At 40.3% G+C, this 60,948-nt stretch overlaps 1 protein-coding gene across 1 annotated transcript; it reads left to right on the top strand.

Annotated features, from left to right (window-relative positions):
- Positions 1-5,118: 5,118 nt before the first annotated feature.
- Positions 5,119-18,445, top strand: RHOU (ras homolog family member U). The gene is made up of 3 exons (XM_032215458.1): positions 5,119-8,041; positions 11,116-11,174; positions 17,601-18,445. The coding sequence occupies exons 1-3, from the start codon at positions 7,735-7,737 to the stop codon at positions 18,054-18,056; spliced, it is 822 nt and encodes a 273-aa protein (XP_032071349.1). The 5' UTR covers positions 5,119-7,734; the 3' UTR covers positions 18,057-18,445.
- Positions 18,446-60,948: the final 42,503 nt, after the last annotated feature.

Below are 60,948 nucleotides of genomic sequence, written 5' to 3'. Positions count from 1 at the left end.
CCCAAGAAAGAGACAGTGGATTAAATCTTGTATATAATGATTACTTAAATCGAGATAAAACTGTACATTGGGGGAATATCCTTAAATACCCTTATATGATGGTTTACATTTTAACTACTCAATTGCAAAATTATCTTTTCACAGTAAAGAAGTGCTTGAACTGATTTATTATTGAATAATAATAAATGAACTGAGTTTTGAATATTGAATAATAATAAATGAACTGAGTTTTGGTATTACATTTACATTTTTAACTTAATCCTAATTTAGTGTAAAGATAAATTGCTATGAGGAGTCTAGGATTGTTGTCTTGTTCTCCCTATCAGTACTGTAACAAATTCTTGCAACTTTTTACATATCAGGTTTAGGTTTAATATGGATTTTGAAAAGCTGCTTTAATGTGCATTCAATATCATTATTACTTCTTGCTGTCAAAAATTAATATACTTTTAAGACAATTGCTGTGAATATAATGGAATAATTTCAAAAACAGAGCCTTATAAATGCCTGAAATCATCTAAAATGAATAGGAGAGCTATGGTCTTCTCTTATTGACCAAATTGATTCTAATAAGTCACTAGGCTCAAGGCTGACTCAGCCTTCCATTCTTCTAAGATAGGTAAAATGAGATCCCCAGTTATTGGGGGCAATATGCTGACTCTGTAAGCCACTTAGAGGTTGTAAAGCACTGTGACGCGGTATATAAGTCTAAGTGCTATTTTTATTGTGATCTGGCCTTTTATTGTAGGTGCACATTATTTTTCGTTGTTTTCTTCTTCACCTGAAACTTGTCTATCTTGTTCTTCTAGAACTTTAATGGCTAACCTTTTTCTAAAGGTGTGCCAAAGCTGTGTGTGCACGCACTATCGCTTGTGAGCCCACCCACCTATGCATGTGTGAGCAACCCACCTGCGCATGTTTGAGCGACCCCTGTGCAAGGGGGAATTTTCGCCCTCCCCAGGGTCCAGAGGCTTTCCTAAAGCCTGGGGAGGGTGAAAATGGCCTCCCCTAGCCCTCCAGAAGGCTGAAAATCAGTTGGCTTGCATGTACATGCGTGGCAGAGCTGAGTGCTGGCATATATGCCTCCTCGTGCCACCTGTGGCACGCGTGCCATAGGTTCACCATCATGGTTTAGAACATGGGTACATCGTATTTAGACTTACAAAAGTAACTGGAAGTGCTTGTAAGATCTCACTGCTTTCATAAGAATGTCTAAAGCAAGGTCACTCAGTCTGTAAGCTCCACCACTTTGGGATGATATCATAACAGAAAGAGAAAAGGGGTGGGGCCTGCACTGAGATGTTATGATGTTGCTTTCATCATTCTGACCTACCTTGCCCATCCCCATTGATACCAGTGATAGCAATACCATGGATGGCCTTTTCCAGAGCTGCAATGTCCTGTAATACTCAGTCGATGGGGCAGAGTTTTAAAGAATGTGAATCTCACATTCTATGATCTATAATTGCTATTTGTTCAACAACATTTGAATGGATGCCCATCTTAGAAGATTGGATACCCACCTTAGAAGATTTTTAAGAAATGGTCAGGTTTCAACATCTGTATGCTGTAAGTGTAGTACTTCCACTAACACTATACTAACACATATTTTGGGCTTGTGCCATGCTCCATCATTTTGGTTTAATATTCATATGATTAAATACAGATTTGGGAAGAGAAATAAGGTTTATACATAGAACACTGAATTGCATCCTGAACTGCCTACATAGAAATACATCTCAGAGTTTTTGATATGCCAGTTTGACTTCTGTGAGAAAATAAAGGTGAGATGTTGATAACAACAAAATGTGATCAACTCATTTGCATTTTGCCACTTTCTTTTCACCTCAAAGAAATGTTCATAAAGGTTACTTTAACTATGGATCTGTTTGATATAAATGGATGATAAAAATTCCAGGCGCTGATGACACATTCAGTGAAATAGCTACAATGCCAGACAAATGGGGCTTAAGACCTGTGCCAAACACCATGGTATCTTAATGGGAGGGAAAAAACTTGGAAATTTTTATTACAACTTCTATAAATAGCAGATTAATTGCAGGAGACATGAAGGAAGCAGAAAACCAAAACGAAAAGCTTAGGTTGTGATTAGTATCTCCACATAAGCTGATTGTTTAAACTGAAATGTAAATAAATAAATAAAAGTGCTGATTGCTTAAATTGAACCAAAAATCAAAAAAGTGTTTTCTTTTACTGTACAGTTACGGCAAGAGTACCCTGGTTCACTGTATGATACTACTAACAGAAAAAAAGATATATAGACAGTCCGGAATGCATAGAAGAGCATCTATGTAGGTTGAATGACGGAAGTAATTGTAATGTCGACCTCACTGCTGTAAATAAGGAGGAATTTCCTGACAGTGAGAACAATTAATTAATGGAACTGCTTGCCTCCTGGCATCGTAGGTGCTCCATCGCTGGAAGTTTTCAACAAAAGATTGGACAACAATTTGTCCAAGATGGTATAAGAGTTCCTTCCTTGGGCAGGAAGTTGAACTAGTAAACTTGCAAGGTCCCTTCCAGCCTTGTGTGTCAGGCCTGGAAACCATCTTTACCAGCGTCATGGATGGATGATACAGTAGGTACTCCCAAGAATGGGGTTTCTTGCTGCCGTCACACAGCCAGTCTTTGGCGGGCTTCCTGGAACAGTTCGGCCAGTTTCATTGTTACTTGGAACCTGACATTGTGATTCTGTGATTGTCCTTTTCCTCTCTTTCCTTCCATTTTCCTCAGAATTGCAGACTTTTCCCTTTTTCAAGAGAGCTAGGTTATGGTTCATAGAATTTTCTTGGTAAAATATCTGTGTGGGTTTTCAGTTCTTCCTCCTGCACAGCATGAAATTATATTTTCTCCAGTATCACTCAGTGTTAATTTGCCTCCAATTATCATCTTATACTGCTGCTATCTGGTATAGGTGTCTGCTTGCTTCAGCTTGGCAGCTGTGGTGATTTTTAGCTGGGAGTCTTGGTGTACACTCATTATTCTTCGCTTCTCCTTATCAAAAGTAGGCAATCCAACAAGACTTGAAGGGGAAACACATTTCAGTAGTTGTGTTCCTAGGGATTCTTGTGGATGTGAAGTCAAGAATATAATGGTAAAACTGTAGTTCAAGCAAGCATATTTGACTAAATTGTATAAACCCAGAAGTCTGTTTGATTATGAATCAATAAACCAAATACTGAACAGCATATAATCCATAAATTCCATTACAACAGCATTTCCAAAATTCAGAAGTTCATTTTGAGAAGCACAACCCACAAAATATATGATCATCTTTTTAAATCTAGTATTGATTTTATTACATTGGACAAACTGCAACTTGATTTCACCAGAGATGGAGACAAGCCAACAGATGCTACTTTTGCAAATTTGTCCTGTTCATTATAAATGGATGGAGGTTGCTAGTTTTGAAAGAAGAAATATTATTCTGTTTTTGTGTTAGTCGTTATAGTGAATATTAATAATTAAATAAGTAGAAATATATTAAGATTCCTAATTCTGGTTCTTAAATGTAAAAGCTGCAAGCTCTCCCTACAATGTGTCCTGAAGAGGGGAAAAACTCAGACACAGGGTTTCTAACAAATATTAAAACTTTGTGATATAATCTTAGTAAAAAATATGGGGAAGGGATCTATGCTAACAGCTTACAAGAGCACTAGAAACAATACAGAGAAAGCAAGAGGCAGGTTATTCTGATCCTATTACAAATTAATACATGAATAAGGAGTTCTATTTTGACTACACTTCATATCTGCTTTTGCTTGCCACATAAGCAATGGAACAATCCATAACCAGTGTAGTCATACCTAACATTAGAAGTGAGATAAGATATAAATCCTAGTCTATAACTATAACTGAATCTAAAAAAACCTCCTTTGATGCTACTTGTACATTTGGACTTGATCCTAGGATCTGAACTTTTGTTTGCTGGCTTCTGTCCCTAAATTTGAATTACTTTTCTTTCCATGTATTGTTCAAATCAAAGGTTCAAGTACAGTATTCAGAAATCGTCAGAAAGAAATCTATAGATCTTACACATAAATGGGCCTTTCGTTGTACAGTATAGAAATGCCACGTCGCCAACAAAGTCTCTTTAATTTCACCATCACAAGAAAATGGTTTAAATTGATACTGTACTGGGGAAAGGGATGTGGGTGTTGCAGAACAGCTAGTTGATCTTCCTGTTAAACAAAAGGCTAGTGTACTGTACTCTGAAAGACACATCACAGTTCAATACTGGCCACAGAAGAATAAAGCAACTCTGAACATTTAAGAACAAGTGGAATGTTCGTGTTTCTTAAACTGAAGTTGTACTACATGTTTAAAAATGAACACAGAGCATTTTGCCTATAGTCTGCAATCATTTCATGAAGTAATTTTTTAAAAAATCTCTGTGGTTATTTTTGCTACTACACAATGGGATTCTCAAAATCATTTATTTGACCAAAAAATCAGTTAACTTTTTCTATATGAATGATCCAGTGGTGGGATTCAAAATTTTTTACTACTGGTTCTGTGGGCATGTCTTGGTTGATATGGCAGAGGAAGAATACTGCAAAATCCCCATTCCCATTCACTCCAGGGGAAGATTACTGCAAAATCCCCATTCCCTCCCCATCAGCTGGGATTTGGGAGGCAGAGAATAGATGGGGGCAGGGAAAGTCATAAGTGGCATTTACTGGTTCTCCGAATTACTCAAAATTTCCGCTACCAGTTCTCCAGAACTGGTCAGAACCTGCTGAATACCACCTCTGGAATGATCTTTCTCTATGGTGGTGGATTTTTACCCATTGACAAAGATGTTGTAATGGAAATAATGAGGAAATTATAAAACTCTTCTTTTGTCACTAAATATGATGTACTTTATGTAGTTCTTGCTATTTGCATAATTCCCAGTATGAACACCAAAATTTCTGGCATCTGAGCTCATGGCAAATGAAATGGTCAATAAAAGTGTCACCAAAATAACACGTAGAGGTCCAAAATGACGAGTTTGCAGCAAGATAGAATACTATTTGTTTATTTTCTTAGACAGTAAAATGTTTACATCAGCCACTCTCAGAGAAGAGGTAACACACCGCTTTGCTAATCAAAAAATGGGTAGACTACAACAGTCCCAAAGATTTGCAAACAATTCTATTGCAACTTTTGTGTCAATTTCCTATAGCCTATCTGGAGATAATCAAGTCCACTTATTCCATTCATTCTTCATTCAAGACTTGGACATTGACAGCGAACAATGGAAAATTTTAGCTTCATACATTTGGAAGAGCTTTTTATGTGGAAATCTCATTAAACTTAGTGGCTTAATTAAAACACATACTAAACTATAGTATGATTGGTGAGGTTTCAGTTTAATAAATTGAGTAAATACAATATTTGGATGTATTGATTGGATGAATTCAACCCATTTTTGTTTATTCAGCAATTCAATATTAAACAATCAATGAATTAATGAAATGTATCAATACTGCTAGTCTACTTCAGCATCCAACAGAAGAACTGCACTTTCAATAAGTTTATATTTAATTATAGGAGAGTTCTTCCGATTTGATTACATAGTCCAAATAGAAGTAGGGTTGCTCTCAAACAAAGAGTAAATTGAAACTGGAACCTCCCAAAGCTGATTTGATTTTATTAGAACTTTTCAGTCAATGGGAGAAAATGCTGAAGGACTGTTAGACTGTCCTACAGTTCAGCCCTCTGTTTTCTCTTCCTCAGAAACATGCTAAAAGAGTTTGGTTGATCTGTAGGATTTTGTTTTATTTTTGCATCAAATGCTTTTTTGGAAAATTCTCAACTCCTGAAAGTCCATTTCCTTCTGCATTTGCAATTCACCCTTTACTTCTACACTTTCTGTGTCAAGAGAGCAGAAAACATTTTTAATTTTTAAAATGTTATTGAAAAATATTTCTAATATAATTCAGTAATCCATGCCCTTTTGAAAGTTTACAGGTCTCAATATTTATGACATTTTTATTAAAAAGTATACATACTTGCACACTTATGTGTGTGTACCCAGACAGACGAGAGGGAACTTGAACCCTGGTCAATATCTGTACAAAAAAAATTAGTTTTATTGACACAGAAAATTAAACCACTACTGAAGTGGTTTTCCATTGCTTTTTCTGATATCCCCCCCCAAGACCAAATGGTCTCCCTTCTAGTATTAACCAAGAGTGGGTTTCCTTAACTTTTGGAATGGACATAAGCCAAGATTGGCTGTCTGAGCATGGCACTTGGGTGGTAAGACTAGCATTTTGATGGAAGAGCACTACAGCAAAGATTTAGGCCAGACTGAAAACCTGGAAAACATACTAGAAGAAGGGAATGGCAAATGAGCTTGGTGTTATTGTCAAGAAATCTGCATGGTGGTATCCATATAGTTGTCAAAGTTGAGCTCCAAACAATATCCATTTGCATCTTTAATTTTAAAAATGCAAAGTTTTAAAAGAATTGGAAACAGGTGAGAAAGACCATTGATATTCAAACACATTTGTTCTTGGATTATTTAACATATATCACAATAGCTAGGACTGCTAGTTGCCTATTACTGTAAGTCACACCCACCCACACATATTACATTTCTTTATACCACTAGTGTGTCTATCCTGGAAAATCTCAGATCTCAATACCACTACATAACAGGTGTTTCCGGATACTGTAGCCAGAAGGGTAATGAGATTTATATTAGTTCTTAGAAAATATGCTTGAGCTGCTAGCATCAAAACTCCAAAATACATTTTATTATGTTGGGGGGAAAAAACCTCCAAAATACATTTTATTACGTTAGAAAGTTCAGGGTATTTGAGTCCTCATCCCGTAATAAGCGTTACTCATTAAGGTGCTGTAATTTGTAATTTTTTTATAGCAACGGTCTTAAACCGATTACTTCTTCGAAAATAATGTAATTGTTCTGGAAGAAGAAAGGAGGACACGTGCAAAAAAGAACTACGGGAAAATGAAAACAAAACAAAACAAAGGGGCCCAGACGAAATCGAAGAAACGACTGCATAAAGAAAATTAAAAGTTTTAAGAAACGTAGGAAAGAGCAAAGGTTTTAAAAAAAAAAGACTGGAACGAAAGGATCGTGCGACGCCTCCGCGGGCGGCGTGGCTTACGTGGCCTTGTTCAAATGTCCAGCCAAATGAGATAAGCCATTGTCGTCAATGTTCGAAAAGAAGCAGACTGGCCAATGGGAAGCGCTCGATCGCCAACGAGATTGAGTCCGAGCCGGCCAGGAATCGCTCACATCGCCTCCTCTTTCGCGCTTTCGCCCCGGGAGTCGAGCGGCGCTGTGGTTTGGAGCGCCGCCTGCCGGCCAGTCCCTTCTCCATCAAAGCCCCGCCCGTCCCAGGCTGCCCCGCCCTCTTTGGCTCGTTTTTCTCGGTTTCTTCGGGATTATGTCATCTGGCGGCAGATCGAGCGCTTGGCTGCTTGTATAGGCTTCCCGCGAGCAAAGGCTGCTGCTGCTGCTGCTGCTGAAGGAGCGAGATCCCGCGACTGTGAGGTGCCGGAGGCGCAGAGCTCGGGAAGAAGGAAGCTGGGCGCTGGGAGTCTGGAAAAGCTCTTCTCCAGCAGGCGCGCCCCCCACCCACCCACCCACCTACCCGGACCCGATCGCTTTCCGGGCGCCTCTCGCCACTGCCTTCCGCGGCTGTGGCTCGGCGGATCTCGTTGTCTTTGGGGGTCTCCCGCACTGGAGCCGGGCGGATGCCGCCGCAGCAAGAAGGAGAAACCGGCTACATCAGCAAGCCGCTGCCGGGCGGCTGCGAAGTGCCTCCGGTGCCCCCGCGTCGGGTCCGCAGTAGCCGAGCGGCGGCGTTGGGGGCTGCCTTGGGTAGCCGCTGCCGGGCTGGAGCCAGCGGAGGGGCCGGAGCGATCGGAGCGGAGCCCCGGCGCAGCATCAAGTGTGTGCTGGTGGGAGACGGCGCGGTGGGTAAAACCAGCCTGGTGGTGAGTTACACCACCAACGGCTATCCTACGGAGTACATCCCTACCGCCTTCGACAATTTCTCAGGTAAATCTGTCGGTTGGGACGGGACGGTTCCAGATGGGTTTCCAATGAAGCCTTTCACGCACCTTTTTCGGCTCTCCGTTTTCTCTTCTGGGAGACACACACACAAACACACACACACACACACACCCCTACACACACACCCGCTCGCTTCCGATCTCAGCGCTGCCTGGGATCGAGCCGAGGGTCCGGGTATTCCTGGCCTATTTGCTCGGCGGCGTCTCCTCCTGGTTGGTTTTGAATCTTCCAACTCGGGGAAGGGGCGGTGCCCGCGGACTGAAGTAAGTAAGGTAGGCTTGGAAGCGAAGGTTGGCCCGGCCTGATCGCTCTTTCACGTCGGGGGGTGAGAGGAAGAAGGGCTCGCAGGGCAACGAAATGGATCGTCCCTAATTGCGAATGAAGCGAGGTTCATTACATCGTAAATCCCTGCCCGGAGAAAAGGGGGGGGGAACACACACACACACACACACACACGCACACCAATCTCTGTGCCTCGAGGAGATACCGGCGTGCAAAGCCGCTCCGATAGTCGTTTGTTGAACCTGTCTGTGAGAAGGAAGGATGTGCACTCGATGCCTGCCTTCTCTCCCGTAAGGCGGGCAAGCCCATTTCTGACCTTTACTCTGCTTGATCCAGTAGTGCAAAGAGTCGAACAGATGCGGCTGGATTTGCATATCCGGTTGTGTAGTGAGTTCTTGTTGTTGCCGGTGTTAAATCCTGGGCATCTTTTATTTGTTGCAAGGTGTATATCAGTGGTTCCCAACGTGGGGCCCACGCCCCACAGGGGGGCAATTTGATTTTTAATGGGGGCAATTTGAACCTTGTTTAAACCAAAAGGCCATTAAACCTTTTAGGCTTCCTCTGCGGGAGTAGAGTTCACTTTTTGAGTAAAGTAAGAATTATATGTTGGAGGCAGGAGGAACCTGGATTTTAGAGATGCTTAGGTGGGGCATGGCCAAAAAAAGATTGGGAACCACTGGTGTGTGTGTGTGTGTGTGTGTGTATGGTATGTATGTATGTAAGTAAGTATGTGTGTGTGTGTGTGTGTATGTATATGTATGTATATCTTTTGTTAAAACTATAAGGGTAGCACTATGTTTCCTAGTTTATTGAGACATCTCAGTCCATTTAGAGGAATTTATTGCCCCCCTCACATTAAAAAATCTGTGTCCTTTTTCTATAGTTCATTTTGGAATATGTGATCCTTATCTGCTGTATTTTTTCACTAGTCCTGGTGATGAGGACTAGTAACTTTTTCACTGCACTAAAATCTGAATCTTTAGAAATGTTGCTAATCCTTGCTGGAGGGAGTGCTGGTGTGGTACAGCATATAGAGCTGAGTAATTTTGGGGTGTTGGCATAGTTCGGTTTATCTATTTATACAGCAGAGAGTTGGATTAAGACCTTGCAACTGTGTTATTCTGTTATCTCAGGGTCAGGGAAGTTACATTCTGTTCTCCAGCCTTGCATTTCTTAGTCCTTTATTTTCTAGAATATTACACTTCTCTTTTGCTTTGGAAATCTTTTGGGATAACTCATAATAATCTTTATCCCTTAAGACAAGGGGTAACTCTTATTCGCCTTTCTTCCCACCAGGTTACTTTAGACTTCCTTTTATTTTTCTTGGAAACCACAGTGGAGAGAGCTTTCTGCTGGGAGCTTTGTGAATGTTTGTTAATTACATCCCCCCCTGACAACTTCTCTAATATTTAATTTTAAAAAAGAGGTGGTGCTCTGAAGCGAGAAAACACTGGCCCATCATGCTTGTCCTTGGAAGTAGATATTCATTGTTACTTGACTCCCCCGCCTCAGAAAAGGTGGTTCCTCCAGGGCAGTATCTGTATTAGTTGACTCTTTTCTGTAAAGTCTGAAGGGCTTTTATGTGCTTGAAAGCAAACACCGAACAGTAAACACAGGGCTCCAATTGTGGGAGTTTTGTGTGTATTTCATTCAGTGCAGGAACATGTTTTTCCAGCCAGCATTGAAGGACGTGCACTCTTGCATTGACCTGATGTCAAAATGCAAGAAATTTTGTTGTAATATAAAATCTTGAGTTGATTATCTGTACTCTAAATTGTTCTATTTTCTGCAAAACCTGTAAGCCACTCTTTAAGTTTACTTGACAATAGGTTCCCTTGAATTTAGCGAAATTGACTCTCAAATAATAAGCTTTTGTAGACTTGTGGCTTTACAATAGAAGATTTGCCTTTGGTATTCATTATTTTAAAAATTCATTTTATTTTAATCACTATAGTATATATTTGTTTTTTAAAACAATTGTATAAATCACCAGTGTATATATTTTGCTATTGTTGTGGTTTGTTATAATTCACCAGTTAAAAGACCCCAATGAAATATTTGACTTTTGTACAATTTTGTACAATTTTTGAGATTTCACATTTATTGCCTTATGCTTATAGTATAATAAAGTTCTCTTCTAAATACCTGAAGGACACAATTTTGCTATCCATGTTGCAGATTGATAGAGCAATGCTTAACCAAAAGCAACATTATTTGTTTGTTTATTATCAATCAATCATATTTATTAACAACCCATCTCCCCCAGAAAGGGGCTTTAGCCTTGTATAATGGGGTTGCTGGGGGGTGGGGGAGAGGCAGACTTCAACCTAATCCACAAAGAAGAAACAGTAGAATAAGAGGAGATTTCTCTACAGGGGAAATATGTAAATATTTGTATTGTCTCCTTTGTGATTTAAAGCACTGGGGAAGGGGTTCAATCTTCAAGCATGTTTAGAGAGTGTTTGTGGAGCAAAATCCTCCTTTGTGTTTGTGTTTCCGGCAGCTCTCTTTTTGTATGGGGCAAATGTCTTTAGGTCACAATTTTCTGCTTTGTAACGAAACCCGGAAGCCCTGAAGGGTTTGTGTAAACCCAGGAATTGTTGGGAAGAGGGGGGGGGGGGAGGATGGGCAGAAAAAGCTGACTTGGGGCTCTGCAGGCTGTTAAACTGGACTCAAACGGGTCCAAAGGTAAATGATTAATGTGAGGATGACAGATGTAATGCTTCATTCACAGGTAAAAGTTTTTTTTCTGACTCTTCCCCTTCCTTCCATTTCAGCTGTTGTGTCTGTAGATGGCCGACCTGTGAGACTTCAACTCTGTGACACAGCCGGGCAGGTCAGTAAAGTTGCTTACATAATTGATCCAGTGGTTTTCAATGACATGGTGTGTGTATGTGAGTATATGTGTGTCACATAGGTATATCAGCACACATCTGCGAATCTGTGATGGAAAAATTCACCTTGGACTCCTTTTAGAAGATTCTACCTTCCTAGATCTCCAGAAGTCCTTAATCTTGGAGGAAGGGGCTTCCCTGCGGCATGTTGGTTTCCCATGTCAGATTTGCCCAAAAGACCCTTTGCCACCTCACAGCTGCCATTAAGGAACTGTCTCCCTTTTGCCCACCTCTTGGCCTGTTTTTCTGAGCCTTCCCCTGCAGCCTTTGGTGGACACTTGGGTTGCCATGGTGATAGCCTGGGAGCAGTGCCACTCTGTCCCAGACAGTTTCCCAGGGTGACATGAGGAGCCCAGGAGCCCACATTCCCCCCTTGAGCCATGGCTGGAAGTGGCTCTTTTGTTACCCTGAGGGCCCAAGGTTATAATGGTTTCTTTGTCACCAGGACAGTGACAGTCCCCGAACAGGATAGGGCAACAGTGGGAAGAGGAGAAGAGTTGCTTCACTGGTTGGCAAGAGTGGTGTGTGTGTGTGTGTGAGAGAGAGAGAGAGAGAGAGAAGAGAAGAAGAGTGCAAGAGAATGAGCTTGTACTTGTGGGCATGTATGTATTTGTATCTGGCCGTCTATTTACCATTCAGAATCCAGAGAAAAAAGCTTTTCTGTTTCTTGCAGGGGTCTGGCCATTGGTGCGTTGGAGTTATAGCAGGATTGCATAACATTTTCTAGGCTGAAGGCTACATTAGCTTTCAAATCCAAAAAGTGGACAGGAACAGGACAGAAACCTTAAGCTGGGGTCATTTCAATTACATCCAGTTAGAATTAAAAGTGATTGTGATATCCCTCTGGTCATGTATTAAAACATTTTCCTCTTCTGGTACATGACATATTAGAGTTTCAGTAACAGATTTTGGAGGTCTCTTAGGTCCAGTCAAGCCTTGAGGGCTAGATTGTGCTCCTCTGTCTTGGAAACTTATGTCCATCAACAGTAATGGAGATCTCTCTCCCCCCTCCCCTCTCTCTCCATCCATTCTTAGAGGAAGGTTTTTAATTCCTGGCAACTGCCTCAACAAGTTCCTGCGGTTTTCTTGGCAACGTTTTCAGAATTGAGTTGTCACTGCTTTCTTTCTTGAGCTGAAAGAGAGTGACTGACCCAGAATCACCCTGCTGAAGGGACAGGAAACACTTTATCAATATCTAGCCTAGTGCCCTAACCACTGCATCATTTATGCCTTTAAGTACTTCAAAGAGTAGAATCTTGGGTTTTGCCCCTAAATCTTGCCTGTTGTATGTGCTTCCTATTTTCTTATCAAACTACTCCTGTACTTTTAATGGAAGAAGTTTGCAGAGCTCAATACCCTTATTTCAAGATTGGATTAGTGCAAGGTGCTTTACCCAGAACTCCCTTTCAGGATTACTTAGAAACTGTTGCTGCGCACCTGGTGACACATAAGAACCACTTGAGCTCAATAACAAGACTCTTTTTCTTAAAAGCTTTTATTTTATTTTAATACAATACAATGCAATAACAGAGTTCAAAGGGACCTTGGAGATCTTCTAGTCCAACCCCCTGCCTAGGCAGGAAACCCTATACTGTTTCAGACAAATGGCTATCCAACATCTTCTTAAAGACTTCAACTGTTGGGGCATTCACAACTTCTGGAGGCAAGCTGTTCCACTGATTAATTGTTCTAACTGCCAGGAAATTTCTCCTTAGTTCTAGGTTGCTTCTCTCCTTGATTAGTTTCCACCCATTGCTTCTTGTTTTACCCTCAGGTGCTTTGGAAAATAGTTTGCTCCCCCTTCATTGTGGCAACCCCTGAGATATTGGAACATTGCTATCATGTCTCCCCTAGTCCTTCTTTCTATTAGGATATAAATTTTGATATAAACAATCCATCTTTCATTAAAAAGTGTGTTATCTGGGTACAAATATTTTGTGCAAACAATTAAAATTTACAGTCATATTCATTATTTAATCCATTCTTAATACCAATACCTTAAATGTCTAATACTATAACAATCCTCTTCATATTTATTTGGTTCTATTAGTTATTGTTACATTTTTCTGCATTTTACACAACCCGTTTTACTAGTTCTTATATTTATTCTCCAACCATTGATAAAAATGATTGCCATATAATATAATAATCGGTTTCTTCTTTAATTTCCAGTGTTAATCTGTTTATTTCTGCACATTCTAATATTTTCCTAATCACATTCTCCTCTGTAGGAATCTCTTCATTTTTCTTGTTGGGGAACTTACCAGAAACTTATAGTAAAGAAAATGTTAGGATTGTATTTGCACAAAATTAAATAATAAGACTCTTGCGGGTACTGCATTCATTTCCAATTTTTTATTTATTTTATTTATTAATTAAATGTATATGCTACCCATCTCACTCACTCACATATTCTGAGTACACTAGAGAGACTGGTGGGAGAGACAGCCCTCCCAGAACAGGTTTTCTCAGTTACTGTCCCTGCCTGGGGGAATACCTTCCCTTGAGGCTAACCGCCCCCTCACCACCTTCAAGTTATAAAGAAAGGCAGTTACAGTGCTGTTATTCTGTAAGGTTTGGAGTCTAATCTTAGTCATTGTGTTGATTTTTTTTAAGTTGTGGAGACTGGGTTGCATTATGGTTTTTATGAAGTTTTCAGGGGTGGTTCAGATTGGGGGTTGCATTTTAATGATTGAAAATCACCCGGAGTCTTATGATGATCATGGGGTGGGTGGGGGACATGCATTGTAAGAAATAACACTTATTTTACTACTTCTGATTGACGTCAGATAATCAAGTCAGAGGCAGCATCAGCTGTAGGCCCTGGTAACCTTTCCCCCCCTGGGTTTTAGAAAGCCTCTTGGAACTGTGGATGCTAATGCCATTTTTTTTTCAAGCAAGACTGTTTCTGTAGTGTGTTTGGTGATGATAAGGGATGAGACAAGAGCCTTTGATTATCTAGGGGCTTTCATATTTCTACCTTGCCCTGACCTCTCCATTTATTCCTCCGTTGTGTAAATTTACAATTGTTCCCCTGAGCTGTAAGACGCATAACATGATTTCTAATTATGCAGTTATTTAGAATGGCAAACCTTATAGGTACACATGGCCGCCATACGGCACCCCACATGCGCGCTTCCTTAGCCAAGACATGAGTGCTTTGTTTTAGTCTTTGTTTTCTGGAGGGGAGTTACATCTGTCAAATAAGGGAGTTAATGAAATCTTTCCTCCTAGATCTCAATTTTATTTTGCAAGCACCCCTGCAGATGAATTCAAGGGAAAAGGGGGCTGCACAACTGTATTTTTTCCAAATATGAATCTCAAACCATCAAAAATCCCTTTGCAAATGGATAAACAAGTTCTACCTTGGTAGCAAAATGTTGGCACAAGAGGGATATTTCAGAGGATGTTTGTTTGCTCTTTGCACGTGTTAATTTAAGGCCCTCTGACAAATATTGCTGGGTTCTAATTAAAATGCCAGCACAAGAGACAAATCCTACTTCTTCAGGAGGCCATTGTTGCCATGTTAATATTTTCCTCTGTTTACTTTCCTTGACTTTAGCTCTTGGAATTTGTATAATTATCAGGCTGTTTGGGAGCTCTCTTTTTCCAACAAAAAAGTTCAGTTCAGATCTAACAATAAAAGCCGAGTTTTTCTAAAGTGTATTGTGTAAAGAGTTCCAAAACGGAGCATATAGGACAACGTTCATTGTATTGAACCAGGAAGTTGGTGAAGGGATTATTTTTAGTGCAGATCATTGCAATAGAAAGCAATAGTAAATATTAACCTAAAGCAGGTTTTTGTGTTATCGGCATGATTTTTGGATGCTGTATTCTTTCCTTGGTGTGTAGAATTTGCCAGAAAGTTAGTTTCAAATTTCCAGCAACTTTGTCTTCAGTAGTAAAACCTTTCATGATTCAGTAAGAGTGAATGAACAAGCAAACAAATTTCCCCAATCAGAGAAGTGAAAGTTATGTAAAGGTAGACTGGTAAAAGAGTGTTGTTCTTGGGAAGCAAAAGATGCTTCAAATTAAGTTTGGGCATGCATGCTTTGTCTGTTGATGCCTCTTTAAAGGAGCAATGTGATCCCTGGGATGGGTGGGTGGGAAACATTTGGTCTAAGGAGAAATTGATTGCCAGCAGCAAGATGGACAGACCCAGTTTCAGGCAATAAGTGCACCATTGTGACTGTAAAACTAATTGTAAGCCAATACACAAAAAACAAAATTCATTTTGGCTTGGTTCAAATTCTAATTTAAACTGTAATTTTATCAGAGTGTGGATAAGTCCCATGGTTTTAAACCAGAGTTTATGGCTTAGTATTACTATATAAAAGAAGCAGTCCTTTATGGTTTGTGCCCCCCCCCAAAAAACAGCATTAAAACAATGTCTCAATGTGAATGTATTTCATTTCTCAATGTATTTCAAGGAAGATGTTAACTTAAATTCTATAATTTTGATTTATTCAATTTTTTATTTGATTTATATATGCAGACATTGGATATGCAGGCATTCAGTTTGCTACCTACAAAGCTCTAAATGAAGGATGATGGAAAGGACACTATTGAATAAATCCCATGCCAATGGACCATAATAGCATGCAACTCTCTATAAATTAAATAATAAATTAAAATCCAATTAATTTATAAATATTATGATATAGTGTAAAGTAATAGATTTCAGCTGAAACAAAATTTGTCTGGTGTTTGTGTATTCATTCATTCATTCATTCTTTTCTGCCGCCACCCCTTATCAAAGTGTTTCTGGAGTTTTGTAAACAGCTAAAATAGTCCATTAATAAGTAACTGCATCAAAGCAGCTATTAAAAAGACAGCAAACAGTAGCATAGACATGACCCATTCACAAATTCTATGCTATGGTATTAAATATATGTGTATATGTACACTAAATGTATTTGTCTGTGCAGTTTGTGTGCAGGTATGTGTATATGTATACACACCCACACCCACACAAAAACACGCACTAATATTCTTTGCTAAAATGCTAGTATGCTAGTAGCTAGTATGTTAGATTTGATCTATTCCTGAATTGAATTTCCTCATTTGCATTGGCAGTTTATTGGCCATTTTATGATTGTGATCCCTGAGATATGTTAGGCAAGCTTTCTTCAATTGAAGATGACTACATATGGCAGTGTTCCTTTTCATTTGAAATACTTTAATACTTTAGTATTTCCTGATTAACTTCATGAAGGTCTCCAGTTCTTTCATTTTCTCTAATTCATATAGGTATTCAATCCAAGTTGTACACAGATTACCCTTGCTGTCTGGGAGGGGAGTTCCATTCCCACCTCACAATCATAGATAACAAGACCATAATACTTTATGCATGTGTCAAAACCTGATTACACCATCCCCCCTCCCCATTTTGCATGTGCAAAAAGTAGTAAAAAGCAAGGCAAAACGGCAACTCGGTGAAATGTATACCTAACAACTGTAGCAGAGGTGGTATTCCGCAGGTTCTGACCAGTTCTGGAGAACCGGTAGCAGAAATTTTGACTTTGGAGAACCGGTAAATACCACCTCTGATGGGCTCCACCCCCATCGAATCTCTGTCTTCCGAGTCCCCGCTGATTGGGAAGGAATGGAGACTTTACAGTATCCTTCCCCTGCCACACCCACCAAGCCACACCCACAGAACAAGTAGTAAAAAAAAATTGAATCCCATCACTGAACCTAGATAGGCAAAACATGGATATATGGCGCAACAGATAATGAGAACCTCTTGTAATTTCTGTTCTTCCAACATCAACACTAGTTCCTGCCTTCTGTTAAAGGCAGCATCTTTCACCAGAGATGCATCACAGCAAAGCCAATCCCTTGAACCAATTCTGTTTTACAAATATGGTTGCCAGCTAATAGTGATGCTGAATGCTGTATCTGGTTGTGCACACATTTCTGTATTGTGGAACCACACGGGTCAGCCTATTTGAGGTTTTGCCAAGTAGTTGTGCACTGTGGAAAATAATTTTCCATATCAAACAACAAAAATAAAATTGTGTCAAGGAGTTCTAATTTCCTCTACAGTCGTAAGTTCTCTCTGTTCAGGGATTTTTGTCTTCCATGTCCTCTTTCCTTCTCTCTGAGCTAGCATTCAGACAACTGGTTCCTTGCTACCTGCCACCTTGGTGCAATGGGTGGGAATGACCTCTCCTGCAAAATGGTTATGGCTGTTATTTTTATAGAACATGTTTTATGCTCATTTAATAGCTGATAAGAATCATTTTGCTATATATCAGTCAGGAAAACCACCCCTTTGTACCCTATGCATTGTTTTTAGGGAGCTTAGAAAGAGCCTTTCGTTACTCTAAAGTTACTTATTCACCTTACTTTTATTTTTTGCACAGGATGAATTTGACAAGCTCCGCCCACTGTGCTACACCAACACAGACATCTTTTTGCTGTGCTTCAGTGTTGTGAGCCCTTCATCTTTCCAGAATGTGACTGAGAAATGGGTACCTGAAATCCGATGTCATTGCCCCAAGGCTCCTATTATTCTCGTCGGGACCCAATCGGACCTCCGAGAAGATGTCAAAGTACTCATTGAGCTTGACAAATGCAAAGAGAAGCCTGTGGCGGAGGAGACCGCAAGGCTCTGTGCCGAGGAAATAAAAGCCGCCTCTTACATCGAATGCTCAGCTTTGACTCAGAAAAACCTCAAAGAAGTCTTCGATGCAGCCATTGTGGCTGGCATTCACTACTCAGATACTCAGCAACAGCCAAAGAAATCCAAAAACAGGACTCCAGACAAGATGAAAAACCTCTCCAAGTCCTGGTGGAAAAAATATTGTTGTTTTGTATAGGGTGGTGGGTTTTTTTTAATACAAAGGCCTTGGAAATGGTGGTTTAATCACTGAAGGTGGTTTGAGGTGACTTTGGCTGAGAATCTCTCTCTACTCCAGAGTGCACAGTTAAGATCCACCCCTGAACATGCTGCTAAAATTATCTCTTCCCAATGGAGATGTGGAAGAACGTGAGCTGGGAAGCTGAGGTGGACCAAACTGAGGGTTTTCCCACTAGTGGTAGTTTCTTTGTTGATGACTGCTGGCCTACACTTTGATGGAACTGAAAGCTGAACCATGAATTCACTGTATACAGGTGTAGGAAGAGCTAGAACCAGGAGTGAAATTCAGCAGGTTCTGGAGAACCGGTGATGGGAATTTTGAGTAGTTTGGAGAACCGGCAAATACCACCTCTGGCTGGCATTAGAGTGAGGTGGGAATGGAGATTTTGCAGTATCCTGCCCCACCCACCAAGCCACGCCCACAGAACCGATAGTTTAAAAAATTCAATTTCATCGCTGGCTAGAACCAAGGGTTCTCCTAAGAAGTCTGCATGACAACTGTGAGGACTACCACATAGTCAAATTATTTTTTTCCCAAGTGGATGTCTAAAACTGTGCCTCTTAGGACATTAGCTCAAGACGGAGAATTTCCCTGCCTGCGTTTTTAGTCTTGTAGGCTTCAGGAATACTACAGCCCATTTCTGAAATGTACATTGTGTTGCTACATTAGCAGAAACTGCACGTGAATCTGATATATTTTTCTTAAAACGATATGCCTACTTCATGCACAGTGTGGGGATGTCTTAACTAATAGAGCAGCTGTGCAAAATTGTATCTTCCTTGTATATCCCCACTGACAGATCCCTTTTACACCATGAAATGTGCATGCTTGTTGGCTTGGGAAAAAGGGGAAATCATATTTTGAATAGCAATGGGCTTCTTTTCTATTTATAGAGGATATATGACAGCTCATTCAAAGATGTATCAATATCTGCAGAAATATGGTGCAAATCAGTGCTAGCCCGATTTACCATTGGTCGATTGTAATCTATAACACGAAAAGTTCTAAATTGGGGAAATCTTGTCTAAATTCACATGGAAACTTTTTTCCATCAGATAATCTCAACTAATTTTTAATCTTCTTTGCTGAGTCTTGGGTATCACAATACTGTGTCATTGAAACAATATTTGCTCATGTAAGATAAACTGGAATGGAAAAAAAAACTATTATCTGTTCAAAATTCCAGAAAGCCTATTTTTTTTAAGTCAGGAAATTTACTCTGAGTAAATGTGCATAGTTGTTGGGAAATGACTTTCATTCTGAAGATGCCAAAATCTTTTTACTGGCAATGTTCGTGTAGCAATAAATGATGGCAAATGTTGGTTTACCAGTGTTCATAAGTACTTGGAGGACATGCTTTTGAACAAATTTTATTTCGTCTTCCATATTTGAATAAACCGAACATTGGCTACATGCCACTTATTTTGGTGGCCTGGGTGAGTTTTTAGGAACATGCAAAGAAAAAGAAAAGTGAAACAGCCTTTCTTTGCAATAGATTAAACTGTGTCTGAACTGTTGTAGATTTATTATGTAATTGCACATCTGTTTTGGGGATTCCTGTTCTAATTAAGTAATGCAATACAGAGATTAATTTAAACTATAATTGGGCTACTTTAGTAGCTTGTTTTTTCTGTCTAATTTTCCTCCCTTGCTTTTGATGTAGCCCTTTGCATTTATAATAATTCTTTATCAAATAATTCTTTATCATTCCTGGATGAGCCTTGGTTTCAAATGTTCTTTCTCCACACGGCTCTCTTTTTTATATAGATAGATATATTCATTTGCTAGGATAAAATAACCCAAGTATTAACTTTTGTTTTTAAACTAACTACATTTCACTGTAACATCTGAATGTGGGAATTCTAATGTTTAAAAGCAGATTTTTTTAAATGCCAAGAACAGAACATGTTGGAATGGATCAAAATCATTTTGTCTTAAATCATTTTTGTCTAAAAAAAATCACACTACAGGATCATTAGCACACCATGGCTGATGCTAACCATAGTTTAGCATTGAATGGGTCATTGATTTAACTCCCTTCTACAAACCACCAGCAATTTATTTTGCATCACCTGTATCATGCAAAATTAATATGATGGCTACCTCATATCAGATGTCAGAGGGACAACCAAGACTAAACCAGGATCATAGATGCTGGATCATGTAACTGCACTCCAGCGAGAACTTCTGCATCACCCTGAACAACTGTTTTATGAATACCAGGATAGCAATTTGTCATCTGTTATCTTCCACACTTATTTTACCACTATATTAATTTTCTTCTGCTACAATATAGTTTTGTTTATTTTGGACTTCATGTGATACATGACCAATCATTTGGGTTAAGAATTTTGTATGAATTAGGCCATTGGGACTTGTTTCATAAGCCATATTAAAAGGTGTTTAACAAACCATATTTTGATTTAGCACGTTGCCTGAATTGCAGCATTGCAATCAGAGGCCCATATCAAATGAATATTCTATGCATCTGATGAAGTGGAGGTAATTGACCAAATAATCAAATAATTTTAATTTTTAATCCCTGAGTATCTTTGTAATTATGCTGCCGCAAACTCACATGGCTACCCTACATGTAGGAATACTAAGTGTACTTGCATTTGGTATCAGAGGAACTGTAGATAACTGAAGATACAAAAGCTTTGTTTTTCTCCTGATAGATAAATGTTGGTGTTGGTACTTCCACAACACTATTGTGTCTGAATTGACCTCACTGGAGTCCATAGTTACCACCTGGGAAGTCCAATGAATAAAACTGACATGAGAGCCCTGTAGGTGGCTACCAAATGTGTCTTACGTCTTGTGTAGGATGCCAAGTTGGAAAATTCCCAGTTACGTGTTGGTCGAGGTGCTGAAAACGTTTGCTATCTAGGAATCCATTTTATCTTAACTTTGGGGTGAGTGTTTTTATGTCCTTTAAGCCACCTTGAGTCACCATGTGCGAGTAGGTGGCAATATAAATTTTCTAAATAAATAAATAAATACATGAATAGTTGCCTAAGGGATTAATTAAAGATCTTGAGGTTTAAAAAAACAGATTGATCAGAATGTGCCTCTTATTGTAAATTCATGAACTCTAATCTTTTAATGGAAAACTAATTAAGGTCATATAGAAATCACATGTACAAATGTGTAAATTAGGGGAAAAAGGGGAAAGAATTCCTTTTGAGTGGTTCTTCACTGCTCATATCACTTAGACTTTGAATCTTTTCTCCTCCACCTGTGCTATGCAATAGTCTGTCTAACCTTTTACCTGCCAGCTGTCTTGGACTATAACCATCAGTATCCACAGTGGCTGGGAAGGCTCTGAGTCATAGTCTAATGTAATCTGAAGGGTTCAGACAGCTTCACGGTATCTTCTTTTCATCCATCCACATACATGAGGTAGAAGTAAAAATAGGTGTGTGATCATCTTTATAGATAATAAGTGAAAAACAGAATAGATACCTAATGGTGTGACCAAGTGTGGCTAAAGAGCAATTCTCTGGACCCACCAGGTTCCCTGTCCTGTCTCACATCAATTGTGCTTTTTCAAGAGGCAACTGGAGTTTCTGGTTTTTCTTTGAAGGTGTTTTGCTTCTTCCAAGCTGAAGAACCTTCTTGGATGAGAAGCAAAACATCTTCAAAGAAAAATCAAGAAGTCCAGTTGCCTCTTGAAAAAGCACCTTTGGGACAACCATGACCTGAATGACTGAGAATCCCCATAGACATCAATTGATTAGTGTGTTTTTTTCAATGGGAAACTGGCACATTGCAAAGAAAAGTACTAACCTTTGGCACCTCAGAATTTACAACACACTCTTTGGAGACTACAGACATTGTTCAAAAATAAAGATGATAGCTGTGTGTAGCCCAGCACATTGTCCTTGCCTATATATATATATTTTTAAAGGGGAGGTTTTAGAATAAAAGAGAAGCCTAAATTGTAGTATCTGAATGAAAAGCTGAAGATTAGTCAGAATTGCCACCAAAAAGAATCTGATTGTCACAGCGCAGAAGGCAGTTTGTAATTTGGTTCTTAACCATTAATGCTGAGACGGGACAAACAGATCTATAAAAGCTCAGTAAACATGTCAATGAAGTAGGTGAAGTGTGAGCCATGCCAACAGAGCAGCCTGTCCAAAACTTGGACTTTGGCAACAAACAAATGAAGTTGTCCTTTCTCACACTCAAGAGGCATTCATTGTGCCTCCACATCTCCTGGAAATCATTGGCCATTTCAAGTTCAAGTTTCTCGTCAACTATCAAGTTCACTGAATGATTCTGAGCCACAACTTTCAGGCTTGCAAGATGGTTGGGTGGAGAGACTGATTTACATTACTGTACTCTGTCCCGAATAATGTTTCTCAACCGTAACAACTTTAAAATGTCTGCACTTGCTGGGGAATACTGGCAGTTGAAGCCCCAATATCTTTAAATTGCTAAGGTTGAAAAAATAAACTGGCCTTGCCGAGCAGATGTTGTTACTTCCCAAAGAAATACGAGATTATAATGTAATGATTGAGTAAATTTGACATTTAAAGTTTTAAATGACATAATTTATCCAGGGAATCCAAAAAAACCATGGCTTCCTTCAGCAATCTCAATTGTTTCAGGGACCTAGGCTCATTCAGGATTCTTTTTGGGGGAGAAGGAGAAGAGATACTATTAATAAGAGCTGAAAAACAATTTTAGGTTAAAATGCAATGTAAATTTACTTATTTGTGATTAATCAGACATAGAATTAAACTGTCAGTACTTCAAACACTCAACGGATGGGATTGCCTTTTGCATAGCAATGAAGTTTCTTCATCTTCCTGGTTTAAAAGATTATTTCATAAGGCTAACATTCAGTCCAGCAATAAACTAAGATTTGAATGTCCCATTACCGAGACTGCATCCAAAGTCAGATAGACCACATCAACTTGAGAATTCAAGAGGTGGGGCAGGCCAAAGATGGTCTCCTGGAGCTCCATTCATCCTTGCTACAGTGAAATCACATTGATCTATTTTAGGATGTTAAGGGGGGGCAGGAACTTAAGCCATAATGACAGACAGCAGCCTTGAAATGCTTCTCTTTGGATGAAATTCTCAGTGTATCCAAAAAGCCTTACCTGTCAGAGATTGTAGACTAAACAAGAGGAAACTGAATTCTAAGCCCCATGTTCTAGATTTATTTCAGAATGAAAAGTGGGTTTATTTTTTTGATCTGGAAAGCTCATTTTTCACTACACTTTTGAAAACCCTTTTCATAAGGCACATCAGATAATAAATTGTAGAAAAAATATTCCACTAAACTTCTAAATTTCTAGTAACATTCTAAAAAAAAAAGGTCATCCAAACTAGAAAAATGTAGGCAGCCTGCAGTATATTGGTATCTGCAGCACTCCAAAAATGTTGTGTTTGTTTGCACCAAAACAAAATATTTATTACAAGTTACATACTTTCTTGAAAAAAAGCAATCTTTAGTGGATTACACAAAGTTAATCGCTATTCACTTACGGAATGCACCTATTCTCTTTTCTGTTCCCACATCTTAGCAGCAAAACAGAGTTTCCATTTCTAAAATCATCTATCCATATTTTATCTGTTTTCGTAACACAGTAATAAAAGCAGAAGGGGAACTTAATATTTTTTTTAAAAAAATTGAAAGCTATTTTACATTAGATATTCTAGTGAGACTGTAAAACAACAAGTGTGTATTCTAGATTTGGCATTCTTGGGATTAAAAATGAGTTCTTCAAAACTTATTTTCCTCTGGAAGAATGTATTTGTTGTTTTTACATGAGTGAATTTGAGCCAAACCAGGACCAGGAAATAGGGGGTAGAAAAGAGGAGGCAATAGAATTCTCTTTCATGTATGTATGAAAGAAGATTGGGGGGAAAAAACATGTAGGGAAAGAATCCAATCTACATGTGATTGAACTTCTTAAAGTACTTCTGTGATGCACTGTTGGTACTCTTCTAGCAGTACCGAGTTGTTTTTTCTCTCCTGTAGTGTAACAGGGTAATTTGGATTTGAGTAAGTTTCAAATTCTACGCTGTGACACCTTAGTACTGTATTAGTTTGGCAAAAGAGACTAGAAAGAGGTAAAGGTACATGGCTACACAAAAAGCAATGTATTTTTTAGAACAACACAATTGCCCATTTGTACATAACTATTCAGCTACTTCATTAAAAAGTTTCACTATTCAAAACAAAAATGTCTATGAAGTTTTTGGTTATTTTGATCTTCCACCAGGAAAAAAAAAGTCCAAGAGATGTGTATGGGGTGTATAAAAATTCAAGATTGTGGCTATGGCTGCATAATAGTAATCCTACCGATTTGAGTTTTTATACAACCTCCCCCCCCCACCAAAAAAGATGAGTTTTGATGACTGTGCAATATCTGCTTTTATTTGCATTCTGGAAACTAAGGCAAAGAAGAGACCCCTATAACTTCAAAACTACCTTTTTGTGTTTAAAAATAAAATGAACAATTCTCTATTAAAATCCAGATGTGACAATTGGGTGCCAATAAACTACCTGAACCCTGGGAAGATTGAGATCTTTTGCAGTGTTAGTTATCAGGTATAAGAACTGGGAACTGGGTGGATGTGTCCAGCACTCTCAAAATAAGGTTGGAAGATGCTCCAAGAAATCACTAATGAAACAAGTTCAAGTATTCTGTTGCACCTTTCAATTATTGTTTTAATATTTTAATGTTCTCTGCTACAGCTGGTGCAGAAAGTGGTGATCATTTTGTAGAATGGGACAGCTGGTTGTGCACTTGTTCTGCTGAAGCAACTGCATCAATTAGCAACTGAATCAGGTTCAAAGATTTGCGTATGTTTATAAGACCTTAAACAACTTTAGATCTGAATATCCAACAGAGGGGATATCCAACAGAGTGGATATTCATTACAAACCTACTGGTAGTTGACCACTAAAATCATCAGAAAGTTTATCTTCCAATAAAGAAGAATTTGCCATCTGATTTTTGGGATATGGCTCAGGAAATCATTCTTGGAACCTTTTCAGACACACATGGATCTTAGAAGCAAGCCTGACTTTTCCTAACTTAGGCAGATAGGCATCTGGTGCCATTTTATGACTGCTTCTGTCACTTCTGTTTTAGGAATGAAAGTGGATAACAGCATTTCCTGAAGATAACTACAAAATAGTCCTTGGATTCTATACTTCCCTTCCCTGTCCTGAGAAATTTTCATGCACTTTCTTCCCTTTCCTACAGCCATTTCACTTCAGAATCCCTTAAATTCGATTCTACCGCTGTGGTATATAATAAAATGTCTGCAGAATGCAAGTTTTCTGCAAAAGAGGTGATGCCCTTCTGGAGAATAGACCCCATTTCATTTCCCTTTCACCTAGTTTCAAGTCCCAGTTTTAATGGTTGGCTATTCACATGGAACTTTGCCCAAGAGCTGTTTTATTTTTTTAATTCTGTAAAGTTGTAGGTATGCCAGTCTGCTGATCCATTATTCTAGATCACAGATGATGCTCGGTTTGATTACCAAAGGATCCATATTTGGAGAATGGAATTAATTTTTAGAATTTATGATTGCTGCCAAGAGCTTTAGAATTTGGTGTCCTATTTGTAAGAACCAGGTATAAAAGGTGTCAGAAGTGAAAAAGACCATGCGGCAGCATCTCTTTTATTGGCTTGCCTTTGATCTGCCTACTCATCTTTTCCCTAAGTCAAGCGTGAAAGACAGAACAAGATGAAAGACAACAGCAGAGGCAAAATTTGTCCAGTTCTGATTTCTACTGCTATCATATTTAGCTAGAAACCATCACAACTTTTCTATAAAATAATTTTAGGAGATAAAGGAGAGTTTGGAATGGGAAACCTTGCTTTCCAAACTGCAACAGTGTCTCTTGTTTTGGAAGAGGTTTATTATATGTAGGTATCTAAGAGTTCATGAGTCTCTCAGGATCCATCCATCCATGGCTTGATGATTTGGGGTACCATAAAAAGGCTACAAAATGTTTGAATCTTATTGGATGGACTAGAGAGAGAAAGTCTTCAGTCAGAAAGAAGGTCTGGACTATCTAAAGTGTCTAAACCAAGACCCAAGCAACAATTGTACATGGTCATTTGGATGGTTACCGTACATCCATTGTATTTCTTCTATCCCCATCGGTATATGACCTGTGTCTGAACCATCCACCTGGGCTAATCAGGTTATGAAGGAAACCCTTCTTGTTAAGGTGGGAGCACAAGAATTAGTTGTAAATATATGTACCCAGATATGTGATGGAGCAAGAACCAGCCTTCAATAGTTATTGCTGGTACTAAACCAGCTCAGAAGTCTGGAGATCAACCACCATTTACCTGTGCACAGCATCAGAGAAGCCTTTGGAAAAAAGATAGAAATCAGATTTTGTTTCTTTTTATAATTATATTTTTCATCAGTTCCAATTAAGCTTATACTTTGTATTTAATAACATTTTTATTGCTACTTTTCATGAACTTCCATTTCTTTAGCTCAACTTGCAAGACAGTGACTTGGGAGATTCTCTTGTCTTTAGGTACACTTGAGAAGATCGTGGGAATTTTGATCTTGACTTAGAACAGCTCACTATTTATCACACTTTTCATGAATTTGATGAAAAGTGAAGTTCATGAAGTTTAGCTTAGACAAGCTTGACACCCAGTGAAGATATGGGCTAGTGGATGTCTGAAGTATCTGCAGCTTTCATGTTTCTGGCAAATATCTTGGAGATGCTTATATCTTTGACAACTGCTGGTTCAACTTAATCCATCCATGTAACTGGAAACTTGGAAACCTTTGAAATGTAAACAACTCCTGTTTTGTTCATTGGAGGATGTGATGCTGATATCCTGAACAATTCTGGTTGCCTGTTAACCTTCAGTAAATTCTGTCTCATTCATGTTATTCAGCCCCCAATCTCCCTGAAAATGGAAGCATTGCTTGGATAAGCTGTAAGTGATATAACAAGCTGATATGCCTTATGTATTTTTGCTGCCCTGTAAGCTGCAGTGGTACACATCTGGAGAGCACCCAACTTGGATTAGTAAAATCTGGTTGTGCTTAGCCTGTGGTAACTTGTACATGTGCACTGTGGTTTGATCAAAAGGCTTTTTCAGCCTCTGGGTCTGAAATATGGGGTGAAGTAGAAGCTGAGTCTGATAAGAATGCATTGAAGTAAGTCCATTGTAAATAAGATTTCCCAGGACACTAAATCCTATGTCATTTTCTGATGGATGAACATTCCTGGAATAGGATTTTATATTAAAACCATGTGTTTTCAGAAGTTGTAATTAGGAAAAAGGGACAAGACATGCTTATGTTTTGATTCGCAAGAGCACAGTCTCACTACAAGGAAACTTTCCCTCTGGATGTGTGTCCTTGTGAAGGAATCATGTATCTACCAAGCTGCTTATGTCACTGCAGAATCTCTACAAGCCCCCAGTATTGAAAGCTGGCTTCTGTGCCAAAGGGGAAATTGCAGCAGATGTATATATTTTGACTGTAATTGGATTGCATAAGTAGTCATCAGCTGAGTAGTCTCATGGTCTAAGGGTGACTTCTTCTATTCCACTTGTATTGTAAGTGGTACCTATGCTGAAGACAGCAGGTTCCCTTAGGAGCTTCAGAGGAGGCTGCATCCAGCTGCCATTTCCATCTATTTTTGCATCCTCCAAAAATACAAAACCTTACAGAGGCTTATCAATTACCCTTCCCTAAAAACTGGAAGAACTGACAAATCTTTAGCACCTTCAGCACAAGTCTTTAGAAGGTAGAAGCCATATTTATTTCTGCAGGAATACCATTCTAGAGGGTTGATACACATAAGGCACACCTCAGAAGCCTTCATGACTGATGGAGGTGGCAGCAAAGTGTAAGCTGTCCTATGACTCCTAAGGAACCTGTTTAATTGAGGGGTCTAGAATTCACTACTTAGTTAGATCCTACCAGATTTTGTGGAGAAAAACCCAATATCTTTCCATATGGCTTCTGATTTCTTTCCCTGCTGCATTGACTACTTTTTTTTTCTTCTCTACCCCATGCCTTTTCTTGCCCAAAGTCCAAAAGTTTCCTGCTTTTTGAATACAGAGAACCTTCTAAAATCTTTTTGACTCAGAGACAACATAAAATGCTGTATCGAAAACAAAAGTAAATTTAGAATTGGTCAAGGATATTCTAGGAATATCAGGTAGAACCCTAGGTCTATCCTAATATGAAGGCTGTCCAGGAAAATACACTAAATTACTAGCATCCAGATCTAGTCACTATTATACAAAAAGAATGTTGAGTCTATGGAAAGTGTACAGAGAAGAGCAACAAAGATGATAAAAGCTCTGGAGGTAAATCGTATGATGAACACTTGAAATTCCCTAGATATGTCTAGCCTATCAAATAAATTGATCAGAGGGGACATGAAAACTGTGTTCCATATTTAAAAGGCTGCCACAAAGAAGAGGGGATTGACTTATTCTCTAGAGCAACAGAGGGCAGGACAAGAAGTAATGGGTGAAAGTTTGTCAAAGAGAGATACAACCTAGAAGTAAGGATACATTTTCTGTCAATAAGAGCAATTAATCAATGGAACAGCTTGCCTCCTGGGGTTGCGGATGCTCCATCTTGGAAGGATTTCAAAAATAGACTGGACAATCTCTTGAGTGGGATGGTATAAGACTCCTGCCTTGAGCAGGGGATTGGACTAGAAGAACTCTGAGGTTCCTTCCAACCCTATGATTCTATGTTTGTTGACATATGTTCCTATATAAATTGATACATGTTCCTATACAAGTCATTTATACCCTAGAAAGTTGGTATGGGGGCATAGAATATAATTTTTCTGAAGTGTACTTAATGTGTAGAAACAATTCAAAAGATCGCAGATACCCAATGAATGGTAATTTACAGGACTGGTCTATTGCCAGGTCTTGGGTTTTATGCATAATAGTTTATTGATGAGTGAGGAAATAAGGAAAATAGTTCAAGTGTTGAAAGCAGAAAAAGAGAGAAAGAAATGAACCATTTTGATGTAATAATAATAATAATAATAATAATAATAATAATAATAATAATAATAATAATAATAGATCTTGTGAGACTTTAGAATTCAGACTGACAGGCACTTCGCCCACAAGATACCTGACATAACAATAGTTGAAAAGGAAAATATTTGGTTCATTGACATTGCAATACCTTATGATGCGCAAATTGAAGATAAGCAGCGAGAAAAAAAATCACAAAATACCGGAACTTTCAAATTGAGGTTGAGTGACTGTGGAAAAAGAAATCATGTGTTATCCCAAATGTAATTGGAGCCCTTGGAGCAATACCTAAAGGGCTACCTCGCTATTTGGAAATTCTAAATTTATCAGACTTGAACATTCTGACTCTACAAAAACCCACCCTACTTGGAACAGCTTATATCCTCCAATGTTACCTTAACAGTTCCTAGGTCCTTGGTTAGGACTCGAGCTGTTGAGCTACCAACCAGCCCCAAAGGCTGTGAATCTCACCAAAGAATAACATGATGATGATGATGATGATCATCATCATCATCTTATATTTTAAGAAGGTAATTGGTTGATACCTAGGATACTGGAAGCAAACCGTATCAACCATTAGCACCAGTCACTGGTATTTGAAATGCATTTTTGAATGCTCAGTTGGTTGAGTTTCATGTTTAATGAATAAAGTAAATAACAACAACAACAACAACAACAACAACAACAACAACACAAAACTGGGATAGCAAATCTCAAGCCAACCTGGCAAGATAAACCATCTACTATACATGGATGACTTAAAAATGTATGTGAAAAGCCCCACTGAACTTAAATCAATGCTCAACACAGTTCAACTGTTCAGCAGTGACATCAAAATGAACTACATCAGGAGGGTCCACAAAATATTAAAATCAAAGCTGAATGCTGGAAACATAATTAAAGCCATTAATACATGGGCAGTTGCAGTGACATGTTACTCAGCTGGAATCATCAACTGGACTCTGGCTGAACTGGAAAACCTGGATTGGAAAACACGCACACTTTTGAATATGTACCACGCTTTACATCTACGAAGTGACATCGACAGGTTGTACCTGCCAAGAAAAATAGGGAGCAGGGGGCTATTGCTAATCCATCAAACTGTAGAAGAAGAAAAATGAAGTTTGAATGATTATGTGAACCAAAGTACAGAAAAATTCCTGCAGGCTGTGAAAACGGAGAACAGCATAAAAACAACAAAAACAAAGGCAGAATATAAGGAAAAACAACTGGATGACAGATTAAATAGATAGAAAACCAAAGCTTTGCATGGACAGCACTTGAAAAACATTGAAGGAAAATGTGATGACAACTTGACATGGACATGGCTTAAGATGGGAACTATCAAGAAAGAAACTGAAAGTTTAATACTGGCTGCTCAAGAACAAGCACTACAAACTAATGCCATGAAAGCGAAGACACAAAAATCCACTGACAACCCAAACTGCCGACTTTGCAATAACAAAGTTGAAACTGTTTCACATTTAATATGTGAATGCAGCAAAATCGCACAAACTGACTGCAAAGCTAGACACGACCGAGCTGCTAAATTAATCCACTGGTCATTATGTTAAAAAATACGACTTACCTGTATCCAAAAAGTCATGGAAGCACAAAGTTGAAAAAGTTACCAAAAATGAGAAGGTGAAGATCTTGTGGGACTTTCGAATATAGACGGATCATCATTTGGAACACAACATGCCAGATATCATGGTTGTAGAGGGCCGAAGTGTACAGTTTATTGATATCGCTGTTCCAGGAGATGCTAGAGTCGAAGAAAAATAACTAGAAAAAATAATAAAATATTACGACCTGGCCATTGAAACTACATGACTATGGATGAAGCAAATAACAGTGATACCCATTGTCCTCAGGGCGCTTGGCACCATGTCCAAGAATTTTACAAGATACATCAACAAATTGCAGCTTCCTGCAATAACACCAGCGGAACTGCAAAAAAATGTGTTACTCGGAACATCTTATATTTTAAGAAAGTACTTGGTTGATACCTAGGATACTGGCAGCAAACTGTATCAACCATTAGCACCAGTCACTGGTATTTGTAATTTTATTTTTGAATGTTCAGTTGGCTGAGTTTCATGTTTAAGGAATAAAGTATATAATAATAATATCACCCAAATACGAGCAGGTTCTTGAGTTCTTGGACCTTAGTCCAACATCTTGCCATATTTGGGATTTAGGTTATTTCATTTCCAGAGTGCCATAATTGCTTCCCCCCATTCCACCATAGGAATTTCATGAGGTCTAAAGAATACCAATAATATAGTCATTTTTAGCCCAGTTGCTGGCCACATGCACGTAGAACAAACTTGTTTTATGAAAAACAAAGTAAAGCCCATGGACCATTAAACCATGGTTTGATTAACAATAGTTAATTTAATAGTTCATAATTAGTTTATTCTGCACATGCAGAATCTAAACCATGTTTTACAAAGCACAGTTAGCATGTACTAAGCCAGAAAGTAATTAGTTTTGTTGAGTCTGGGGAAAGACTAAGTCATTTATTCGTTGCTGGCAGGGTTGCGACACATGGGACATTTTGCCTGGGAAAGAAATACTCTACAAATGAGCTATGCTTTTTCTTAGGAAGAAAAAGAAGCAGTTAGAAAGAAGAGAAGCAGCCAGGAGCTAGCAAACAGGAACAAAACAGTTAAAGAGGTGTAGTAAGGAGAGGAACACACTGATCTCCCCCTCCAAACATTAAGTAGCAAGGTAAATTTAGCAACTTCATGAGAAAGTAAGGAACAGATTATATAGGAACTGGATAGAACAGATTTATTATATGCAATCAAGGTGGTGCTGACGCTTAGTGACTTGAGGGTACTTGAGAGACCGCCTACTGCCAATTACCTCCAATAGACCGATTAGATCCCACAGATTAGGCCTCCTCCGAATTCCATCTACTGGCCAATGCCGACTGGCGACCACCCGGAGGAGGGCCTTCTCTGTGGCTGCTCCGACCCTTTGGAACGAGCTCCCCGTGGAGATTTGGACCCTCACCACCCTCCAGGCCTTTCGCAAAGCCCTTAAAACCTGGCTGTTCCGACAGGCCTGGGGCTAATGAGTTTTTTGTCCCCCCTCGAATGGTATGGTTTAAATTGTGGTATTGTTTTGTTCGTGTTCTTTTTTCTTATTTGTACCACCCCCCCCCCCGACTTGGTTGTGAGCTGCCCTGAGTCCCCTCCGGGGAATAGGGCGGCATAGAAATATAATAAACTCAACTCAACTCAACATTGGTAGATCGTCTCCAACAGGATTTGTTATCAACCTGGAACATATTTGGATCCTTTCGCTTGCTGGTGGATCACCCTTTTCTCTTTATCTTTCTCAGGATTATAGGCTGTATAGGACTGGAGCTATTTTTAGGTGAAACATTCCTGAAGTAAAAATAAACAAATGAAACCTATCAACAATAAAAAGTACAAAGGACAAAAGCCAAAAGAAGGTATCTTCTATTTTGTTGCCTAAAATGTCACATTTATAATTGTGAGTTTATGACTGGTGGTGAAATGGCCTCCTGACTCTCAATAAAATTCATTGCTTTGAAATTAAGGAAGTGAAGTTGGAGTTGCTTGGAGAGCTAGAGAGTTATGTAGGGGAGATCTGGAATGTGGCAGCCTTATCTGTCCCCAGAAGGACAATACTCTGGGTAACAAAATACAAGGGGCTTGAGGAAGAAGGATTCCTTCTACCACTGTATTCCAAATTTTTTGCTTATTGCCAATATTCATCTTTAAAACATTGCCATTAACAAACTTTGGGAAGTTGATTATACCAACAGTACACATGATGGAGGGGGGGACCAGAACTCTGAAAAGAGAAGGCACGAGGGTGCCCCTTGTTTGCAAAACTCTAAATTAACTACTGTATATAGATCAGGGGTCACCAACCTTTTGGACCTCAGGGACCACTAAATTCATAATTTAAAATCCCGCAGATCACTAAAATGAATCTTTTAAAAAGATAACATTTAGTGCAATATAAAAATGCAAATAATTTTTCTGCGGACCACCAAAATTTACTTGTGGACCACCAATGGTCCAGGGACCACCAATTGGTGACCACTGATATAGAGAGTACAGGATTAGTAGCATAACATTTTGTGTGTGGTCCCCCCCCCCCCACAGCTCTTTGTGTGATCATCTGTATTCTGAGTTTAAATAATGCTCCCTGTAGTTTGGAACAATTGTATTCATGGTTATGTCTTGTTCTCTCCACTTTGACTAGAAACAGGTTTCCTTAGCCTCCTCAACTCATCTTGCAAATTGAGAGTCTGTTTATGTTTCATTTATTTGTAATTGAAAGTGACGTTTGGCCCCCTTTGTCTGCTTATGGTGCTGTCGGCATGTATTTCTTGCTTGGCCTAACCTTTCAGTAATGATAGTCTCGACACTCCGACTTTTCCTCTTCTTCAAAATGAATCACATATGGATGTGCCCATCCACTCCTCATCAAATTGCAGCAATCAAGGAATCCAAAGTTCAAAAAAATAAAGCTGGCTTTTGCTGACAGTGATAAACAATAGAAAGAGACAGCCAAGAGGTGAAGTCTGATACTTTGCCACAGGAACACATGCTTAGATAAGAAGGCACCAAATGCTTATGCAGAAGAAGGACTGACGTCTTTGAGGGAAAAGGACTGTTCCCTAGGCTCTAATTGAAAAAGAACCCTGGCCATTTCCAAAAGACTTTGAAGTAGCTTTGGATTATCTTCTCTGGGAGATAACAAAGAGAAGGAGGAGGGCTTTTCTCTGAAAATGGTTATTCCTTTATCCAGCTTGCTTAACTGTAAATGCCAGACAAAACAAGGCCCAGATGTGTGACCCACAAAAGGAGGCACAGGAAATGTTAGGAGAAGGAAAGTGAAGTAATGCACATAGCATCATATATCCAGACCTCCCATATCTGTTGCTGTGTTGGCTTCCCAAAGTAAAGAATGGGAATTAACTGAGCTGTGGTTGTAGGGCTAAGTTTCTGCTTTCTTTCCTTTTTTTCTGTTTTATCCTTGGGTATATATAAACAAGTCCAAAATTGCTTGCCATTACAAGTTAAAGGTACCTCTGGGTAGATATAGGCCAGACTTCCTATCCTGAGAATTCTACCCCAGTGTATTTGGAGGGCATAAACCTGGAGTGGAGGGAGGTTGACTTAGACATATCTTTTTTAACACACACACACAAACACGGACAGAGACACAGACACAGACACAGACACAGACACACACACACACACACACACACACACACACACACACTGAGCACTGAGCATATTTCCCAACTGTCATTTTGGGATTTGGCTCAAGGGAAGCAGAGAAATCCCAAGATATCTACGTGCCTAACAGATTTGCATTGCTTATCTTTAGATTTATACCTGTAAAATAAACTTTTAACTGCAGATTGGCGGGCTATTGCAATCATAAGGAGAACAAAATATCTGTGGAAAGGAGCATGCAGGGATGCGATTGTAGGATGTTGATGCTGTGCAATGCAATGTTATCCTGATCAGAATCAGTATTGTAGGGCTTAGAATTTCCCATGCTATACAGTCAGGTTAGCATTTCTACTTGAAAGGACATCCAGATGATTCACAGAATTACAGCCAACATGCACTAGCATACTAAGTAGATATATGAAGAGAAAGCTCTAATAACTAGCACTATCAAACTGATATTGTCCACTTGGGGGACAATGTAGTAAAACTACCTTGATGTAGCATTTGTCCACTCCAGTAGACAGAGGTAGTCCCTGATGCTATCTCAAATTTTTACAAAATAACGGGAATTACAAAGGATCAGACATACATCCTGAACATTTTGTTTTTTTTATTGGTTGGGTCAGATGCAGTGCCAAATTTTAACAAGCCCTAAGGAAAAGTAAATAAATAGTGGAAAAAGAGCCCCAGATTTTTAATTTCCGCACCGTTAGATGTTCAGTTTTTAAAAATTGCTATTCTCTCTTCTTTTTGATGACAACTGATGAAAATTAGATCATGGGGGTGATTTTTGGCCACATGGAGCCTCATTAGCTAAGTAAAAGGCTCATTTATTAGTAATTCTGTAATTGTGTGGGGGAAAGTCAAGACTTCTGCAAGAAGCCAGTTGGACAACAAAGCCTGTTCCCATCATTTGCTACTTGCTTCTTTTTCTAAAGAGTCTGTTGGGTGGGCTCACTTATGCAATCAGGCAAGCTAAGCTGAAATTGATTGAAGACACTCAAAAGAAGACACTCAAGAGACAGGCAAAATGAGCGATTTTCCCTACATGGCGAAATCCTAACCTCCAAAGTTTAGAGGCCATATTGTGTGGTCTAACATACCATCTCAGAATATAGTATAGTAGTGAAGAGGCCAGATATGCTCCATGATACTATATGTCTTTTCTGGCTCTTTTCAGTTCAGATAAGGGTATGTTAGGAGGAAACAGAACATGTGAATCTACAGATGTCCAGTTTTATGATTGCTGTACTTACTTTGAAGTAATCTGGGTTGCCCATAATGCATAATCAAGAGGATTATGCTTATGGTTCCCCTCTTAATGTATGCCAGCCTTCTGAGGTAGTCCACACAAAAATCTCATCTGGAAGTGCTAACTCTTTAAGGTTACATTAACAGAAACTTGCAAGTATGAAATAGCAATAGCACTTAGACTTATATAGCACTAGTGATAGCACTTAGACTTATATACTGCTTTACAGTGCTTTACAGCCCTCTCTAAGTGGTTTACAGAGTCAGCATATTGCCCCCAACAATCTGGGTCCTCATTTTGCCAACCTCGGAAAGATGTAAGGCTGAATCAACCTCATGGAAGTACATCTCTCCCCTCTCCCCCCTCACCTTTAAAGTCCAAGGAACTCAAGGACCGTTCTGAGATGTTTGCCATGCCACCAGTCCTTATGAGGACTCAGCTGTGCTTGTCTGACCCTAGTCCAGTGTGAAGCTTTTCCTCCTTTCTCCCAAGGTCATTCCTGCATACCATTAAAATACATTTGTTGTAGAGATAATATGATATAATAGATAACACAGAACTATGCCTTAAAACAACTGCACCCTGATTGTCGCCTAACTCATTGCCATTTCCTAGCTGGTGAGATATGGTGAGCTGGTGAAAAGAGAACATGCTGGTGAAAAATAATTTCTAGATTGGAAATCCTAATCTGCATAACATTGCACGAGCATGCTTGAAATAAAACTGGAGGTTGGTTATACTAGTGGCAATCTGGAAAAATATGATTAAACTAATGTAACTAGTATCCCCTTACCATTGTAGCATATACTAGATATAGCACAAATGGCAGTAAGTATGTAAACTTAATTGAGATTGTTATCTTATTTCTCAGTATTTCCTAATCATCTGTTTTTCCGATCTGGTTTGATATTCACTCATGGCCCCCTTCCTACTTTTCCCCTTAATTTATTGAGGTCAGCTGTCTTGAAATTTAGAGCACTAATCTGACTACCTACCTCCTGCCTGCAATATTGGGGATTGTAGGATTATATGATTACTGTCTCCCAAGGTTCCTATGATTTCTACTTCCCAAATCTTTTTTCTTGTTTTTTTTAAAAATAAATCCAGTATCCAGTATCCTCTAGTTCCTTGCTCAATCATTGGTAGTGACATTGTCCGCAAGACACATCAAGAACTTCTTCGATCTCCCCACTTGCCATTTGATGTTGGGTAATTTAAATTCACCATTGTCTATCAGTATGTTTCCTGGACAAGTCGACCATCTGATTTGTGAAAATTTCATCTGCATCTTCATTTGGTTGGATGGCCTGAAGCACACACCCAGACATTTTCACTGAACCCTTGGTGTCATTAATTTGGTTCAGATATGATTATTATTTATGTATAATGCAACCCTTCCTTCTGCATCTGCATCTGTTCTTTTGAAGAAATTATATCCTTTCAATATTATATTCATATCATAAGTTCCATCCCACCAGATGTCAGTAATATCAACAATATCATACTGTCCATGTTTTTCCTCCTTGTTCCTTGCATTCTAAACACTGGTGTAGGCACCTGAGTCCTTTAGTACTGTTGTTCTTAGGTTTGCCTGCTGTTTTTAACTTCCAAGGAAATCTGAGCTTTCTTTCTTGACTCACTTGGTTCTCCAAGTTACAGTTGTTAATCCTCCTCCCCCAGGGCTCTTGTTTTCTTTGCAGTAGAGTCTCTCTCTTCCTGTGTTCATTCAGAAAACTTCCTTCTCCCTTCTCCAGAAATTCATCATCTTTCCCAATGGTCTCAACATGAACAGTTGTGCCTCCAGATCTTCCAGTTTCTCCTCCAGCAATGCAATGCACTTAGCACAGATGTAGTTGGAATTGTCCTTAGGGTACCGATCTTGCAGATAAGCATAGTATTTTCCTCTTTGTCAATGTCTGCCGAAGATTGTCCAATTCCAAACAGCTCCTCCCTCTGCTCACTTTCTTACCTAGAAGGAAAAGGGGGAAAGCTAATTGATTTATATTTCAGATTCCATTAGGTATGTGAGCAGCTACTTTAACTAATGAGCTGAAATCTGACTTCCCTGCAGCTCATAGTGACCTTTCATTCACTTTCCAGTATATCTGAGGGGTATGCAAATTATCTCAAGTTGTTGGGGCATGTCAAATAGTATAGAGTATGAACAAGGAACTGTCTTCAAAGAGGCAAAGAAAATTTGGAGCAATTTTTATGGGATCTTTTAAAAAATGTAAGTGGATGAAGAAGGCTAAACAAGGTATCGTCAGCAAAGGGAATGGAATTAAAAATAAAAATGATGAAATCATTTGGGTTATAACTTAGGTGAAGGTTATATGAAGAAATTTGGACGTTGTTATGGAAATGATAGTGATTCATCAAAAATGTTATAAAATATCAGTGTCCAAGGGAAAGAAACACATTTGTATTGTGACAATGTTGGAAAATGGTAAGGTTTTGGGTATAACAAGAAATTTTGAAATATGTACATGGTTTGCTTACGAAGTGGCTATATAATTTGTTTAAAATATGGAAAGATGTATATGTGTTGAAAATGGAATGAATGTCATTGTTCCATAATAACAAGGAGAAAGTAACAAGTGTAAAGCCCAAAACTAAGTAACTGTGAAACTGTTCAATAGAATTTTGATTATCGCTTCTTGTATCCTTTCAAACATCAAAATTTGGGAAGGCAGTATGTCAATATGCTAGGCTGGGGATATGCAGACCAGAAATTCGCTCTTCATCAAGCTATTTGCTATTCATCAAACTACTAAAAATATATAAATATGAAATAAATATTTATTTTAAATGTATTGTATAGGCTCCAAACATAAATGAGCATGTACTTTATATGTCAATGGTGACAATATTCTTGGCCATAAATCCAACTGATTTTAAAACAATCTTTAAACCTTTTTCAAAAAACAACTCTTCAGTTTTTAGATTGGGATGATCTCCAAGTGTTAACTTTTCACATAAGCACAAAACAAATTTACATTTATATCTTGCGCCCTTCAAACACTGTCTTATAGCTTTTAATGCCAGAAAACAACTGAATTTTGACTGAAAGAAGAACCAACTTGCTGCCAAGATAGCAATCATATAATCTTTCTCCACTTGTGCCCATAATTATTTTTGAAATAAATCATTTAGATTTCACACTAAGATCAAGATGGAAGGTGATTATTATTTACTTATTTAATGTATTGCAATGCTACAATTAGACAGAAGACTACAGAGTTAGTACAAAGTTGTTATTTGGCTTCAGAAGAATGCTAGTCTGTTTAGTTTGTGCTTGTAGGGTATAGGGGGTGAACTAGCTCCATACCAGAAAGATGAGCAGCATCCTGCAGTGTCATCCTGGGCCTTCTCTCACCACTGATGTCACCTTGTAGTTGGCTATCACATCAGGCAGGTCAAGCACCAGCAGGGATCCAACCATCCACACAAAATTCTGCCATGTTTCCCACCAAAGTGGCATTCATTTATCTACTTACAGGTACAGTAGTATGCTTTTGAACTACTAAGTGGACAGAAGCTGGCAAGTGACAGGAGCTCACTCCGTCACACATTGCTAGGATTGGAACCATCAGAGCAAAGATCATCTCCAGCATCTTTAAGCCACTGAGCCACCAGATCTCTGGACAGTATGATTGATAACATTAAACTTTCAAATGGATGCTACAAAGAAAACCTGTGGGTACAGAATATCCACCCCATAAATCTTTAATTAATTATCAGATTAATGTGGATAATTTATTTTAAGAACATTCATTCTTTCCTATAAAGAAGCAAATTGAAACCATCTATAACAAAATTCATTTGTCTTGGTTTGAAATAAATAAATTATATTTTCATAGGAATTCAATGATACTTTACACAAATTTGTCCTATAAACAACTCTTTTTTTCACTAGAAATTTAGGCCAACTTACTCTTATTCCAATTAATTGAATAACCCAGCAGTTTGTGAGACTATTGCATAACATTCACAAATGTAGGTAAAGAACCTTGATGATTATTGATAAGACCCAATATGTCTCTATATATGGTTGCACCCTGGTTTACCTATCACAATATATTCAAATGTAATATTCATATTATATTATTCACAGCAGTGGCTGGCTGAGCTGTTGAAGAATTTTCTTTTATCATGCTGCAAATGACTCATATGTAAAACTTAGCACATAGGCATGCAACCCATTTATAAGGTGATTGCTAAAACATTGATCCTAATAATTAAAAGTAACGGTTCCCCTCACACATATGTACTAATCGTTCCAGATTCTAGGGGGCAGTGCTCATCTCTGTTTCAAAGCTGAAGAACGAGCGCTGTCTGAAGACATCTCTGTGGTCATGTGGCCGGCATGACTAAACGGCGAAGGTGCATGGAACGCTGTTATCTTCCCACCAAAGGTGGTTCCTATTTTTCTATTTGCATTTCGAACTGCTAGGTTGGCAGAAGCTGGGACAAGTAACGGGAGTGCACTCCATTATGCAGTGCTAGGGATTCGAACCTCTGAACTGCCGAGCTTTCTGATCGACAAGCTCAGCGTCTTAGCCACTGAGCTACCGTGTCCCTGATCCTAATAATTACTAAAGTCCTAAAGTACTTCTGTTATGGTTGGAAGAGTGAGCATACACTGCCGCTCTTCTTCTCCCAAATGCCTCTGAGCCGCAATATCCATGACTCTGTTGCTCCTGATTCCGAGGGCCTTTCCCCATGGACATGCTACACCCAAGATTGCAATCTTGGCCAAACGTCTCCATGGCTCACAACAGCTTGGGTTGTTTCTCTGAGCTCTTTCTGCAGAGGAAATGTTAACAAGCAGCTTGCCGTTCCCCTGTCTCAGAATTTCCTCTCTCTCCTATTTTCAAAGCCCTGTGATGCCTTGACCTTATTTTCCCCCCTCCCATTTTCATTCATTGCTTCCAGGAACAGCTTAGTTACACCTCCGGCTTTTTTGCATGCTTCCAATTGTTCCCCTCCCCTCGTTGCACAAAATAAGGAAGAACAAGATGCTGGGCAGCTGCCATTTGATATGGCTTCCCACTGGCCAGAAGGGTACTGGCCAACTCAGTGGAAGTCTATAGCATAGCAGTAAGAAACTCACTTGAAGGTGCAAAACTGCAGCAGAGGATTTAAGAGGATGCTAATGGAAAGACACCTTGATTTATGCAGTACTGCGAGCCGGTGTAAAGAAAGCCAATTTATGTAGCTTTTGAGCAAGGAGACACTTCTAGCTGAGCAACTTGAAGAATGATATATCACCAGAGATAAAATTATATCTCCACTACTGTTTGGCAGCTGTGGTGTAAATCCAGTTCAGGGCTCAATGCTACCTAAAAACATTACTAGGAGTCGGTATAAGTAGCAATTTATTTCTTAGATAAACTTAAAAATATTTGCTTTAAGCAGATCTCAGAAAACACTGTCTTTACGGGGGGAGGGGAAGGAACATATTATTTAGATTGTCAAGAAAGCAACACAGATGGGTCCTCATAGGATCCAGCAATGAAATGTAACTCAAGGGAAACCTTCCTTCCTTCCTTCCTTCCTTCCTTCCTTCCTTCCTTCTCCCCCTTTTTTTAGAGGAGTGATGGCTGAATTTAAACAATCGTTTATGCACATGCATGATAGAATATGTTCATACAAATTTAGAGAGATTAAAGAATCTTAATTTTCTTTTGAGGGAAAAATGGGCCATTCAGTTTCTCTTTCTCCTTTCATAATATTCTCATTCATTCATTAAATGAACTATTTTGTGCTGGAAGTACCATAAATTTGTGTTCAATATAAGAGAATTATTTGGACGCTAATTGTTAGATGCTAATTCTACTAACATCTCTGTGATATGCAAATGTCTCTCAATGTTCATTAGCAAAGAGGACAAACATATGCCTTGTTTAGATCTTATACTGGTCTCTTCCCAGGGGCACTGGGGGAAGTGTACTGTTTTGTGTTCCTGCTCATAGATGAAAAAGAGAACTATTTCACAGTAACCTTAAAAATTGGAACATGGATCAGTTCTAATGCTGACATCTGTTTTAAGTTTGATTGAATATATACAGTATATTTGATAAGATAAAAATTCAGTTTGAGAATTCAGTTTTTAATCTATTGACTGACTAAACATCAGGCTTCAACAGGGCAACTGCAGATACTGATATGAAAACAGCTATAGTTGTGATGGGGGAGAAACATTCAGATACAATTGTGTCATGCTTATATAGTTTGATCTGAAGAAAAACAGTACATGGAGAAAAATATTAAAAGTGAATGATCTAGCGCTCAAAAATCCAACACATTGTTCTAATCTTTTTAGAGCACAACACTATCTATACTTACAGGGCATGCAAATAAACATAATGAAGAATGCTGATCTAAATGCAATGCAAAAAATAAAAGAACCCATTAAAAAATTCAATATTAGCACAATTAACACTATTACTTAACTTGCATTTACAAATGAATGAACGCTTTGAAAATCCCTAGAATTCTTTCCCTAAAAAGATATGCATTTCTTTTAAAGACAGAATCTAAATTGTACAAGAGGTACACTCAGACTAAAAGTAATATTTTGCTATCATACAGTCTATAGAACTGTTGGGTGCTGGTTTAATCAACCAAGCACACATGTTCATTGATTTGGATAAAAGAAGCTTGACTAAACTAATCACTATTCTTGTTGTTTTATTTGACAAGGATTCTATGGATGTCATATAAGGCAGATCTCCAACTTAGATGCCTGTTCCTAACCACAGTGACATAAAAGATAATGAAACATGTCTTATGATTTGGACCCTGTCCTTCTGGACTTGTTTCACAATGTTTCACATAAGTATTTAAGATGTTGGGTTACCTCAAAGCATATACACATTTCATGTACACTGTTGCAATTACCACTGTCCCTGAATGGCTTACAGATCTCCTTACAGAAATTAGATTAAAAGGAAACGTCCCACTAATTTGATTGCCTTCAGTTCCCAGGTCCTGATGACACCCACTTTCCATAACCAAAGGAACTGGCTGAAAAGCTGTGAGAGCTCTGTCAATTACCCTTGAGGAGTCCTGGAGAATTGGGAACGTGCCAAAGAGCACAGCTATGGCAGCTGCACTTTTAACAGTTGTTTTAGAATGAAGCCAACAGGCTCTTCGTTAGTTGCAGATAGACCTTGCTTTTCTAGAATAGATGTTTGCTTTTTAAAAATGGACTGGATGTATGGGTGAGGTTAATGATCACTGTGCTGTGTATGATAGTGCATAATGTTCATTCAGTGGAGTACATGACCTTGTGTTCCACGGTGGCGCAATGGTTAGAGTGCAGTACTGCAGGCTACTTCTGCTGATCAAGCAGTTTAGCAAATCGAATCTCACCAGGCTCAAGGTTGACTCAGCCTTCCATCCTTTTGTTGTAGCCCACCAGTGGCCAGCAGAGCTGGCAGCAGGTTCGGGCAGTGAGGAGGTTGGGGAGGAACACGGGCCAGTCATGGGAAGGCTCTGATAAGGGCTCTGTGTCAGAGGCAGAGAGGGGGCCAGAGCCGTATGCCAGTTATCAGCTGCCTTCAGAGTCAAGCATGAGTAAGGCAGACGGACAGCTGGAGCCTGTTCTCAGTGTGCGCATGTGCAGATTGCCAGACGAAGGAAACAGCTTAAGACTTTTGGGAGTGGACAATGAATGGCCACTCCAAAGGAAATAATAGAGGAGTGAAAGGGGGTGGAGTTTGCAGGAGAGAATTAGTTCGCTTAATGGGTTTCTGACTCTCCGAGACTCCTTGCCAGGTTTTGCAGATATTGGCCTGTCAGCTCTCCAAGCCAGATAAGGTCTGTGACTGTAAATCCTCCCTTGAAAGACTTTGATGGATGTGAATAAGCAGAATTCACAGCAAATTAATAAAAGGGGGTTTTGTTCATGCTCTTGGGAAGCCTAGGTCAGAATGCCTTCCGAGGTCAGTAGAATGACAACCCAGACTGTTGGGAGCAATACGCTGACTCTATAAAGCTCTGTGAAGTGGTATATAAGTCTAAGTGCAATTGCTATTATTCCTCATAGCAAGCACCTAGTGGTACCTACGGGAGATGGAAAGGGGTTCCAAAGAGTTGACATGGGGACTGTGGCTGGCTGTGTGATCCTTTTTGTAAATGAGTTGGCATTGCATGTTTGTGCAAAGAAGCAGGGCTTCAACAGTGCTGCTGTGACTACTGCCTTGACATTTCTGATCCTGCCACGGACACCACTAGTAAGAGCATTGTATGACAGAAAGGAAGTCTTGCAGGGGAAACAAGACCCTCCAGTGAATTTCTAACAGCTCAGCCACTAAGCAATATTATCATACTCGTTTTTTTAAAAAAACACTTCTAAAAAGGAGCAGACACTTGTTAGTATTTTTCATGCTTAATCCTTCCTTAACACCCTTTTTAAAATAAGAAGTAAATCTAAATCAATCAATAAAACAAATACATTTAAATAAGAAAACTGTTTCAATATCTTGGACAATCTGTAAGTTGAGAACATGGCTATTCTCTTGGCGGTACGGAGATCGCTTTTCACAAGAGGTGAGAAACTCCTAGGTCCTAAAATAGTGATAACCACCTCCATTCCACAAAGACCAGGAGCTGGCTCCTACCCACTAATCTGACCTGAGCAGTAGCAGAAACTACTTCTTATACCTGTCTATGGAGATTCTCAGTCATCCAGGTCACGGCTGTTCCAATAGTGCTTTTTTTCAAGAGGCAACTGGACTTTCTGGTTTTTCTTCAAAGACGTTTAGCTTCTCATCCAAAAAGCTTCCACAGCTCTGAGCTGAAAAGCATCTTTGGGACTACTTCTTATACAAATAGTCCTGGCTGGGAAAGACATGTCATTTACCCAGGTTTCGCCTAGTTGAGCATGGGCATCTTCTGACTCAGTGTTTCTTAACCTTGGCGACTTTAAGTCCTGTGAATTCTGGGAGTTGAAGTCCACAGGACTTAAAGTCGCCAAGGTTAAGAAACACTGTTCTGATTTAAGAGCTCCTGAGCTCCAATGACAGGGAAAACAAATGAAGAAGTTCATTAGGTCCAAGTGGAGATCACTAGCAGAGAACCAAAAACTCACTTCTTCTTTTTGTTCCTTGCCCAGAGAATCAGAGATCTAAAAATATCCAACAGCACTGCATTGACTCAGCATTGGAGTGGCAACCAGCTGGAATGCTGGGCTTTCTTTTTTGTAGCATCCCCAATCCTAGTTAGAAAGACCACTTATCCACTTATCCGGAATACTTATTTCAGATAAACAGTCTCTCCTGCTTCCCACCTCCTGGTTGTTATAATTAGCAAGGCACATGGGATGGTGTTTCTGTACTTGGAGCTCTTCACGTAAGAGCATAATTAAATTATACTACCAACCCCTGATGTGTTGAATTATAGTGCACAATTTGGACCTCAATTAAGAGATGCCAGAGGTCAAGAATGGCCAGAAGCTTCATCCTTCTAATCCAAACATGAAACAGGGTGTCCAACATTGACAAGACCTATGGACTTCAACTCCCATTTGTGGGAGTTGAAATCCTCAAGTCTTAAAATTGCCAAGATTGGACAACTCTGATCTAACATAAATATTAACCCATGTTATATTTAAATACTACTACTCTGAAGATGCACTATCATTTATTAATTTATGTTCTAAACAATGATTCTTTAAAAATGATTTTGGTGACTTAACAGCATGTTTCCAGCATATATAGTGCTAATTCCTTCAGGAAAGCTGCCTCATATCCTTTTTTAGACTGTAAAATGCCAAAATGGAAAAGGATGGCTAATTTTTCCTACACCGTGCAGACCACGTTCCTATAATTATTTAATCCAGATTAAGCCCAATATAGAAATACAGCTTTTCTGTATTTGAATTAATCTACAAACAAACCCAGGGATTCAGCTGCCACTTTGTGTCTGCTATGACAAGCACACAACCATTCTCTGTGAGAGATAAACACAATTACTTTCAGTTAAATCATTTACACACATTACCATACAATGGGGGTGGGTAAACATACTCCACCAAATTCCCAGAAACAAACAATTATATTTCTTGGGTAGTTTGCAGGAAAGACAGATGGCCATTGTGGGTTTAATGTTTGTTTAGTGGATCAAATAAGTGTTAAAATTTAAGATTGTATGTAAGTATTGGCAGGTGTTGCCATACTAATCCATGTGGACAGAGAAGAGATAGAATAAAAATATTAAAAGTGGAGCATCCCAGATTTTTTAAAATAAAACAATAGTATTTATAAAGATTAAAGGACTCATTACCTGCAAAGGAAGCCTATCCCTTTTGGTTTCAAATGATATTTAATGTATTATCTTATGCAACATCTTCTTATATCTCGTATCTTTCCTGTACACTAGACTTCAACTTCCATAATGCCCAATCCTCTCACACCCATTAGCTGTATTACAGCTAGGCATATGGGAACCATTATCCAAGACACCTGGAGAGACCAATATGTGTAGCTGTTACATATTCATTGCAAACCTTTTATCTCAGTACCTGTCCTTAAAAGTCCACAATGCCACTTGGAGAGATGCATCATCAGTTTACCTGGGAGGGAGGTATTTACAGAAATACCTGTCACCACCATAAATAACTGTAGGGTAAAATGTAAAACTAGGCACAGAGTAATGTTTATGGGTTGTCAAATGTTAAAGGAGGGAATGACCTGAGGGGAAGGTGCGGGGGGGGGGGGGGATGGAAAAGCAAAGGGCCTGGAGTAGCCTGAGGTAGCTGAAACTTTTTCCTTCCTTCCTTCCTTCCTTCCTTCCTTCCTTCCTTCCTTTCTTTCTTTCTTTCTTTCTTTCTTTCTTTCTTTCTTTCTTTCTTTCTTTCTTTCTTTGTCAAGCATGTATAAGATAATAGATATAAGTATAAACATGATTATGAATACATGAAATGGATATGAATACATGGGGCATTAGGAGAGGGATGGTAGGCACTTTGGTGCGCTTACAGACCTCTTAGGAATGGGGTGACATCCACAGTAGGTTAAAGTTGTGGGTGTCAGCTTCTGCTTTGCTGTTGCTTCAGCTGCCATGAAACGGGAAGGGGGGGGGCGTGTATGTGGGAGGGATTTAATTGACGTGCTGGAGGAAGGTTCTAGGATGTACCAGTCGTTGGGAGTACGCATGCGTACGTGTTTCCCGCCTGCATCAACGGCCTACACATTCCATCTTCGGCCTGTCTGTTTGAAGTTATCTCACACCTGACATTTGAAGGACTTATGATTGGACTGGAGCTTTGATCCTAGGGGGGGGAACGGGTTTCCCTATATATCAATTGCTTTCGCGCCATATTATTCAGATCTTGCTTCACTACTGCTCGCTTACCATTTATAATTAGTAAAAGTACTTTGGATTTCCAACCCATGGAGTCTCTTAGTCTTCTTTCCTAATTATGGAGTGGAGTGGGCCCTGACAAGAAGCAAGATCTGAATAATATCCCTTTCCAGGAGATTTACGTCTACCGAGAAGGGAAAGAATGTCTTCTCCGACCAGAGAGGAGGAGGGCGCAACTGGAGGGGATTCCAGTGAACTAGGACCCCCCCGACCTTTCTTTACACCAGCCCAGCCCGTCTGACCGACCTTTGCACGAAGATTTATTTCAACTGCAAATTTCCAGTCAGCCTGAACCTTCCCCCCCACCCCGTTGGTCAATTTCCGCGGGGCAAAGAGAGATAGAGACAAGCTGGAATGCTGGGCTCACCCAAAGACCACCTCCGCAAACTTCGCTGGAGCCAGGTGCTGTGAGAAAACCTCAGGCGAGTGAAGTCCCTGACTATTGGAGCCAAAGGTACTGCGGGGAAAGCAGAGGGGGCGATGAAGGAGAATGGAGAGGCTATCAGCACCGGGGCCCGATGAGAAAACCCCAGCGGAGTGAATTACCTGATTATTGGGGTCAAACATTTTTGGAAGAGAGAAGGGGGGAGGAGGAAAGAGACTGGAGAAACTGGCAACGTTACCCACAACTGGGGAAGGGCCGCATCTTCACAAAATTGGACCTGCGGGAAGCTTACTATAGAGTACGCATTAAGGAAGGGGACGAATGGAAGACCGCATTCAACTGCCCTCTTGGTTGTTTCCAGTTCCGAGTTATGCCTTTTGGCCTACAGGGGGCTCCTGCTGTGTTCATGCAATTCATTAATGAGATCCTCCACGATCATCTCTATAAGGGCGTTATCGTCTATCTGGACGATATCCTCATTTATACTCGCTCTTACGACCACCACGTCAATCTCGTGCGCACTGTCTTGAAAAAACTCCGTGCTGCCAACCTATATGCCAAATTGTCTAAGTGCGAGTTTCACCAAACGACTATTGACTATCTGGGCTACCGTATCTCCTCGGATGGCGTTGAAATGGACCCTGAAAAAGTGAAGGCGGTCACTGAGTGGGACGCTCCCAAAACTCGTAAACAGTTGCAAAAATTTTTGGGTTTCGCTAATTTCTACCGTCAATTTATTCCCTCTTTTGCCAACATTGCTCTCCCTATCACTAATTTACTCAAGACTAAAGGCGACCCGAAGCCTAAACCCAATAAGCCTTTGGACTGGACCATGGAATGCCAGGCGGCATTCGAAAAACTTAAACGCCTTTTTGCCGCTGAACCAGTTCTTAAACATCCTGATCTCAACCAGCCTTTCGTCGTCCAGGCGGATGCCAGTGATGTCGCTGTTGGGGCCGTTCTGCTACAAGCCAATGACCAAGGTAACTTACAGCCTTGCGCGTACACCTCGCGTAAACTCACTGACACAGAGCGGCGCTGGGCGGTTTGGGAGAAGGAGGCTTTTGCGGTCCGTTGGGCCCTCGCTACTTGGCGCCATTTCCTCGAAGGCTCTAAACACCCATTTGAAGTGTGGACTGACCACAAGAACTTGGAAGCGTTACGCACACCTCTTCGTCTCTCCCCCAAACAGATGCGGTGGGCCCAATATTTTAACCGTTTCAATTTCACTCTCAAGTATATCCCGGGCGGAAAGAACTTCATGGCCGATGCTTTGTCCCGATTACCTCAGTATAATTGTTCCAAACTGAGTATCGTCCAACCGCTCTTGGCAGCTCCGGTACTCACACGTCAACAGACCAAAGCTCAGGAGGTAGTGCCTCACGATCTACTTTCTGACCTCAAAGCGGCTCTTCATCAAGACGACTGGTTCCTGACCCATCGGGACGAGTGCACCATGAGGGACGATCTACCGTGGATTGGTGCTAAATTATACGTCCCCGCTTCCCTACGACTTGTCGTCCTTCGTCGCGCTCATGACTCCAGGATGGCGGGTCATTTTGGGTTCGTCAAGACTTTGCACCTCGTGAAGAGACAATTCTGGTGGCCTTCTTTAAAAAAGGACATTGAACTTTATGTGGCCAGTTGCCCAGTTTGCGCGGCCGCCAAAAAGCCGCCGGGGAAACCGCAGGGACTTCTACAGTCTGTTGCCCGCCCAGTTGCACCTTGGAAGGAGATTTCTATGGACTTTATTGTTGAGCTCCCCGAAAGCCAGGGCCACACCGTCGTCTGGGTAGTCACTGATTTGTTTTCCAAGCAAGTTCATTTCGTCCCTTGCCACAAAATTCCTTCCGCCAAGGCGTTGGCTAAATTGTTTCTTTCCCACATCTACCGGTTGCATGGGGTTCCCGACCGTATTATCTCCGATCGTGGAGTCCAATTCACATCTAAATTTTGGAAGGAGTTCCTTGCACGCATTGGTTCCACCCAAGGCCTTAGCTCCGCCTACCATCCTCAGACTAATGGCGGCTGTGAACGTACTAATTCCGTCCTTGAACAGTATTTACGTTGTTTCATCAATTATCAACAGGACGATTGGGTTGACTTGTTACCACATGCTGAAGTGGCCTATAACAATTCGGTTCACTCCAGTACGGGCTTCACCCCTTTCCGGGTCATTTACGGCCAGGATTTTGTTCCTATTCCCGAACTGCCTACGGCCCAACCTCAGGTTCCTTCCGTTGCAGACTGGAGCGAACGTCTCAGTCGCCTTTGGCCCCTGACTCTTTCCACCTTGGACGCTGCCCATAAGGCTCATAAGAAGCAGGCTGATAAGAAACGCTCTCAGCCCTATGATTACCACGTTGGAGATTTAGTGTATTTGTCCACGAAATTCTTGCATACTACACAAAAATCGAAGAAATTGGGTCCCAAGTATGTTGGCCCTTTCCCAATTGTTAAAGTTATCAATCCTGTTTCGGTTCGTTTGCAATTGCCCAAGCATCTGAACCGTATCCACCCGGTGTTCCACATTAACCTCATCAAACCAGTTCGGGTATCCAACCTCAGGCCCGCGGATGACCCTCCACCTGCTCCCTTACTTGTGGATGGAGAACATCATTTTGAAATTCGTGAAATTCTTGATTCCCGTAGGCACCGTAATCGCATCCAATACCTTGTGGCTTGGAAACATTTCCCCCCCTCTCACACGGAATGGGTTGATAAGTCCCACGTTCGTGCGCCCCGCTTACTCCAGAGATTTTATGCTTCTTATCCCGACAAGCCTTGACTTCCCTCCCCTCCCTTTTTCATTTGTTTTCTTATTTGTCTGTTTCGTTTGTTTTTTCTTCCAGGCCTGACAGCCTTTTTCCGGGGGACGGCCGGATGTCAGCTTCTGCTTTGCTGTTGCTTCAGCTGCCATGAAACGGGAAGGGGGGGGGCGTGTATGTGGGAGGGATTTAATTGACGTGCTGGAGGAAGGTTCTAGGATGTACCAGTCGTTGGGAGTACGCATGCGTACGTGTTTCCCGCCTGCATCAACGGCCTACACATTCCATCTTCGGCCTGTCTGTTTGAAGTTATCTCACACCTGACATTTGAAGGACTTATGATTGGACTGGAGCTTTGATCCTAGGGGGGGGGAACGGGTTTCCCTATATATCAATTGCTTTCGCGCCATATTATTCAGATCTTGCTTCACTACTGCTCGCTTACCATTTATAATTAGTAAAAGTACTTTGGATTTCCAACCCATGGAGTCTCTTAGTCTTCTTTCCTAATTATGGAGTGGAGTGGGCCCTGACAGTGGGGGTTTGGGGAAGAAACCACAGAGTCAGGTAGTGCATTCCAGGCATTGACCACTCTGTTCCTGAAGTCGTCATTCACAGGTAGGACATTGTAGCAGATGGTTTTTTTTGTACTACACTCAGGTCACACCAAAGGCGGCATAGTTCTAAATTGTCTAAGACCAAAATGTCAAGCCTGCTGACATAAGGGATTCTGTTGTGAGCAGAGGAGTGGAGGACTCTTCTTGTGAAATATCTCTGGACTCGCTCGATTGTATTAATGTCCAATATGCAGTGCGGGTTCCAGACGGATGAGCTGTATTCAAGAATTGGTCTAGGAATTTGGTTACCCACCAACCTTCTGGGGTTGATCCACCTTGTGAAAGAGGCAAAAGTGTTTGATTTTTCCAGAATTGAAGCTTTAAAACCTTTGGCTGAGAACAGGGGAGGAAAAAGATTTGGTTGGGCAACTAAATCCCTGAACGTGGGCACTTAGGGCAATACTGGACTGCAACAGGTCCCATGTGTCTTAAAATAGATTTCTATATTAAAAAATCCATATTTCTTTTTTCTTTGTCCTATAAAGGAAGTGATTTTCCAGTTAGTATACTGGGGCAGATCCACGTTGCTTGTTTAATGTTATATTTTCAGAAGGTGTATATCCACTATCCTTATTATAGGCCAATCCCATTCTGCCATCAAAGTGAGCTAAGTATCAAAATGGATAGACTGCTACTACAGCTTCTTTCCGATTTCTTTTTTATTCCTAGTATTTTCCCTACAAACTCACAAAATCTTATAACAAATTTGCCCACCACACTAGCCCATGGCTTGGGGGAAAGCCAGTTTTAAAAAAGACCTTTTATGTGAAGTCAGGGTAGGGAATATATGAATCTCTTGTCCAGAAGACAGGCACTGGGCAATAGAAGGTCCACATTATAAGCTCTGTCAGATGACCTTGTTTAATTGTGGGACCTGGAACATGCCAACTCTGTGCTGATTAGCCAGGATAAGCAGAATTTATTGGAGAGAGATTGTCCTTCAGATAGACAGGCCCTCTGCTAGGAAGGGATTTATGGATGGCAATCAGCATTTTGAATTCACCCATTTTCAACCTATAACTAAGGAGAAATTTCCTGATGTTGTGGGTGCTCCAACACTGGAAATTGTTTGTCTGAAATTCCATAGGATTGCCTGCCTGAACAGGCAGTTGGATTAGAACAGGGGTCTCCAACCTTGGCCACTTGAAGATTTGTGAAATCTTTGCTGGCTGAGGAATTTTGGGAGTTGAAATCCACGAGTCTTCAGGTAGCCAAGGTTGGAGACCCCTGGACTAGAAGACCTCCAAGGTCCCTTCCAACAGAATTCAACAGTCAGCCATTGGAACTCATAGAGCAACTGTACATGTGGGTAGGGAATCAACAACAAAAAGCAAATTGTTCATTGCAGCAGCAAAGTCACTTCTTTGTTTGGGGGTGGGGAATCATGGTACTTTGGCTCATTCCAGAAACGGGAAAAGGGATGAATCTCCCTGTTCATATTAGACTGTATAACTGGCAGTGTTTCTTTCCTCTGGCTTGAAAGTGAGCAGATGAACTTCCAGGGTTAATTGACTCAGCTTTCTGTGAGCACTCAAATCCTTGCACCATTATGAAGATACATAGAGCTGATTTTGAAGTTGCACCACCCTTGTTTGGGAAAAACCTTCATCCCTTATTCCCATGGAACTGTTCCAAAGAGAGACCCCCCAAGGTGGATACTACCCTTCCATTAAGGACAGAGAGAAGAAATCAATGCACTATACTTCATTAGTAAAATTTACATTATGGAACTTGATCCAGTCTCATTCCAATGATTGGTTGGATGACTTCTGAAAAAAAGATCACTTAAGTCTTTGTTACTGATATCCCATGTAGTCCAGTGTATCTTCAGCTGTTAATCTGGTGTGTGTCATGTCCCCTCTGATTAGAACTTTTTGTTTCTTCAATGTATTTGCACTCCGCACAGTCCAGTATGGGTCCTGTTCCATGATTATGCTGACACCTTGGTTATTTTTCTTGCAGTGTCAGGGCTGGCTCTAACAATAAGCAGAATGAGGCAATTACCCTGGGGGCAGATGCTCAGATGTTGGAGGAGTTCCACTCCCCCCAACTCTTCTTACAACCCAGCTGTTTCCTTCTGTTGGAGGCAAGGCTTATATTTTACAGACTCCATTTGTACATATGCAAGTAGCCTGGTTCCTTAGCTCCACTGGAAAATGCTACTCCATTGCCAGCCTTTAATAATATTTAATTGGCAGTCTAATTGACTTCTATACATGAAATGGAGAGTGGGGTACTTATCTTAACAGTAGCCGCAACAGCAAAATAACTTGGCCTGAATTTTATGAAAGTTGCCAAAAAAACACACCACAGTACCTGGATGGGTCTATGTAACCTCTCAGAAACTGAGCTCAGTTTGAGAAGTTTTTGCATTTCAAAACTCCATTTCTTTACTGCAGTAGTTTTAGTAACTACTAAAGATTAGCTCACCAAGCTTGAGCTCAAAGATATTTTGGACCATAATTCCCATCATACATCTCTGGATATGCTGATCCAGGATTTCATTTTCTTCCTAGCAAGTACAGGCAGTCCTCAACTTACAACAATTGATTTAGTGACTGTTCAAAGTTACGACAACATTGAAAAAAATGACTTTTGACAGTTTTTAAGACATACAAGAGTTGCAACACCCCACAGTCAAAATTCAGAAGCTTGGCAACTGATTCTTATTTATGATGGCCACTGCATCCTGGGGTCATCTGATCACCTTTTGTAATCTTCTGACAAGTAAAGTCAATGGAGAAGTCAAATCTACTTAACAAATGTTACTAACTTAACAACTACAGTGATTCTCTTAACAAGTGTGACAAGAAAAGTTGTCAAATGGGGCATAACTCACTTAACAAATATCTCACTTAACAACTAAAATTTTGGGCTCAATTGTGGTCGTATGTCAAGGACTACCTGTATAGGATCCCCCCCCCTTTTCCCCCAGATTAAGACTAGGTGTTGATCCATTGGTTGTGATAGGCATTGACTGACTGGCTTGTTGCATGAGCCTGACATTGTGGGCTATGAGAGATGGATTGGTCCAAAGTCAGCTGACTGGTTTTTCATATCTAACTCACTGTCTCCTGGTTTCTAGCCTGGTCTAGCTTTAACCACTAGACCAAACTGACTTTTGTCTTGTCCAGGATGTTGGGAATTTTATTTTGGGAACCAAGAAATAGGAAAGGGCATTCTAAAATCTATCCTTTGTTTTACAAGTATTCTGTAATAAAAAGGTTTTTAAAAGTAACAATATAGTACAGTTTTTGTGACATACAGTAGATTATTTCTTGGCTAGGCAACAGACACCAATATGTCCCAGATGTCTATCTGGTTCCATCTTAAATTTTCAAAAAAATAGCAACAACAGCAGAAATCTGGTGTATTATAAGGCAAGCACAGCTTTCTAATATTATATTTTTTATATCCCGCCTCCCTTTTTATTGTAAGCTGCCCTGAGTCCTCCGAGAGTGGGCGGCATACAAAAATAATAAATAATAAATAATAAATAATAAATAATAAATAATAAATAATAAATAATAAATAATAAATAATAATAATAAATAATAAATAATAAATAATAAATAATAAATAATAAATAATAAATAATAAATAATAAATAAATAATAAATAATAAATAATAAATAATAAATAATAAATAATAAATAATAAATAATAAGTAACAAGTAACAAGTAACAAGTAACAAGTAACAAGTAACAAATAATAAACAATAAATAATATATTTGGACCCAGCAATGGTCCCATTACAGTATTAGAGACCAATATAAGGGGCTAGTTCATCTTTTGGAAAATTGGCATGTGTTAAACAACTCATAGCTATTTGTTCAAAGTCCAGTTTTCAAATGACATCCATTTTGGACTGCATCTATTATGAGCTCTCAAAATTCCAACTGTGCCCCTGGCCCAGAAGGAATTGCCTGAGCCTGAATTATTGCGTCAGCAAATTCCCTAGGAGCTGGTTTTCTTAATTAGTATTGTGTTTATGAACTGTAAATTAAAAAAAAAAGACCTAGGGAAACATTGCTAAGATGGAAATGGCCCAGAGCTGACCTGGTAAATCATAATTCTTGGCTGAGCAAATGCTTCTTGTGTGGCCTCCCTCAAGCCACTAAACTTCCTTATATGTTAGTTTTACTGTGTAGTGGGGAACCATGGAATGCTCTGAATCTTATGATATGTGGAGGTCTGTAATGCATTGTGAGACCAAATGTAGTAAGAGGATTGTCATTTTGAAACTTGCATTTCTAAAGACCACTTGCACACACTTGCCAAAAGCAGAATCAATGTTTGTTATTGTTTTCATAATTCTTCCCACATGTGGATTTATAAAATGTAGCTGGTCAAAGTGAATTTGAATCTCTGGTGTTCCAAAGCATGCCGAAAGCTGCATTTAAAAATGTGCTGTGGCTTTAGCCATGACGTACACCTTCCAAGACAGGGACCTGTTCTCACAGATAGTTATCACAGTTTAGGAGTAGAATTTGTAAATATGTTTTCTGGGTTTCCCAGATACAGCTGACTTCTGCTAAAGTCTTCTATATATCTCAAATGCCTACATCTACCAAGTCAAACCGAGATTGCTGTTTTATGACCTATTTTTCACATTATTAATTGCTGTCAAGAAATGTATAGTGGTTATCCAAGCTAACTGTGCTACATAACTCCCTCTGCTTCTGGCACTCTCCCTAGTTAATGAAATAAGAATACATAAAAGGAACTCAGATCAAAGTCCATCTAGAACTGTTCACACCCTGGTCAACCACATGCCACTGGGAGACACACAGAAGTAGGCTATATAAACCAACACCCCATGCATTGAGGTTTTGGGTTGTTGTTGTTGCAATGGTGTACAAAGGCAGATCAGCGTGTGTCCTTTTTGGTTACATGTTAACTGAAGGAGCAGGAGGAGGTAGCTGGTTGCATACATCTGCCTGTGGGGTGTGGACTTTGCAAGTGTGTTATTCAGTAAACATTGAGATCTAGGTCACAGATAGGACAGTAAAGTATCTGCTATGTTTGAAACAGTTGCACTTGATTTGTGTGTTGAAAAGTCACACTGTTGTTTTATTAATTTGCATGTTGTACGTCCAGTGTATAAAGGCAGGGCAATCTGATTTGTATAACTATTTCCTATGGAAATAACTTCTTTCCTGGCCAACAACTATTTGTACTCTTTTTCCTGAAAGAAAAAGAGGTACCTATAGGTAGATCCAGTTCAAACTTTTTTTAATGTTGTTCACCCTGATGGTGGGTTTCATTTTTCTCAAAAGTTTGCTGCTCCAATGAAACGAATTTAGAGACCATTAGATAGGCTAGTTCCTTGGTCACAGGTGGTTATGACTTAGACTTTTTATGGAAAATTCAAATATTGCATGCCCTTTTGTGGAATCTAAATTGAGCCAATAAAATCCTTACCCAAGTATGAATTTTTCTTTATCATGGGCCAGCATAGTTAACTTTAGCGCAGTGTTTCTCAACCTTGGCAATTTGAAGATGTCCGGACTTCAACTCCCAGAATTCCCCAGCCAGCGAATGCTGGCTGGGGAATTCAGGGAGTTGAAGTCCGGACATCTTCAAGTTGCCAAGGTTGAGAAACACTGCTTTAGCATAATAATTTAACTTATTTTTGTTTGGTTTTTTTAAATGGTAGCTTGGAAATCCATTTTGTCTACATCCACATTTGGAAGTATCTTAAGAGCAGTGATCCATGCACTGAAAGAGCACAGGAGACATTCTGCTTAATTGCTTAATCCATTGATTAAACAAAGGAGAATTGGTCTCAGAAAGGGGCAAACTGCTTATCTCACATCACTAGGTGACCCATGAGTAAATATTTAAACAGTCTTATTTATTTGTTGAATTTGTCTTTCCCATCTTTCCTTGGAGAGGTGAAGAGAGGATACTGGTATGTAGCTTGTGTGATTCCCCTCATTTTATCCCCACAACAAAACCCCATCAGATCTAAATAACAATAACACTTAGACTTATATACCACTTTACAGTGCTTTACAGCCCTCTCTAAGCAGTTTACAGAGTCAGCATATTGCCCCCAACAATCTGGACGCTCATTTTATAGGCCCCAGAAGGATGGAAGGCTGAGTCAACCTTGAGTCAGCCAGGATCGAACTCCTGGAGTGCATAACTGCAGTACTGCATTTCAACCACAGTGCCATCACAGTTCTTAAATACTCAACTAGACACCAATATATATGTTCTGAGAAATACTCTCCATTTTATTTTTGGTTCAGCCTTGGCCAGCATCGCCCATTGCTTTTATCTTCTTGGCTCTCTACACTTCTTGGCAGTTCCACACCTCTTCTGGCCTGAAAACGCAAATTAAGATCAGATTGGGGCTATTACTGCTTTTTTTTTTAAAGCTTAATAACAATGAGGGAAGGTAGGGACAGTTTAATGAGGAGCGTAGGAGAGATGGAAAGTTTATCTCTCCCTCCTCCCATTAAAAAGCTGGTGGTCAGAAAACAGCTGAATAACTGCAGTCATACACCTCTTTTCCCTTCTGCTGAGTGGAAGGGAGAATGCTATAATTCACAGAAAAAATAGATAGCAGCTTTCCCCTCTGAACTGGAGATAAGGGAAAGAATCAGCATACAGTTCAGGGAATGTGCAAAAGGCCTGTTGCCCAGGTATGCACATTACCCAAGGCCTGTTGCGAGATTAGAGATAATACCTGAAGTACAGGATTCTGCTGCATTATACACATTCTCCAAAACTTGTTGGAGGTGGTGCCCACTTCTTAATCATTTCCCATCTTTAGGAACAGAGTCAATATGCACATTTTTCACAAGGCATAATGAGTGCGCATTAGTGGCCTGTTGTTATATGCATGAACTGTTTAATGGTTATTGTAGACGAATTCTCTCTCCCTCCCTCCCTCCCTCCCTCCCTGTCTCTTCCTGCCTCCTTCCCTAGCTCCTTCCCTCCCTCCTTCTCTCTCCCTCCCTCCTTCTCTCTCTCCCTCTCTTCCTCTTCTCTCTCTCTCCCTCTCTCTCTAGCTCCTTCCATCCCTCCTACTCTCCCTCCCTCCCTAGCTGCCTCCCTTCTTCTTCTCTCTCTCCCTCCCTCCTTCTCTCCCTCCCTCCCTCCTCCCTTTCTCCCTCCCTCCCTAGCTCCTTCCCTCCCTCCTTTTCTCTCTCTCTCCTTCTCTGTCTCACTCCCTCTCCCCTCTCTCCTCCCTCCCTCTCTAGCTCCTTCCATCCCTCCTTCTCTCTATCCCTCCCTGTCTCTCCCTCCCTCCCTAGTTCCCTCCCTTCTTCTCTCTCTCCCTCCCTCCTTCTCTCTGTCCCACCCTCCCTCCCTATCTCCTTCCCTCCCTCCTTCTCTCTCTCCTTCTCTCTCTCTCCCTCCCTCTCCCCTCTCCCCTCCCTTCCTCCCTAGCTCCTTCCCTCCCTCTCTCTTTTCTCTCTCTCTCCCTCCCTAGCTCCTCCCTTCTTCTCTCTCTCCCTCCCTCCTTCTCTCTTCCTCCCTCCCTATCTCCTTCCCTCCCTCCTTCTCTCTCTCTCTCCTTCTCTCTCTCGCCCTCCCTCTCCCCTCTCTCCTCCCTCCCTAGCTCCTTCCCTCCCTCCTTCTCTCTCTCCCTCCCTTCTTCTCCCTCCCTCCCTCCCTCCATCCCTCCCTCCTCTCTCTCTGAAGGAGACTTAACTTCTCTTCCATCTCACTGAAATCACCATGGCTTAGGAATACTTTGGTTGTTGGACCCTGCCCATTAATTTTATGTTGTGCATGGATATGCAAAATGTGTTTGGGGGATTCATTTTATTGGCTCTGGGACTCCATTCTGTAAAAACACCACCTGGCAACTGAACAGAATGAAAGTTCTTGCAGTTAGAGCCCTGTGCTAATTCATCATTGAATGAAAAGTTTTGGACAGTTACCACGTTCACCAGTGCAGCTCTGCAGAGGAGAAATGCAGAGGCCATTAATCTAGAATGACACACTCAAAAAGAGCAATTCCTGCTTGCTTCTTAGGCTTCGCCCTGAATGCCTCATTAGGAGCAGCTATGTTGCAACCAAGTGTCTTCCTTCCTTTTGTTTCCTAGAAGTCACAGATGGTAAAGCAGGAGAGCCTGGTGTGGCCAATAAAAGGCATTCTTTGGAAGAAGAGGGCTCTGCTTTTACTCTTCATTGATTGTTTTTAGGGTTATTGAGGAGCCAATCAATGATCAGCCAATTCACCCCGATCTCAAGGGACATTTCTAATAAAGACAAAGGGCCATGGACTAGATTATGAAAGAGAAACCTCCTGCCTTAAACATAAGCCAAAAAATATGGGCAGAAGTAGCATTCGTAGGGGGCTAGAGCTGAACTAGGAATGGTTGGTGGCCTGCACCCACAGAGCAATGTGGCAGTGTAGATATCCCCTTAGACTGAAACAAAATGCAGGAAAAGTAGATTGAAATACAATGGCAGGGACTCAGATAAATATTCTGGTTGGCATATGTGGGCTTGATCCACTCTGAAGTTCCCCAAATGTAGACAATAATAACAATACTTACCTTTGCCCGTGGAATTGATGTAGACTCTGTTAATGCCTTGAATTTTCTTTTTTGTCCCCCTGATTTTTTCCTTCTAGCCAAATGGGTTGTGTACACAACGGCTGCCACAGAGCATCTATAAAAATTCCTGCAGTGTGACCGTAATTGTGCAGAAAGCACAGAACTGTTTGGTTACACAATGGAAAAGCTTTAACCATTTCTCTATACCTACCGGTAATTGCAAGGGTGGGAGGGAGGGAAGCAGGGAGAAAGAGAGATTAGGTTCGATCAAATCAATGTTGTTTCTTAGTGACTATATAGATACATTTCCTCTGGAAGAATCCCTAATCTTATCTTCCAGGTTTTCCAATGATGCATCCATGGCTGCTATACAGGTAGCCCTTGACTTACAACCATTCACTTAGTGACTGCTTGAAGTTACAATGGCACTGAAAAAGTGTCTTATGACCATTTTTCACACTTAACAATTGTTGCAGCAATCCCTATGTCATGTGATCAAAATCCAGATGCTTGGCAACTGGCATGTATTTAGGACAGTTGCAGTATCCCAGAGTCATGCGACAACCTTTTGTGACCTTCTGACAAGCAAAGTCAGTGGGGAAGCTTGGTTCACTTAACAACTGTGTCACTAACTTAACAACTGCAGTGATTCAATTGACAACGGTGGCAACAAAGGACATAAAATGGGGCAAAACTCACTCAACACTGTCTTGCTTTGTAATGGAAATTTTGGGCTCAATTGTGGTCATAGGTTGTGTTCTGCCCCCCCCCCCTCTGTCTGGTAATGAATTCAGACACAGGCTTAGCTGTTTGCCACTCTTTATTCACAGCAATTATAAACCTGTTGGCTGAAAGCCCAGACACAACTCACTGGCAAGACGTTGGCAGCAACCCAGACTCCAACAGCCACAGGAACACAAGGCAGACCAGACAAGGAGTTCTCCAGATTACTACAAATGGTTGCGTCCTGCAAAAGGACTCCCCCAAAGACTCTTCTTATATACTCTCTTGGGAGGGGCCAAGCCACAACCACCTGGGCTTGATTATCTCTTATGAGTCTGTCTCCGTAACTACAGCCTCCGTTTCTCCGCCCTCCTTTGCCTGGCATCAGGGACAAACTCCCTTTGATCTTCCCCACTGCTCCATGCCTCATGCGCCTCCTAGTGGCCAACCAGCCTCTCTGGTTCCTGCTCTGAGTCTAAACCCTGCCCAGGATCCTCCACATCTTCCATAGCAGACTTATAGGGATCCTCGCTTTCGAAGTACATTGGAAGCTCCAACGGCTCCTGCTGGGCCACAACAGGTTGGGAACCTGTAGATTGAGGACTACCTGTAAATGAACCCATTCACCTTGCTGCTGGCTATCCTCATCTTCCCTTCCCTTCTATCTTTCCTAGTGTTATGGATATCTTCATCATGAGAGGATCTAACCAGTGGTGGCTAACTTTTTTCGGTCGGAGTGCCCAAAGTGTGTGGGTGTGCACTTGCGCATGCACCCAAATCCCCCAAATGCAATGTATTTTCCCCCATGCATGTGCCCTGCCCCCTGTGCATGCATGCATGACCCCACACGTGCCCCTCTCCTCCACATGCCTGCATGACACCCCTGCATGCGCCCCACCCCCACGCATGGGTGGCAAAGACCCAAACACCAGCTGGCCAGGGGGTGGTCTGCGTGCA

The sequence above is a fragment of the Thamnophis elegans genome, chromosome 4 (genome assembly GCF_009769535.1).
Source record: "Thamnophis elegans isolate rThaEle1 chromosome 4, rThaEle1.pri, whole genome shotgun sequence".
Lineage (NCBI taxonomy): Eukaryota > Metazoa > Chordata > Lepidosauria > Squamata > Colubridae > Thamnophis > Thamnophis elegans.
Note: the sequence above shows the minus strand (reverse complement) of the source record. Positions and strands in the feature narration are given on the sequence as shown.

What these genes read in the sequence shown, in the direction of transcription:
- RHOU (XM_032215458.1), top strand. Translation starts at nt 7,735, where the DNA reads ATGCCGCCGCAGCAAGAAGGAGAAACCGGCTACATCAGCAAGCCGCTG. An exon ending in CGCCTTCGACAATTTCTCAG is followed by an intron (nt 8,042 to 11,115) that starts GTAAATCTGTCG and finishes CTTCCATTTCAG; the next exon opens with CTGTTGTGTCTGTAGATGGC. An exon ending in TCTGTGACACAGCCGGGCAG is followed by an intron (nt 11,175 to 17,600) that starts GTCAGTAAAGTT and finishes TTTTTTGCACAG; the next exon opens with GATGAATTTGACAAGCTCCG.